The sequence below is a fragment of the Amblyomma mixtum genome, chromosome 2 (assembly GCF_055824585.1).
Source record: "Amblyomma mixtum isolate Tamu chromosome 2, ASM5582458v1, whole genome shotgun sequence".
Classification (NCBI taxonomy): Eukaryota; Metazoa; Arthropoda; class Arachnida; order Ixodida; family Ixodidae; genus Amblyomma; species Amblyomma mixtum.
The window spans coordinates 15,184,394-15,256,482 of NC_143013.1; the positions used below are offsets into that span (position 1 = coordinate 15,184,394).

General features: G+C 48.0%; 1 protein-coding gene across 8 annotated transcripts; it reads right to left on the reverse strand.

Annotated features, from left to right (window-relative positions):
• Positions 1–3,057: 3,057 nt before the first annotated feature.
• On the reverse strand, positions 3,058–50,423 carry LOC149358512 (uncharacterized). 8 transcript variants are annotated; one of them, XM_089570597.1, is made up of 4 exons: positions 35,694–36,624; positions 31,153–31,263; positions 10,120–11,114; positions 8,042–8,180 (listed from the first exon to the last, which is right to left on the reverse strand). In XM_089570597.1, the coding sequence occupies exon 3, from the start codon at positions 11,007–11,009 to the stop codon at positions 10,152–10,154; it is 858 nt and encodes a 285-aa protein (XP_089426723.1). In that variant the 5' UTR covers positions 11,010–11,114; positions 31,153–31,263; positions 35,694–36,624; the 3' UTR covers positions 8,042–8,180; positions 10,120–10,151. The 8 variants fall into 8 exon arrangements, with proteins under 8 accessions (XP_089426727.1, XP_089426725.1, XP_089426729.1 ...); XM_089570596.1 differs by lacking the exon at positions 35,694–36,624 and adding an exon at positions 33,493–33,654; XM_089570601.1 differs by lacking the exon at positions 10,120–11,114 and having other exon boundaries at positions 3,058–8,180; positions 35,694–35,778.
• Positions 50,424–72,089: the final 21,666 nt, after the last annotated feature.

Consider the following 72,089-nt stretch of genomic DNA (forward strand, 5'->3'; position numbering starts at 1 on the left):
TCGGGACGTTAAACTCCATAATTTTCAATTTATTTTTTAAATTAACTTCTAAACAACTGGAAGTGCGCAAAAAATTTTGACTAGGAAGTAGTAAAATGTAAAAAAATACACAAAATTGCAACAAACAGCTCAGTTTCAAGTACCATAGGCACCTAATTTTAGTGGCATGCTTTCTCTTCTGTAATGACACATATGACCTTAGTGTACATGAATGACCGCGTGGTGTTCACCTGCGACTGCTAAATAATTTATAATTGAATTTCTTCTCTCATGCTGTTTCGGCCTCAACAACCGAACGATAGCTGTGGCGTAAAAGGTGGCTTTAGATCGTGTGAGGAGTGAAAGAAAATTCAATCTAATCTCCAATACATATATATTTTTGCCATTCCGGCTTTTGAGCTAGGCTGGACCGTTTCAGTGAAATAGAACGACATATCATCGATCGCATTGCACCCGTTTTCAGGATTCTCGTGGAATAAATAAACCCGCCTTTTATAAAGTTAGCAGTCCCAGTTTTGTGGACTTTCTTTTTGATGTTCGTGAAAGTTTTTCTTCATTATTGTTGCCTGTATAGCCTGTCCAAAGCTTTCTAGTCATTTTCCTCCATAGCGTGTCTGAATTTTTGCTGCACATTTACATGAAGGCTTTGGCTGTCGACCTCTTCCCATTCCTTCTTTGTAGTCTCTCCCTCGAACATCATTTCGCTTTGTGATTTGCGTGCCTCAAAGAATGATTGACCGATATACCCCTGTGTCTTTCCATGAGCCCCTAGAGCTAATCTGCCCACCAGACTTTGCTTACTCTCTAGCCTACTTTGTAGCACATCGGATTTGAAGCACAGTACCGCGTTCGCAAATGTCAGCCCCGGAACCATTACTCACTTCCACAGTTCCCGTGTTACTTCATATCTATTCATCCCTATAGTGCTCTATGTTTATGGCCACATTCCTCGTTCCTTTCATCTTCAGATGTTCTTCATGTGCATTTCAATATGTTATTCTTCGTCAGTCCACGCCGTCAGATATTTGTACTCCTCTACGCCCGGTACTTCACGTCGATAAACCGACACTTTTTTTTTTATCGGGAAAGTACGGCCATCGGCATAAGAGAGATTACACATATGCAGGCCGGTGTCGGCCATAAATGCCAACAAGGCCCGGTGTTCGGGCCCATGGATCCAGATTCATGTGTCTGGTGGACGGCTGGTGGGGTGTGTGTGTGTGTGGGGGGGGGGGGGGGGGGGGGGGGGCGGGAGAAGGTAATACTGAATTCTGAGGTGTCTCTTGCGTGCCGCCCGAAGTCCGGGGCAAGTTCGTATGACTTGAGAGCGGTAGCGGTGCAGAAGGGGCAGATCAGGAGAGGGGAGTCGGTGATGTCCAGGAGGCACTGACGGCATGCGTCAGCGCAGCATCCACCCATATTCTCCTCAACGCCAGCTCCTCACGGCGAGTTAAAGCGCCGGGAAGGCTGGTTCCACGCGGTAGAATTAAATTCTCTTTCAGGCGGTACGGCGTCTCCTGCGAATAATTTCAGCAGGAGCAGTTGGTATGTCAATTACAGTGAATGGGATAGATTGTCCGCTTCCCTAAGATGGTGCGTGCTGCGTCGAGTCCACACAACTCTGACAGGACGTAGATATGATTTCACAAAGGTGCACACATCGACAACGAAGCCCAAGGGACAGGTTACGTACTGTAGAGCCATACCTGCTTGTGTTGAGTCGGTATGTAGAATACGGTTCAGCGGTGGAATACAGAGGCGCTCCTTTTAAAGTGGACAAATCGACATGAGTGGCTACGAGTTCTGCTATCACAGAGGGAAGCGGCGCCTCTGTGATATATGAACATGTCTGGCGTACATCAGGGACAGCTGGACAGAAGAGACTTGTGTTCAAAATATGATCTTTCGAGTTTGCGTCCACGTAAGCTTGAAGCGCGCCTCTGGAGTGATGCTGGGAGATAGGGCTCTGTGTCTCTCACTGAGCGATGAACATTGCGCACGGCTCTTAGTGGGTCGTTTGTATTGACCAGGCGAAGCTGCCAATGAGGGTGTTCCAAAGGTGTTGCGTGAAGAAGCGGATAAGTCAGGTCGAAGTAATTTGTTTTTCCAGTCCCGCTATCGTTAAATACGGTAACGCGTGATTTTTCAACTCTGAATTCAAATCCAATGTTTGCAGCTTCCTTCCCACATATTCAGGCAGAAATTGTAGCTTGCTTTGGCTATCGGCAAGAAATCCCATATCATCAGTGTGCACTAAACCTGGAAGACATCGGGCTGTTGTTTGCTTTGGGCATCCAGGGTCCCTGAAGTCACTGGAACTCAGAGTTCCAGTGACTTTAAGGGTCCCTAACTTTGCGCGACATCTCGCGGCGTATGCAGAATTTTTTTTTTAATTCGAGATGTTTGCTATTAGGCATAAGGAGAAAAGGAGAGAAAGTTAGGAGTGTCAGTGAAGTCAACGGATGAAATACAACGAGAAGTTCAATGCAACCACGGATTTGTATTCGTAAATGGGCAATAAATTTCTCACTACATCACAGGACACACGCTTCGCTTCAATGATTGGGTTAATTCCATCGAAATAACTGAAAGGTGTTTTTCTTTTTCTTGTAGTCCTTTTTCGCTGTTATCGCCTGCTTTCTCGAGGGTTGAATGCGTAGTATGTCGTGACGAAAAACCCTTTACTTTTTGCTCGAAGAGAAAAACGAAGGCGCTGTGCGCTGCACTCTGAACACAAATACGCCTATATGGGAGTAAAAAGGGTGCAAGCTGTCTTTTTAGCGCACTACCTTTTAGAGGACAACTTAGTCCCTTTTTACTCCCTTCTGTTTGGAGTGCAGGACAGAAAGCACGCAGATATAGCCAAGCCGGAGCCAGGCTGTGCCGCCAGCAACACTCTCCCTCTCACATTCCCTCTTGCACAGCTCCCTCTCTTTCTCCCTTTCGAGCGCGCTCATCTGTGATACATTCCTGGCTAATATTTGCACACAAACGGGCGGGCATTGTGTTGCCGCACTTGTCTGTCAAGCAGCGCTCAGCCACCGGCGGTGGTCGATGTCGGTGACGTGGATCGGCCTTTTATTAACACACACAAACACAAAAAGCAGAGCATTCGACATGAGTGACAGGTCAAACGAGTAACCACCGCGAACAAGAGCAAACAAACAAAAACAATAACAAACAGACTGCAACGGTTATTCCGCTCACTGCAGGGGAAACGCCGTACATGCAGACGTATAAGGGAGAAGATCAAACGATGTGCAGCAGGTGCAACAATGCAAAGTCACGCGGAAGGATCACTCATGGGAGCTCGTTCGCTTTTACTGGCGAAACTGAAGGCGAGGCAGCAATTTCTGCTGCGTAGTACAAGCACAGGATTTATATTTATTGCAGCTGTTTTGCTTAGACAAATCACCGCGGAGTATCTTTGTTTTTACCTTAGGAGATGCAACACTGTTGTTAGTTTTGCGCAGCGGAGTAAAAATTCGCTGTAACGAAACGGAGAATGAGAAACTATGCTGTACAGCGAAACCGTCGTAGCCACGTCTCCGGAGATTCCGCATACCGAAAGCGAGCTTCCCCGCACAGTTTCACTAGCGCAGCACATAGGGCGGGATCATGAGTTTTATCATTTCCACAGTCATCTTTCTGACGAGCTCGCGTTTAAACACGAGCTCGTTCTATTTTTTCTTTTTTGGCGGAAGTGGGGAGGGGGGGGGGGGATACCGCGGAGTTTCCATCACAGCTCGCCAGCGAACATTCGGGACTATTTCTCATGCTGGGCACGCACGTGACACACACGCAAATGCAAACCAAAACATTCACCGAAGCCCACCGAGCAAACTCGGACACAAGGAAGCAAAAATGGCCGAAGTTCTCACGGAACCCTCAAACAAAATAAAGAAACAAAAACATCCAAACGTAACAAGGAAAGACAGACTGCACAGAGTGTAAAGAAATATCTTTACCCAGATTAACGAGACCTTTTTATTCACGGGTCTGCGATTTCTTTTTCCTGAAAGAAATTCCGCAAACTGAGACTGGACAAGTTCTGCACCTTTCGTTGTCAAGCACAGCTCTAGCTCGCACCATGGAATTAATCGACATGGCAGCACGTGGCTGGCTATAGGCTATATAAATCTAAGCAGCGGATATATAGATAGGTTATATGCATCTAAATGGCAAAAAAGCAGAGGGTTATAATATTCGCGCAAGCTAGCAAAAATCATGCAACCATTGCATGTTTGCCGATGAAAGCTGGCAACCCTGAATAACTCATTTTGGGGGCGTCACTGCGAGACTTCGAGATCAAAAAGTAAATTCACCGCAACGACCGCTTTCAGTGACCAATGCCAAGACGAACGCGGGGGCAATAAGAACAGCTATGTTGAGCGATATGTGGAACGGGGTTAATAACTGTTTATGGGCTTTTTATTCGAGGTGAATGAGTTGCTATCACAGCTGTAGTATTTAGTAAACGAAAAACTACAGGTTTTCCCTCCATACCAACAATGAGAGATGAGAGCTTGGACGCTATGGTTTCATATACACGAATGAGGGGAAATATTCTTGAGTACTTTTCATAAAGTAGCAATTTCATTAATCTAAACGGTGTGGATAGTTTTAGTACTCAAAGAACCATGCAGGAAATTTGCGCTTAGTATTCATTAGCCTTTGGCCTGCTGTGGAATCTTCGTGATCTAAAGGCTTCTATGCAGACCCTTGAACATTAAAACGGGCACGTGAGGTATAGAAGGGAAAATTTATACGTGGAAGCCAGCTTTTATGGCAAAGCAGCAATGGTCTATCTACATCCTACGTTTGCATGCAACTAAATGATATGAGCGAAATAAACTAAATCATTAGGAATACAAGAAAAAAAAATAAGCACACGGTGCGAAGCATCTTTGCTGAGTAGAATCGTGGGAACCGTTTAACGATTCCCACGGCAACAGGTGGGTACCACAACTCTAAGATAGTTTTAGTATTGCGATTTAAATACACAGGTTAAATCGAGTTTATTTAGTGGAACGAGCCTTGGCTGGGTTATGGATTTATCCTAGAGGATAAACTCGGAGTACACTGTTCCGAAAATTGAAATCAGAACCAATTTTGCTTAACTTTTTTTTTCGAACCTGTCGCGACCGTAGGAATGATAGAGCCGTATTATTAGGTTTTAATATGGAATCTCCGCTGTGTAATTATTCAAAAAAAAAAAACACATGAGACGACACCATGATAAAGTTCAGTTATGGTTAGGCTTTGTTCAATCACGCGTTTAATAGTACTAACCAATAAAGCTGATCAGGCTAGCTAGCTTTCCTTTCTGCAACAACGCAGAACACGTGGCGGAGCAATCGATTTTAGAGCGAACAGTTTGATAATCTTTCCTTCGAAAACTACGTACTTTTTAATGTGACCACAAAATATGTACGAAAATAAATGGCCTGAAAATGTACGCAGTTAAAATTTATAATCAATAAACTCACCATAAGTTCTTTCACACCAATTTGCAAGCAAACATCATCATGCTGTCGTTTTCGCGCACACCGCCCATCGGTGCTTAAAGGTGTCCTGGTTTTCAGAATCTGGCTTTAAAAACATATGCAAGGTTCTCGCAAAGATGCTTCGCATAAAACGATATGTGCATACATATTCTTGGTATACAGCACGCCTTGCGCGAAAGCAGCAAGTGCGAGAAAAGAAAAAAAAAGTGGCGGTACAACGGCCTCATACAATGGCCACCGCTCTGAATTCGAGTTCACGGGATCGCCTGTAGGCGTAACAGCCTTAAACATATAGTCAGGACAGCGCATAACCAGCGCACAAAAAACAACACTTATAGACATGAATTACAGTTGAACCTCGTTATAACGAAGTTGAAGGGTCCCGGCAATTACTTCGTTATAGCAGTAGCTTCGTTATGGCCCGTGTTGACCGAGCTTCCAAGGGGAACCGTCATTCCTTCGCTATATCCATTATTTAGTTGTAAACAGTTTCGTTATAACGAGGTTCGAGTGCACATGAAACGACTTCAACAACGAAGAGTGAATACAAGGTAACAAATCTCACACGCAATTCACTTGCACGGGACAACTAACGTTCTGCACGCACACAAAAACAAACACAACAGGAAACAAAGTTCACTGGCCTCCACTTGAAACACGTGGTAACAAGATATATAAGGGAGACTTCTCAAGTCAGATTTCTGTCATTCAGATTTCTTACTCTTGCTCGTTGCAAGCTTAACAGTGGGGTATAGATATATGGCCTATGATAAACGTCACATGGAGTTTAAACCAGCTGCTGTGGTTGGCGCATGTATCGTACAAAGAGACCCTACATAAAGACAGTACACACACGTATAGGATCTATATACACATATCTCGGATGTGGTCCGCTCTCTCGTGCCGGGCAACGAGATGGAATATAAGAACGAAAATAAGAAAAGCAAGCAAGCTGAAACGCATTGGCGGGGATAACTGTGAATAGCGTAGCGAAAAACAACATCTAGTGGAGTAACGAGATTTCAAAAGCGGCCGGAAGGCCTGCAAGGAAACATAAGCATCGCGCCTTGCTGCTGAACCGCTCGCTTCAGCGCGTTCATCAGCACGATAGCTGGATACGAGTTGCAAAGCTTAAGCATGCGTTTTCACATCGCGCTGCAGAGAACCGTGTCGTGCTAGATTCGGAACAGTTGCTAATCAGTTGATGGGCAAAGATATCAAGGTCGATTTGCGCTCATCTCTAGTAGGCACAGGGTGTTAATGAAATGCTGTAACTTCGGTGATCTCGTGTGATATTAGTGTGATTGACATTAGCCTGGCCACAGCTATTTTAGAGATGCATGCCTCGCCGAAAACGAGACAGTAATGATAATGACAGTTTTTCCCGTGGAAAAGAGAGATATAACAGCATTAATGCAGGTGCATGGACATCGGGATGCATGGTCGTTCTGGCAGTAGTTTGGCATTCAAAGGAAATGTTCGCGCGTCTCTCTCGGTGGTCAGGTGACAAAAACTGTTTCGCATAGTGATAGTGCATGATTAATGAGTACATGCGAGGGCTAGCTAACCCTTCGTTCCTTCCACACGGCATTGAAAGCGCTCTGGGTACCTCGCGCCTCCAGATGTCGCACTTCAGGTGAGCTTCATGTGTGTACTGCGTTCACCATTTCAGGCGAAATCATCGCTTGGACCAAGGTCTATTCATGCCGTTTAAGAGCTGAGGGCAGAGATTGTTTAGAAAAGGCTGAAAAAGTTTCGAAGCGGCCAAGGAGAAAACATGGCCGAGTGCCGTAACCATTCGCGTGCTTTTACAGCAAGCAGCGTCTGTTTAAGGCAATGTTTGTCATGCATCGTCAAAATGGAGTGATTAAGATAGAGCATCCCTCCCGTCCGAAGACGGCAAAAACAGGCTCAGGTGTGTGTTGCCTCCGTCCACTCCAGCTCCGATTCGGACGGAGCAACAGCTTCTCAACGTCGCCACACACAGACATGAACAATCGCTTCATCCGTACCCACTACCACGCCCCACTAGTCCTGATGAATTCACTCCTCGCCGTCAGCGTCCGCGTCGTGAACAGCAGCGCGGGTTCCGAACCCGGCACCTCCGCTGCCGCTCGAAGACTCGGGTGGACCTCCATGGAAGCCCTCGTTGACGTGGCTCACGGCGTGGTGCTCCTCGGGCGGCTTCCAGGACGAAGACGTGGCCGCGGCGGCCTCAGAGTGATGGTCCTGCGAAGACGTCGACGCCGGAGGCGCGCCGTACGGCTTGGTCAGGCTCACTGGCGTCGCGTAGTCCGGCTCCTTGTCCGCCGTCAGCGGCATGCAGCTCAGGTCTTCGTGGTGGTCGGCGCCGGGACTCCCGGGCACCTTGATCTCCGGCACGTCCAGGTCGTGGTTGTCCAGGCACTGCGTGGTCGAGCCGGACCCGCCGGGCCCGTCGTCGTCGCAGTCCTTGTAGTTGAGCACCGGGTAGAGGCGGCCGTGCTTGATGGTGGAGTTGGCGTTGATCATGCCGTAGTCCTTGGCGTCCGAGCAGAAGCGCTTGAACGCCACGTACAGCCCGATGAGCGTGATGCTGATGCCGACGAACAGCACGATGCCTAGGATGATGCCGAAGATCATGGCTGCGGCTGCTTATGCCTTTGCTCTGTGGTCAACAGGAGGAATGTGTACCTGCGCAGCAAAAAAAAAGAAGAAAAATACCAAGTCTGTTAGAAGACTACGCTGAGTGTACTTATAAAGAAGCCTGAACCAACCCCTATGCTTGGCGAGTTGCCATATATCTAAGAACCCTATAGATTTCAACAGCGTAAAATTTGAAACTGTGCGAACTGAGAACAAAAATTCGCGACACTCCGAAGGTTAACGCATGTGGTCATTTGCGAAGCAGCGGCTGCCATGCCGTCCCTTCTTGCCTCGCTTCTTCCTGTTTCGTGCTGCACAGTTCTGTGAGCGTTCGCCCTTTTTATCCCTTCCCTACTCCTTACGGCTCTTTCACTACCTTCTCCTCTTTCACAAAGAGTCTCGTTTCCACGTTTACTGCAAGTCCTTCTCTCCACTGACTGCCGCGCTCTTCTCCTCAATGGCCGGGGTCGTTGAGAAGTTGGCTTTTCCTCGAACCTCACAAGCCTGGTGGGTGAGCTTGCTGTGGGTATCTCAAAGAACAGCATAAGAAAAAAAATCGATCTATGTTTCTATTTTGGCTTTAGGCGAAATGCTGGGTGCTTTCTGAAGTAGCCTCTTCAAGGAAAAAAACAACCTTGAGTCATATTTATGCAAATGCGGTAATACTGCTCCCGACAAGCGCCAGCATCGTGATCATCCCACAGAAACATGCGGGAGGACTGCTGTCAGAGCCGACTCAAGAACGAAGCGGCTTTTCCCCGTCAAGGAATCCCCTTCCAGCCAATGGCGTCGGCCGATTCTCACGAGCCTGTTAACCTTATAATGCAGGGAGTGGCAGAAGAGAGGGGATAGACTTCTTGGTCGGGGACAGTCCCCTCACTGCATTGTCACGCTACCAGGATCATGAGAATCGCCCGACGCCATTGACGGGAAGGCGGTCCTTTGTCGGGGGAAAAGCCGCTGCGTTCTTGAGTTGTATCCGACTATAGCACGCTTCAGCGGATCGGGGAGCAAGTATGTCAAGGCATCGACAGAACATCGTTCGTTAGCAGATTATACATTTCAAGCGAATTCAGAAGACAAAGTTTATTCCATTCACATCATTCTATCATGCCTAACTATGTCCACAAACACAATATATGAATAAAAAAAGAGAGAATGTGGCTGCTACAGGACCATGGAAAATGCTAAAATATTGTTCTTCGCAGGTACGCGGGACGGTAAGGACCTTAGCCATATCCAACAGGCATATTGCGCGGTCATGTCCATAGCAGCCTAGTGGTGCGGTCCTTGGCGTGTAGCGCTCACAGGCGTGATGCAAAAAGTAAGGACTGCCTCGGCTACCCTGTGACATAAAACTGCAGCCGGAATGGGGAAGGGCCAGCATCGCTGTTCAAGAAAAACAGCGAAGGGAGGAGGGTTGGGATGGGCAACGGAGCCGTTGCGTTCTAGGTAAGGGGCCGATGCTTGATGAGGTGCAACGCACAAACCGTACTTCAGTTTAGGGTAACACAACGGGGTTCGAATACGATTACCGTGCATGCTTATGTCTTCGCAATAAGCGCATAAACAGCGCAGGGGCAAGGTCGCGTTCCGGCAGCAAGAGAGAGCATTGTTGAAACTCAGAATGATGCAAAAGAAAAAAAAAGCAAGCGACATGCAAGACAGGAAGTGGTGCTGAGTAACTATTCCAACGTAGCACATGCACAAAGACTAGGACGTGGCAAGGTTAGCGCTTTTTTTATCAGGTAGTTAGATGTTCGAAAGGAGACTTTGAGCTGTCAGTAGGTGTTTTTTTTTAGCATACCGGAGACGTACTAGCGTAGACATAAACCGGTTTACCGGACGCCGATTGCGCACGCGCAGTGACCCCACCTGACCTCACCGATGTCACTGCGCGTGTGTAGGAGGGGTCCGGTAAACTGGTCTGGTATACGAATACGGTAATACGGTTTCGGTATGCTAAAAGCCACTTACGACCCATTACCGTTTGGCGTCGATACATGCGCGACCGGCACGTTACGGGATGTCCTTTAGGAAGGCATGGTTCGCCTGTCCTCTGGCCGCCGTCTGCACCGACGCGTCCGCCACAATACCGGCATCGGTGTTGTCGTCTTCGGCCGTGAGGTCACCGGCTCCCGGAAGCACGACCCCGTCGTCCACACTGTCTCCCCTCCAGAGCGGCTTGGTGTCCACGCGGGGCGCATTGTCCTTGAACAGCCTGACCGGCATCTGCAGCAACTTTGGCCTCGACACTAGTACGCCGTCCCTGTCGTCGTGGTTCGCGTCCACCGCGAAAGGGTCCGGCGTCCTGGTGATCTGGGAGGAGACGCCGCTGTCGCCGCCGGCCGACCTCTCCGGCCGGTCCCGACTGCGCACGAAGAACGGGTTTCCCACGTCGTCCTCTTCTTCTTCCTCGCGGACGCTGGGCATGGGCGCCGGCAAGGCGGGCGGAGGCTGTCCTGGAGGGGGCACGGGTCCGTGGACGTCGCACATGTCGACGTGGTAGACGCCCGGGTCCTGCTTGCACGGCTCGTTGCACTGCGGGCAGGGGGGGCACTGGTTGCGGATCTTGTTCTGGAAGTGGGCGCGACGCTTGGCCCGCTTGGAGGCCGTTATGCAGACGGACACGCAGAGCACGATGATGACCCCCACGGAGATGACGGCCAGGGCCCCCAGGAAGATGGCCATGCCCGGACCGGCATCGCCCAGGAAGCCGCTGCCGCCTTCGTCGGGACTCGAGCTCTTCTCGGTCGCCGACGAGTTGCTACTAATAGCCGAGCCGGAGAGGGTCGTTGAGTTCGGCGTAGTCGTTACGTTGGCCTCGGTCCGGTCCGGCGGGACCGTAAGCGGCTCGGTGGTCGCGTTAGCGGCCATTGTGCGCAATGTCTCGTGAACGATCGAAGGTTAGTAGGTCAAGCTGGCAAAGGCCACGGGTAGAGCGACAGAAAGGAGTTGAGAGAGAGACAGAAGAGATGCATTCTGGAAAGACAGAGAAAGAAGGCGGGATGCATGAGATACACAGTGTAAATGCAAAAAGGTTGAAAGCAAGCTGTTAGACAGATAAGAATGAAATGTGATTGAGTGGTTATTCAGCAGTCGGCAGCTGATTTAATCAAAGTGGATGGCTGCCACTCTGTAGGCAATACTTAACAACCCCCAAGACCAAATTATTGTCACTGATGACAGTAACAACACGATCAGAAATCAAGCAATGAAGAACGAAGTTTCTCTTTTGTAAAGGTCGTTAACCATAATCAACAGCAGCTCAGGAACACATTACTGTCCAGCGCTGTTCGCTATTCTTTCAGAATAATTAACGCATTTTAAGGACAACTTCTAGTTTTTATGCTAGTAAAATTATTCTTGTGCTACCTTGTCATTGGACACGATTTACCTTTTCCCAACCTCATTTCGCGCCCCCTATAGGACAAGGTCGCCATGCTTACAGACTATTGGTGGCGCTCCAACAGCTCCTGTTAAGACTGCTTCAGATGAACACTAAACAAGATGAGCATACCCCAACGCCACACTAGCAAAAAATGCCCCAACGCACCACGCCTCTAAAGGATGTGTGCCAGTCCGCATTGCTGTTTGCGACACTTGTGCGGTAGGGTGATATACGCCGTCACAGGACCTCCTCTCCACAACGCGCACATTCCGAAACACCCAAGGGCGGCATAATCGCGCATGACCTGGCCCGACGTACAACTCCCCCCCCCCCCCCCCCCCCCCGCCCCTCTTTTCTTTAACTAAAAATGCCGTCCGCTAACCACGCTCGTTTAGTAATGGAGTAGCCACCCTTCCAGCGTATCACACCGCGACATTCATCGGAACTCCACCGGAAAACCTTGGCGGTACATAACGCGGCGATAACGTCTAAGCACGCGTAACATGCCCCAGTATACAAACGCAAGCGGAACGCGCCTCTCAGCTTCTGCTTATTCCGCTTTTCCCTTCATAATTTCGTTTTCGAGGGGCCGACCTTGCAAGAGCGGTGGCTCTTCCCGGGCTGCAGCCCGATCGTACCCGATTACATACGGCCGCTTTCACGCGGAACACTTTTTTGTCTCGCTAGAAACAGCACGCGCAGGCCCGAACCCCGGGCGCGACGGTCGGCAACGCGGCTCGCGGTCACGCTCTCGCGTCTCCGTGAATAGCTACGCAGCAGCCCAGCCCACGAGAGCGCACCAAGGTCAGTCGTCACCGGGTTCAAACCCCGCCCACCCCGCTTCCCACTTCACCGACATTCTTACTTTTACCTGCCAACGGCGGTGCACGGACAAACTCACTCATCGAGAACAGGGGCGGGGGAGAAAGGGGGGGGGGGGGGGGTGCAGAGCAGGGTCTAGCAATTAGCGATATTGGAAAGAAGAAAAGAAGGGGGAGGGTGTTGGGGTAGGAGCAGTCACCGCGGCCACGCGTGTTTTCCATTCCGTAGCAGCGTCCTCCCGACATGGCCTGTTCAGCTGCGCACGTAATGGTAGCGCGAATGATGGCTGCTCTCCTCTTGCAGCCGGCGAACCAACTCGTGCGCGCTGTGACGCTTCGCCGCGCAAGGAAGACCACCGCGCGCTACATGGTCCTCGGGAATCGACCCTTCTCCGCACACATGATGCACCTATAGCTTTACACTCTCTTTTTTTGCTCGCTTTGTGAGGCATTTACGGCGCGAGTGCCGAAGCTATACACGTTTCGGCCTCCCTCTAAGAGCGGCGGACACTGCTACTCAATGTAACGGGGTCATGCATGCGTGTCAGCGGCGGTCACACCGCGCTGACCATCGCCGACGCAGCGAGCGCCCCAGGCCGGCTCGCCGCTTTTTCTCCGGCCTTCGTGAACTCGCCCCCGAGCCGCCCCGAACTAGAGCCGTAATTCGCGACTCTGCCCGTGACCCGTCCTGCTGGTCCGCAGCCTCACCGCGCTCTTACGTTGCGATGGCCGCGTTTTCCCTCCCTCTCGTATCCATCCTCCTCTCTCCCCGGGTCAGTGTTACGAAAAATGCGCGCCCGCAGTGAGAAACGGCGAACGCATTGCCGCAACGCTCGGAAGCGCACAGCGCAGCGGATATTCCAGGGAAGAAAGCTTTGACGTTTCATCGGTTTTTGCTTGTATTACTCTTTTTCGACGAAGTTAAACCGTTTCGCACTTTGCCGCACCAGCAGCAATGAGCGACGGTTGCGCATCCACTCGCATGAACTGCTCGTCCATTTTTGTTAATTGCCAGCCGCGGAAGCTGGCTTGCATGTGGTGCTCATAACATTCGTGTGGTAGGACAGAATTCGAACACTGTGTAGTGAACGGTAGCTCATTAAGATACGCAAGTCCGAAGGCCTTTAAAGAGCTCCTAGGATGGTGAATGCTTGGACGCTGTACACAAAAAGAACAGCTCTTTCGATCTGAAGCCAGGTTACAAAGTGGTGTTGCACACCACGGTGCAGCCACCTCGCAGGCACCGCAGGCTTTGACAACACCTGCGCTTGCCTTTCCTACCTACAAGCATTAACAACAAATGGCTAGACGTTTGGGGACGAGTAGTGGGCGAGCTGGCAGGAAGGCTACGACGGTAATATGACGTCGCTACGAGTGAAAAGTAGCTTTCAGACTGCAACGGTTGGAACTTTGACGCTCGTCGATGATTTGGAAAAAAATATTCACATACGTAGTGCAGTCGTGAGCAGTATGAGACGGAACAAACTTTTTGCACAAAATTGCAAATTCTACGGTTATTTCTCCACTAGATTTGAAAATGACTTTTAGATAATATATGCCGAGAGGAAAATTAGTTAGAAAAAAGAAAAGAAAACTTCTTTTCGCAGATAACTGCAGAGTAATCAATAAATGAATGCGCAAACTTTGTTCCCTCTTAATTACTCACGACTGCACATACTTTTTCAAAGTTCGCGTCAGAGAGAGTTCCAACTTCACGAACACCCGATGCCCTGGCGTTGCCCTGAACAAAGAAGCCTCGATGTTGTTAGGAGAGTCTTTGCCAAGTATCGACTCGCAAGCATAAGCACAGACTACGAGCGGGTATTTAGGATGTAACTAAGCGTTAAGAAGCGGCTTAACTGCACTAAACGTTACCGGATCTTGAAACGTGGAACATATGTTTTGCTAAGCACTTTTTCGCGCCTCGACGTGCCCCTTTCCATATGCAGGTCAAGGCTGAGCGACCGGTTTCAGCGTCCAAATGTTCCGAGTCACAAAGTTAGGACTCCAAGGAGTCGGGGATGTCTTAAATTAAAGCACTTGATCATGAGTCTGATCGTAAGTACGAACAATTTCGGCTAGTTGAAAATACGCTGCTAATCAGGTGAATTAAGCCCACAACGACGAGTACAGAAGTCGGGGCTTGCTCTGTGATGATCTCTCCTGTGCAGACTAGCCCGCATTTCGCCGAAACGTCCGCACATCTCAGTCATCGTCAATCTCCACATTTTCACCCACGCACGATATATTGAAAGTTGGAGCCATAACACCGTTCGCCACTGACGGGTCATAGACTGCGCCATGACTAACATAGCCCCCCTGACGGTAACGCCCGATACCTGAAAGCACTCGCAGTGCGCTTATGTCATGCACCTCTGCTCAGTCGCCCTATTTTTTCACTGGAAATCACGATGACAAAGCGCGCCTTAGACTTCTACGAGCGAATTTCTTCGTCATCAACGACACTCTCGGACTCAACACCAACGCATGCCTCCAAGAACCCTCCAAAAAGGCATCGACGCTTTCCAAGAATGCACCAGAACGGCGTCGACGCTTTACAACATTCCGCCACGAAGGCGCCGACGCTTTCCATCATTCCGCCAGAAAGGCGTCGACGCCCCGTAGAAAACGCGCGCGCGGGGCAACCTGCGAACAGCTGGAAGGACGCGTACCCCAGCGACAACTTTAACGACAACGCACGAAGAACGCCTATCCCCCCAGCAGAGATAGAGTGCTCCCTTCTCCCTCACCGAGATTGCGCCCGCTACCGGGTCAAGGCGAGCGCGCACCCTTGTCAACGAAGCCTTCGGCGCCGCGCAGACCACAACGCAGCCGCACGAGTCCTCCCGCCGTCGGGTTCGCCGCCGCAGAGCTTCGCGGTCAACAACTGCGGCGCGAGCGGCGGCCGCGCGCTCCCTCGCGTGTGCGCCGTTCATAGACACCCCCCCTCTCGAGGCATGGGGCAACGTCCGTTCTTGGCGGGCCAAACAAGTTCTGCTGGCCGAATGAGCCTTCTTCGTCGACGCCGTGTGCGGCCCCCCCCCCCCCCCCCCCCCAGTCTTCTTTTATTTTCAGTTTTCAGTGTGTGCCCCGGGGCTGCTTGCTTGCAAGTGGTACATACCCATTTCGTGCTGCCTTCCGGCGTAAACCCCTTCTCCGCCGGTCTTCATAATGGTTACGCAGCGCGTCGGACGGCAATTATCAGCAGGCCCTGCTAAGGGTTGCCCGTGATTACCGCCGGTCGTTTTGTAGGCGCGCTGCGGGAAATCGTTCGGTCGAGCTTTGAGGTTCCTGCCTTTTCGCAAGAAAGAAAGGATCGGGCTATGTTTTTCCCGCGTGCCAGATAGGGATGGCCATGTACGGTTGGTTTCTATGCTCCCGCTGGCCATATACAAATGCACCATTATAAGCCACATCAGGAAGCTGTGGTTGTGCTCGGTAAGCACGCAGATCCAGACACAGAAACTGAAGCGACGTAACGACGGGAATCGTCACGAAATGCATATCGTGTCGTGCAACCATATAGACGGGCGGATACGTCTGATCTGCCGTTCCACCGGTGGCATGATGACCGCACAGACACGGTACGGAATTCTTCATTGGCTATATCGCTTGCAGAGTCAGGTACAGTACATTAAGCGTAGCGTTAGAATCTTGAGCGAAGGCCAAGGCAAATCAGATATTTTTTTTCCGTGCACCTTCACATGTAAGATTTCATTCAGGTGCGTGGTCTCGTTCAGGTTGCACTCAGGCTGCTAGACTGCTTTCACGTTCTCCTAACATTAGCGTTACCGCAACGCCCATGAAGAACGACCATAACTGCTCCCACATCGAGGCAACGTGAAATTATCGAGTCATAGCTGCAGAACTTGGACAGAAAATAAAACGCGTGAATTTAAAGGGGGAATACTGAGTACAGCTAGAATGAGAGGTTATTGCCCCAAGATTGCAAATATGTCGCTCGCTTCCATGCATGTCAGCCAGTCGGCCCGCTAGAAGCCGACACGCGGAGAAGCTTCAACAAGCACAGGACACGCACTTTGTAAACGGTGAAACCGCGATTAGCATGAAAAGTGATACAATGGGCTTCCTGGCCAAAAGTGTTGTGGCGCCAATTAGACAAACAATGCAGAAAAAAAAAATTTGGGCAAGCACTGTAACACAGGCCCGTACGATCGGAAAAAGAGTGTTTTTTTTCTTTCGTTTCCTCCGATTCACTGGGATAATTCAATTTTTTGTCTTATACGCCTGAGGAATGACGTCGTAAAAATGACATAAAAGCGGCGGCGTTTTGTCGTGTCTAAATTAGAGGAGAAATCAGGACTTCACTAACAATTTTCTCTGCAGTCAAGTTTTAGAGCAGGAAAAAAAAAAAAAGCAGAGCATAGCTTCTTGTTTCCGTTGACTTTCCCTTGACGAGTCCCTGCGGGCACGAATTGTTAGAGTGTTCGCGCCGTACGCATTGCAAATGCTATACGCCTTCTTTTCTGTACTGACTAAACAGTAACCACATCCAACAACCAATGAACGGCGGGCATAAAATCCCCTCCCTCAGCCTATAGAAAAATAAGAATTCAGAAGGAAGCAAGCTTTTTTATTGCGCACAAGTCGCTCTTTATTATTACTTGGCGCTGAAGCTGCTGAAAGTGCTGAAGCTATAAGAACAGATGCACAACGCTTGAGATACGCGTATGTGAACTCAACTCTTCCCTAACCATCCTCTCCCTCGTTTGAGCATGCGCACACGAGTGCGATGTCCGTGCAACACGTTTAGCTCAAGCATAAAAATCAAGTGCAGTGCTTAAGATCAGACTCCTGCACTATACATTAAGTCGGGCTTATTGGTCCGTCGCCTCAGAGCTTGGAAGCGCGGACAAGAGATGAGAAAGAAGAGGACAACACAAGCACCGGAAGCCGCTGTCTTCTGCCATTCACCTGAGGACATCATCATCATCATCATCATCCAAAGGCACAACAACAACAGCTGCTGTCTGAAGTTTCTTAGACGTGGGGCCTTGGGAGTCCAGCCTACCCGCGAGGCTGACCACCGCCCACGGAATAGCGAGAACGGCCTGAGAGTTATATGTAGGCGTACAGGAGCGCGTTGCACACGAAATACGCTCTGATAAGAACTGAAGACTAATGAAAAAAAAAAAAAGTAAACTGGTTGGTTGGTTTATGGGGTTTAACGTCCCAAAGCGACTCAGGCTATGAAAGACGCCGTAGTGGAGGGCTCCGGAAATTTCGAAACCCTGGGGTTCTTTAACGTGCACTGACATCGCACACTGCACAACTTGTGCTGTCTTTCTTGCGTGATCCACGGCAGAGAGAGGCGGGAGGATGGGATGCATGGCAGCATAAAATGTACAAGGGGCGGTATAGGGTATGTCCGCTAGCGAACGTTTCGACAAGAGGACTTGTGTTCGCCTGGCCCCCAGGTGAAATTAAGCTCTCTTGTCAAGACTTTCCCTACAGTTGATTTGGGCTGCCCTCCCACCACTTGTTATTTATTTATTTATTTGTGACGCTGAGTGTGCCGCGCGGCATAAAACGTGGTGTTAGTCACGAAGGGTAGAATAAGTTACAGAAATGCATGAAGCCCGGTTGCGTGTAAATAGTCACATAAGCTTCGGGCGCAAATGTTTTTAGTTACCCACAGGTTCAAACTAGAGTCATTGTTTGCAGACAGTCCTGCCTCTTGAAGAACTCGAGCGCGCACCAGTGAAGTTCCGGGACATGTCCACAGTAGGTGGTGGACATTGGTGTCGGAAGCGGGTGCCTCGCAGTGAGGGCATTTTTGCGGCGCAGGAATCGTGTCACTTTTCCACTGGTTGCGAACAGCAGGCGTAAGGGCCACTCCGACACGCAGCCGCCTCAGAGAGACCTCCTCCACCCGTGATAGGTTGGGGGGAAGGGGGTAGGCACACGGGGGAATAAGAGCACGTGTACGCTGCCTGAGGGAGGCTGAAGATGTTAGATGTGTCAGAAGTGGATCTGGTGGCAAAGAGGCAGGTGGAGTTACCACTTGTTGATTTCGCGTTTCTTGCGTGAAGTATACAACTTCGCAATCAAACGAGATACATAGGTGAGAACAAAGGACGGACAGACGCGGACTATTAACTAAACTTTAGTTCACTTTACACAGGTATATACCGATGAGATCAAGTGGGCTACACAGATAGACAGAACGTAAAGTTATCGCGTGTCAAACTAAAATACAGTGTACTTGCTAGTCTCTGCCTATCTGTACCTTGCTCTTACGTGTTGTTGATCGCAGCCTTACTCCATGCATGTATACAAAGTCGCCCGCCTTACTACTTTGCTGCTGAAATTTTGCTCAGATTCGCTCACGCAGATGCTGAAACTGGGGCTGTATCTGGTTGGTCATCTTGGTTGACCCGATCAACAAGACTCCGGTACGTTACTAGCAGCTATACAGCCGTAAACTAGTAAGAATCACGCCAGATCTTGTTAGAATTACGTCTCGCACTTTGCCTTCCAGCTCGAAGCTTGAGAACGACAACCTGACCACAGCCTGGCCGCTAGTTAAAACTCTCGACTGTCCAATACCCGTGCCACACGGACAGATTTAATGCCATTAAGTGCTTACTGCCTTAAGTTTTAATGGCATTCGTGCGGTGCCACACGTATAAATTTAATGGCATTAGCCTTACAGCCATTAGCGACCTACTAAGTTCGCCACAATTCATTCGCCCGAACAATGTGTACTCTCGTCCCCATTCCACACGCAGAAAAGCATGCAGCTTTGTCAGTAACAACTTCCTAACCAGTAGGAAATGGTTAATTCTTAACTTTCAGTCAGATGAGGCAGCTATACCGCATTTTGGATGAGAAGAGCGGCATTTTAACCAGCCTTATTGACAGGTACTCTCGACTTATGTGCTTGCATGCGAGTTTATGGCTACTTTTTCGACTTGTAAAGCAGGAACAGCCGCATTTTCTGGAAAAGCGTTTTTTTACATTACATTTGAACAACATTCCCCATATATTGTGCTCATTAGGAATGTTTATATTCAGATGAAACTTTTGACTACATTGCAAGCGTTATCATCATCGTCACTTTCGATAATGGCATTAAATGTGGACGTGTAGCACCAACTCCATTTACTGCCATTTCTGGTGCGCGTGTGGCACGGGTATAAGACTTGCTCCGACCGAACAGCTCCATACGTGTTTTTTTTTTTTCCCCACATCCTTGAATCTCTCTTCCGCCCTCTGCCGCCAATGCAAGGCGCAGATCTTCACACCCAACAGCTGTTGCGTCCGCAAACCGGAAGCAGACAGCATAATCGACCCACGATATATCCTTCCCCGTCTGCCGGCAGAAGGCGTCCCCTCTTCAAGGTCGGCAGGCCGCTTGCAACCATTGTGTTTGCATGACCTCTTTACGTTTATTTCGATATGCCTGAGTGTGCCTTGGCTTATGACCCCGGCGGGGCGGTGCTCCCCGACGGACTCGACAAAGGGCGCTGCCTTTAGCGTGAATGCGTGCTCGAACATATCCATTTCCCCCCCCCCCCTCTCTTTCTCTTCTTCCGGCTACGGCTGGCTTCTTTACATGCAGAACATGTTACGCAGAAGGGCGGCCATTAAGGAACTCTGGTCCCCGATGCTCTGGAACAAGCGCTGTATACCGCGGCGATGTGCACTGAGACACAGGTGGTCCGTATGTAGGACAGGAGTTTGTTCGCAAGTTGTTTGAAGCTCTTGAAAAGCTTTACGCTCCGAACACGCGCACTTTGTGTTTCTCCGACTCAATAATTTTAGAAAAAGTCATTTTTGAACGGGAAAATGTTTATGAACACATTTTTTCCACGTATTGTAACATTTCACTACAACGATCAATGAACTTTTTGTTTGCATATTAAAAGGACACTGGACATGTTGACAAGCTCTAATTTCACCTTGCGTGTTATGTCCTCCACCATTCCTCACGCAATGAACTTTGTTAGCTCATATGTAAGACTATGCCCTTCATCATTTCATATGTAACATCATTACTCGCCGATGCACCTTCTCCCTTTTTTTGTTTTATTTTACCTTTTCCGCACCACTTTCATTTCGACTTAATCTCCCAAATTCTCTTCCCCACGAAGAGTAGCATGCCAGCGATTTTTAGACGCCGGCTAAATTCTCTGCTTTTTTCATTAAAGGACTTTCTCCCTCTCTCAATACAACCGCAGATCTCTCGTCGGCAGGCTTGTTTTTATTTTTTATTTTTTTTTGCTGTTAACGTTTTTGCTATCGCCAAAAGTGTTACCCGTCGGTTTTCTATGGAAGTCTTAACTGCTCGATGCGAGCGATGGAAAAATTTCAGAAGAAAGATTTTGCTACACACAAGAATGGGCCATTACCTTCAACAGTTCCATAAGAGTACCTTGCAATTTTCCAATATGCAAAATTTTTGTCTAAGAATGTTGGAAACAGCTCAGCGACAATAATAAACGTACTCACTTCTCTTCCTCGCAAACTTTCCTTTTTAACGCGCTCTTTTACTCCGTTGCGTTTGCGATTTTGTAACTTATATGAATTGCTGACTACACATTATATATTCTGCTAGCATTTACTGTGTATTTGAGTGAATGTACTTCTCTACGTGTGAGTATTTGCCAAGGCACATGGGAAACTGTACCATCTTTGCCTGCATACTGCTGCCTCTTACTGAGGTCGACGCCAATATGCTGCCCGTATTACTGAGCGAGACGCGAAGCTTGTGGTTCTCGGAACTTTTAGTTTTGTCTCCTTTCAGATCGGTCTCGCTGGTACAGAAACTTCAAAACTAGAAAAATTGTTTCAAGCTCCAGATCAGTAGGACTACACGCAGCTCACCCAAAAGAAAATATTGTTATTGTTGCATGGTTTATGGGGTTTAACGTACCAAAGCGACCCAGGCTAAGAGACACCTTATTGTTATTATGGCGCCTCAGGAAATGACAAGGACCACTCAGGCAAGACAAGTAAAGGTCGCTCATACGCCACGAGCTCGCCGTGAAGGATAAGTTAACATACTGTCGTGCTTCGTTAATACAGACACTTTGGTTCCCGTGTAATACTGTTCATAAAGCGGATCACCCGTAATAAAGAACCGTGGAAAAAAAGAAACTTTGTAATTATGTTTTGCTTCTGTGCATAGTAGTAGACAGCGAGATAGAAATTAGACGAAACTGGAAGTTATAAAACGGTTATTCTGGTCCCGATTAACTTTTAAATAATGGATACAGTCTCAAGCCCCTAGTGGTCCATCACATATGTGATGGAGTATGGCGGGATGGTGAATCTCTGACTACGACTGTTCACACCCCATGAACAGCAAGTACACAGGCACTCTGTCACTGACAGCTGCTGAATGTTGCTTTCAATATAGCACGAGTCGAAGAGTACTCTTCACATCAGTTCATGCAATACGGCGAACCATTAGACATGTCAACTCGTTACTTGGGCAATGAGCATAAAAGCAAAAAAAAAAAAAAACGTCATCACTAAGACATTTGAACTTTCGCACTGCCTTTCATTGGTGTCCTGTTCTGAAACTTACAGGAAAGGAAATATTTCGCTGGGTCAATCGATATTTTGTTCACATCGCTGTACATACTAACGCGACAGAAACAAAATACTGAGGCCCCAAGGGGGTCTGTGCATTTTCTCCCCGGTCGTCAACTGTCGGGATAAGGTTCCATATTAATAAGGCGTTAACACACTGAAAACGTTCAGGCCCCACAAAAACTGCACAGTTCGAATCGTACATATTAAATGGGGTCGTATTAACAGGGCACGACTGTATATAGCACGGTATTAGTACGGCACGGTGTAGTAGAAGTATGCAAAGCTCCAAAAGCTGAGGATGATGATGATCGTTGGTTGATCTTAACGAGGTGGTCAAACAACGATTTGACAAACGGGTTTGTGGTCTGCACCGAGATGAGCTCAAATGCCTGTCTTCCCAAGCATTCCACTCTATGGAGGAGCTGCGCACCAGACCAGGGGAGAACTCGTGCCTTCCGCATAGGAGGCGTACGCTCAGATCACTGTGCCACGGCTGAGGTTGGATACCCGTCTGTGACCGCCTGTGCACTGCCTACATGGTTTGCACAGTTTACATGGTTTACATTTGTGTTTTCATGGGTTCGAACCCCGGACCAAAACGATTTTTTCTTTAACTACGAAGTTTCGGAGAAAGCTGTAGAGCTTTCCTTTGTAGCCGTATGGCTGCGCTTGGGTGGATGCCAATGAGTAATTACTCCCTTGTTACAAATTTACTCCACCTTGGAGGATTCCCCTAAACATTTGACCATCACTGTTCCCACTTCGAGTTATTGATCAATTCGCTCTCGCCCTACCATAAGCTTGCCGTCCCGGTTAGCTCAGTTGGTAGAGCGACTGCTCCGGTGAAGCGGTGGTCCCGGGTTGGAACCCAGGACCAGGACGAATTTTTCTTTAGCTACGAAGTTTCTGAGAAAGCTGTATAGCTTTCCTTTGTAGCCGTATGGCTGCGCTTGGGTGGATGCCAATGAGTAATTACTCCCTTATTACAAATTTACTCCACCTTGGGGGATTCCCCTAAACATTTGACCCTACTGCAGTATGTGTTAATGACGTGTCGGTGTGTGTGTTCCAGACACACGAGTTTCACGTGCATCTACTCACCACGATGCGAGTGTGTGCGTGCGCGCGCGCGCGCGCGCGCGTGTGTGTGTGTGTGTGTGTGTGTGTGTGTGTGTGTGTGTGTGTGTGTGTGTGTGTGTGTGTGTGTGTGTGTGTGTGTGTGTGTGTGTGTGTGTTCATTCACACTTTCCCTTCCTCCCCTTCACTTTCCCCAGTGTGGAGTAGCAGGCCAGGACCATGTTGCCACCGGCCGACCTCTCCTCCTTTCCCTCTCATCAAAATTCCTTTCTCTCTCTCTCTCTCTCACGGCTGCGGTAGAAAGCTTAAATAAAACGCGCTCCGAGAGCCGAGGTTAAATATCATAGACAGAGCAGGGGAGATAGGTCGGGAATCTATAGCAGAATCTGGAAAATTGGGAAAAGCCTATAGGTCAACTTTGCAGCCTGAAAAAATGTTTTGCTTATTTGAAAACACGCATAATACGGAACTTTTACAAGCGTATTATACGAAAGAAGTAAGAAACTTATCAAAAAGAATATATTCCCCATTTGATACAACGCAGCTTCTTCCTGTCACATTCAGAGGCGTGCATTTTTTTTTAATTGAGACAGCGAGGGACGGCTTCTGTTTCATTTCAACAGCATTGATATAGGATATATTAGTTTAACGCGAATTGCGGCGCACCAACAATTTTACAGCCAAATCAACGCTTTGGCCGAAAACAAGCCAAGCTAAGCACGAGCTTCCGATTTCGCTGCATTTCCACGCCGGCCGAAGCGCGCTGCAAGAAACTCGCACAGACACTCCTCTTCCCCTGGGCAATGTCGATAAAGCTAACGTCTGCGAGAAAAGCACCTAAGAAGATTCCCGCGCTTCAAAGAAAGAGGAAGCCTTGCAAAGAGCGACGCGCAATATGCTCGAGTGAGCACTCGTCGCGACGAACATCGCGACGCCTTCCACAGAGTGCACGGCGGATCAATCTTCATGCTTAACTTACCTAGCTTAATCTGAATCTATCTAACCTGGCCTACCTTATCTGGCAACAATGGTGATTGTCTTTGATTCCTTTAGGCGACTCCAAAAACGACGAGTCTGCGCCGTCCTTTCTTTCTTCCGGGATGGCCCCAGCAGACAGGTACTACCACGCACGATGTATACACACAAACTAGCCCACGTCTGACCTTGGCGCCTTCTGGCTCACGCTCTCGTCTGAGCGACGCGTCTGGCAAGAACAACAGCAACCACAGAACAAGAGCAACACCGGTGTACTACCTCTCCTGCGCCGCTAAGCTTGCTTCCGGTGAGCGCGGCCGGAGCGCTTGAACTGAGCGACAGATGTCACGGCTTCTGTCAGCTACACCTGCAACCGTGCAACTGTAGCACGGCATGACTATAGAGTCGTCAGGAGACACATCTGAGCTGACACGCTCGCTGGGTTGTTTGGCATGCGAGCGAGCCTTCTCTTTTGCCTTGCCGAAACAGAGAACCCAGAGACAGTGACACGGCCGCTCGATCTACCGTGGCAGTGACCTGTGCATCTCGTCACAACAACTCCAAGATCGCTTGACGCCGACGGCTCGTAGCAGCAAGCCCGTCGCACACAGCTGTGCGACGGTGTGCTTCAGTAACGACCGAAGCCAGCTAGCTAGCCTGCTGACGAAGGGGTTATGAACACTCTCTTAGCCTCGCGTTTTAAAAGGCAGTTCGCCACCCTATCAAAAAATGTCGAAAAATAAAACAAATCTCGGAAAAATACGCAGAGTGACTAGTACATTTCGGCGCAATCGCACACTGAGAGTTTGTGTTCAGCGCGATTTTTCAAATTTTGCTTCGCATTCCTGTGGGATACATGAGGAGAACATCTTGACTACAAACTCGAACAGTGTTCCCTTTCCCACCGCTTTGACGCATTTCTGTCTAGAGATCATTTGCTAACGACACGCCGCTTTAGAACTTACTAGTGATTGGATAACATATCCTGCTTCACTAAACTAGTAAGGACAATGTATCGCACCATGTTGCAGTGGACCGGATCAAATAGCGGAAGATTTTGAACTCGACGCGTTAATAGCGCACGAGAAAGGAACTAGGTTCCCAATAGTCACTGCAGGCGATTCCTTCATTGTATTATGCCATCATCAGCCTTCATTCACACTTTCCCCTTCCTCCCCTTCCCTTTCCCCGGTGTGGCGTAGCAGGCCAGCGCCATGTTACCACCGGCCGACCTCTCCTCCTTTTCCTCCTATTAAAATTCCTTTCTCTCTCTCTCTCATTCATTTGTAGCCGATCCGAGAACGTCACAGCATAGTGCCGGCGATACGAGAAAGCCGATCACAGCTCTGGTCATTCGAAGATGAACAACCACGTGATCGAATACAAACCGAATACAACAACACTATTCTGTACGAAAACAAGACAGGCTGGAAGGCGGCAACTGTTCGTGCTTCGAAGAAACAAGGCGTGTCTGCTTTAGTGGACTTTGCACCTGACATCTCATCCTGAGGTTGTTACGAAGGTAGACCACCATCATCAGTCCGCTTAGGTCCGTCGCTGGACGTAGGCCTCTCCTAATGATATATAACTAGCCTTCTCGATTCTCTGCGGCCCCTGCTACGTTCACCTTCTCTTCGAATCAACTTAGTTGGCCAAAGAAAGCAACGGCTATCTATACTCTCCACATTACATTCCCCCGCAAAAATCAATTTCCCCCTGTTTACTTCTGCTAGGATATATGCTGCTTCTATAATCGATGCAGATTTCTGTCCCTCAGCGTCGCCCGCCCATCATTTTCCTTGCCATAGCTCGCTCTGGTTTTAATTTAACTTCAAGGTTTCCGAACCACAGATGAGTATTGGCGGAGTGAAGCTGTTTATATACAGGGCGTTTCACCTAAGAATTTACACAATTTTTAGAAATAAGTTCTATGAGTTAGAGGAACGATTTTTTCGGCATAGTACATCAGAACATCCGCGGTGTAGTACATCAGAATATAGCTAAGATGTGTTTGCTAGCAAGCTGGTTAATTATTATTGAATAGTTATCTTGTTAACTATTACTGTTAAGCTTCTTAATTATTCAGAAGCGTGTAGCCCACCGTGAGTGATATTCATATCATTTTTTAGAATTTCGAAAACGCGGTTACCCTCGGCGCTGTGGCCCAAGAAATTTTGGCAAAATTGCGCCAAAATACATGCGCTTTCGAGAAGCTTGCAGGCAAAGCAACCTCTCCAGTGCACTTAACTCATGCAAACAGCCAAAATTTGTTGGGCTACAGCGCCGAGGCTAAAAGAATTTTCGAGATTCTAAAAACTGATATGGATATTACTTACGTTGGGCTACACGCCTCTCAATAATTAAGGAGCCTAACAGTTACAGTTAAAAAGTTAACTATTGAATGTTAGTCAATCAGCTTGCTAGTTAGCACGCCTTAGCTGTATTCTGATGTACTACACCGCTCACAATGCTATGCCAAAAAAAAAATCACCCTTCTAACTCAAAAACCCTATTTCTTTTTAATTGTGCAAAGAAATCTCTTTTTTTTTTTAATTGTGCAAAGTGTTAAGTGAAACACCCTGAAATACCTTCCTTCTGAGGCACAGGTATTAGTAAACTGTTGCTCATAACCTGGGTGCGCCTGGCAGGTGCTCTACAACCGTAAATTATTAAGGCGAAAGCCTTATACGGCCCATTAGCAACAAAACCCGGTGTCGCTGTCGGCGTCCAGAAAAAGTGGACCGCAAAACCCCCGATGACGTCATCGGCAAAGAAAAAAAATTCTTCCTAAGGTGCGGGTAACTGAATCGAGGACATTCAGAACGCGAATTTTTAGAGACTAACACGGCTACTGTTAAGAGCTTATTTAAAATATGTATAACCAGGCGCCTAACTGCAATAGTAAATAGTGAACAATCAAAATTTACCAAATCCGATGTAGCTATTTTCTGACGTCCGTCACCACCTGTATTACTCTCCTGCAAACGGCTCCAACATGCCCCAGGAACCTGTTTTTAACATCACTTCGCTGAAACACCGTTCGATCGTTGTACTTAGCGCATTTCTTTACAACTTGACCGATGGCATGCGAATGGTCTATTCTCGCGTACCTTTCCGAAAACCAGCTTGTTGCTTGGATTGATTATCGCGTAACGTTATTCCTATTATATCAGTACTTGCCCCAGGAAACATTTTAAGCAACGGACAGTAAGCTCATTGTTCTGTAGTTCAAGTGTCGAACGTCACTCTTCTTATAGATTAATATTTTGTGCTCGTTCGCCGGTAGTTTTGGTATACATTCGAGGTTATGACACTGCGTACAGAGGGTTTCAACGTTTTCGGACACAATAATTTCGCCGTCCTTGAGCAGATTGGCAGCTACCTGATATGCCGCTTTCCTCACCTGCACTGATTGTCCTCCTTCTTTAGTTACACCTCGAATTTCTATTCCTTCAGCACCCTTATTCTCATAATTCGTTCCATTATCATTCTGGCTACTAAACAAGAAGTCAGTGTAGAATGCTTCTGTTACTTTAACTATGTTGTATAACTCACCACTAACATAGTTCTTGTCTCTTGCTACGTGCAACTTCACCTTTGGTGCTTTCAGGCTTCATCCGAGCAGTTGTGCTTACTTAGCCAACTCAATATTGTACGTCTCTAACCGTTCATATTTTGACCAGCTTTGCTTACTAGTTTTTAATGGCGACAAAAAAGGTTAAAGAAGTTGTCATAGGAATTTTTAGTTGGATGTTCTTTTTTTTTCTTTATCGAAAGCGCAAGATATTACTTTGCACAGATTAGCGTGTGGAAATCGCCTACCCCCGCTAATAGATTTATAATTCAACTTTTCTCTGATGTTGTTTCGGGTTTAGCCGTCGAGAGGTAGCTATGACGTAACAGAGGAGTTTTCCCGACAACGTTGCGGTTAGGTGAGGCGTACAAAAACTGCGACGTAATCGCTGCTTCGTCGTTTAAATCCACTCCGGCAATTACGCCAGCCTGCCCCAAGAGCTGGCATGACAACTAAATTTAGAGATCACTGCAGCGACCCGCATCGGGAGAATACGAAAGCACTGACGCCTCTTCCACACTCGTCGCCGCTCTTCTCTTCACTTGCGCAGCACGTTTCAAACGCTTCGCTTCGGCATTACGTTCCCTCGCACGTTTTGACGGAATCTGAAGACGCCCCGGCGTCCATGACCGCAAACACGTCAACGCGCACGCAATCACACAACGAGATACCGCACCATTCGATTCATACGAAACGAACGCGCAGTCGACTGATGCAAGCCCAGGGTTGCCGTTGGGAACATTTTGAAAGGAGCCAAAAGTTGAGTTGAATGTAGCCAAAAGTAGCCATACCATTCGTTCTCGGCACCAAATTTGTAGCCAAATAGAAGTTATATTATGATAATGACTGTCATCAAAGAACAATAACTTTTAGCACTTGAAATCAACGCAAGAAACAGAATAAAGAGCACAAAATTTTAGCCCTTTTTCTTGGTCTTCAAGGGAGAGGTGCGTTGCAAATAGATGAATTATTTAATGCTCAATGCGGGTAGACAGTGCGACGTTGCGAGAGTAATTTTGTCACGTTCAAGCCAACAACCCAGTAGGACATAGAAGCTGTTTTAGCGTTAAAGCCGTAGATGAAACTTAATTCGTGTAATCACCATTAGGCAGTCGGGCTTCATTTTGTTGCGCACATTTTTTTTTTGTTTACCAAGTTAACACAGGAAAACGCGCTCAGCATCAGAGTTGGAAACAGAAAGTAAGAAAATTTTGTGCCTTATTGTGCCAGGTTCGGAAAAGGACATTTTTTGCAAGTCTCTCTGTACAATCCGGCCACTCTGTGCCATAATGTGTGATCAAGTTCACGCTTATTATTTTCAGTTGCCGCATTTCTGACTCCAGCTCGATAGAGGAACATCTAAAAAAATGCAGCTTAAAGGGGCCCAGAAACGCAATCTTAGTTGACTGTTTTGCCTGTTGATCGCATACAGTGAGTTACAATGGTGCTATTAGCGTCGGTAATACCGCATATATTCCGTTTTTTAATATTTTAATGTCCTCCCAAAAACAAATTCATGGCTCTGATGGTGTCCCCACACAGTGGTGAGTTTTAGCAGCGGATATGACATCACCTGGCTCGAGCTTGATGATTGACAAACAGTAAATATACTGCAAATTGTGGGAATAAATAGATACACATTTTGTCACCTCTCGGTGTTTTATATTTGATTCAGCAAAAACAACTTGTCTGTCTTAGATAAATGCCCTGCAAAGCAAGTAAAATAAAAATACTCCACCAGGGGCTCTGGCGTGGAAACGACGCCGCCAGTCTAAGCAAGACCGAGTTACAGAGAGCAGGCAACCATGGAGGGCAAACTTCCGCGACGTGCTCTGGCAGGCTGTTTTGATTGGTTGCGCCAGGTGACGTCATTGGGAGAGCGAAATAGGAGTGGGAAGCCCCGCCAAAATCGAGTTGAGGGCAGCGTTTTGTTTGCTTATATTTTGAAATTTCTTCATTGAATAACTCCCGTTCCTGTGCATCGATTCCTGTCATTCTTTTTAAGTCAGCATCTGTGTGACATAAAGAATCCACCTGAAGTATAGCCGGTATCCTCCCAAGCAGTGTTTCGCAGCCCCTTTAAGTATGCCTTTACGACTCTTCGGGCTTTCTTTGTCATCAGGATTGACGGCATGCAGCCTTCGAAGTGCAAGGAATTTGAAGCCGCTGCAGGAGTTGTATCGCCATTTGCCTCAAGAACTGGTTAGGTTAGGAGACTTTAATGAATAATGGTCAAGAACTGGAAGCTGCGCTCTATCACGCCTCCTTGGCCTAGCGAAATCTTTTCACTGGAGATGACACCTTCTTTAGCGTCGCGCCGCGCATGTGAGCTCCCTACCTACCCTAACCGTTCACAGGGGTGCCTCGATACGCACGGGCCCTGCCGGCGAGGATGCTGCGAGTTAAAAAAAAAGGGGGGGGGGGGGGGGGGAGGGGGGCTAGCAAATGCGCCAAAATAAAAGTTGAAAGTAGCCAGAGAGCCAACCTGAAATTCTCATCGCCAGACAGAGTTGAAAAGTAGCCAGTTGGGCGCAAAATAGCCATCAAAGGCAACCCTGAGCAAGCCGCCCGAATTGGAGACGACGCGCACGAACTTTCTGGAATGTTCTTCCATCGCGCCACTGCTCACCCCATGGCGCCGCCACCCTCTCCTCTCACGTCGCCATGACCCCATTTCAACGGGACGGCATGACGTCACGCGTTACCATGACAACCACGTTGGTTCGCTGCCACCGCGTTTAGTCATTGTATCACTTTTTTTCGGCAGATTCATTTATCGCCTTTAATTACTCCACATCAACCGCAGCTTTTTTGTGCAATTACCGTTAATCAATCACCTTTTAATCTTTTTTAAACCTTCATCCGGCTTGGTTGTGCATTTTCCCGCAATTTCGACGTCCATGGCTGTTTTGACGTCCAACCACTATATCGTTGTCTGGGACTATTTCGACGTCTAATTGACTTTTCCGCCTCTAATTAATTAACTAATTACTCCATATCAACAAAATTTGACGGGCAGCGAAATTTTATCATCCTCTATCGCATAGAATCATTCTTTTACTCCCAACTCTTCCTCGGACGACGCAAGGGCTGCGGACATGTTTTGCGTCCACTTTCTGCGCGCACGAAAACGCTGAACATAGCCAAGAAATGCTTTAGCATTAATAAAAGTACTAACTGCTATTACTCCGCTGTTTTTTTAGTACCTCACGCGACCTCAATGTTGCCGCAACTCGACTGTGTAGTGATAGCTGCAGTTCGGCTGCCGAAAGCTAAAAAGCATGAGAGGAAGAATTGAATGGTAAATTATCTCCAGGCCTTACTCGAATTCGACGTGGTAGCTCGTGTTTGGTGATGTCTTCCGCATCATCTTAAAGACAGAACGCACAAAGGAAATTTGGTGTCTCCACCCTGCAACTAATTTAGTCGGTTAGTTATCCGTGCTTCTACCCCCCCCCCCCCCCCCCCGCCAAAAAAAAAAAAAAAGTAAGCAACATTACAGCGTACAGCTGAGACATCCACCTAGCGTGAAGCATTTGGCGCGACTTTCACGCCTCCGAAATATGTTTGGCCAGCTGAGTGCGCATCATTACCGTTGATGATGATGGTACCTCTTACCGGTATGGGGCAACTTTGCAGCAGGACGCCACGTCTGTAGATATCTACCGACAGGCCTCGCAGGAAAGTGCCCTTCTTGACACGCTCACTGCAACTCGTGTGGGTGGGTTGCTGTTGGAAGAATACACGCAGTGAATCATACTTGATCCGCCTTGCTGCACTGAATGACAGGCTAAAGTGTGCACGAATTTAGATTACGTCGTCATATACGGAGACTGCGCAAAAGGCGTAGATTTATTAAAAGAGAAAATAGCGCGAATGTCACGTATGTGATTGACCGTAAGCTTTCCCGATTATGAAGGATGATTCTTAGCCTAAAGTGCATCGAGATGAATTGTTTCTGAGAAATAGCAAAGCATGATAAAACGGAGCATATTTTATCTTGAAGCGGTTCTTTAATGTTTTGTGAGCTTTAGGGTGCAGAAGTCAAAATATAGTCAAAGCGGTAAGAAAAAAAAAATGAGGGGGGGGGGGGGGGGTTAACAGGGGGACCACCAGTGGCCGGCATAACCATGGCGCGCGTGGCGTGTAGTTTTGCGACGTCACACGTGACGTCGCCGGGTAAATTGATTACTGACGATTCCGTTATTTTACTGCCTTACAGAATTTAAGTAGCCACAAGTAAAATTTGAAGTCACTGAGAGACAAATAAGGCTTCTCGTACAGATTTCCTTCATTTTTTTGTTTACCATTTTCAGGTTGATTGAAATGCTTTCCTAAATAATAGTGAGTAAAAGGACTTCTCGCCGTCTTCCGACGAATCGCTCTTTCCGATATCAATACCTGCAGCCACAGCGTCCGTCAGATACGCCAATGTACCGGTAGTACCTCAGTAGAATCAAGATGGCGGCTTCCGGGATCAGCTCAGGTTTCATCACGCCAACAGTGCCGCAGAGGATGCCGGTACAGTGGCGTGATGAAACCTAAGCTGATCCCGGAAGCCGTCATCTTGGTTCTACTGAGATGGCGAAAATTTCGGAGGGCATTGTCTGCTCCGCATCCCTGAATTCGTGCTCCGCTGTGAAAGTGCTAACTGGCATCCGGTAATTCGGAGCGGAAATTCGGAGCTAGCGGTCCATAATTCCATGCTGGCAGCCGCGCTAGAAGGTCATGAAATGCCACCAACCCCACTCGGCGTTCTAGTTCCCGATTGTTCTTCTTTCCCGCTAATCACATGCAGTCGCTGTTACGAGCGAGCAGTTTTGCGAATTCATCTGGGACCGCCGCCTTTGTGCGCCATCTCAGTAGAACCAAGATGGCGGCTTCCGGGATCAGCTTAGGTTTCATCACGCCACTGTACCGGCATCCTCCGCGGCACTGGTGGCGTGATGAAACCTAAGCTGATCCCGGAAGCCGCCATCTTGGTTCTACTGAGATGGCGCACAAAGGCGGCGGTCCCACATGAATTCGCAAAACTGCTCGCTCGTAACAGCGACTGCATGTGATTGGCGGGAAAGACGAACAATCGGGAACTAGAACGGCGAGTGGGGTTGGTGGCATTTCATGATCTTCTAGCGCGGCTGCCAGCATGGAATCATGGACCGTTAGCTCCGAATTTCCGCTCCGAATTACCGGATGCCAGTTAGCACTTCCACAGCGGAGCACGAATTCACGGATGCGGAGCCGAGAATGCCCTCCGAACTTTTGGATGAGCAAGACGGCTTTCAGTCGTGTTCCGATGGCATTAACGGTTCACAACCAGATGGCAGCACTACGAGCGACAGCATAAGTTATGACCGTCCTACTAAGGTAGACAAAAGGCTCTGAATTTATCGTCACCGTTTCTAAGCGCAGCCAGCACGCCCGAGCATGCGAACTGCTGTAAGAGAAGGCTGCATCAGTCATGCTCGCATATACAGTACACGTATTTCAACTCTACCTATAGCTTATCGGTGCATCGAGATATCTGCAAACAGCGCAAGCATAGCAGAGGCCTGCTTCTAAAACAGTGTAATACTGGCCAGCTTTGCCGGTCGCCATCTATTTTCTAAGGGGGTTGTAAGCCCCAATACTCTGCAGGCATTGATCATTAAGTCCATCAGCATACTCAAATGTGGCTGGTCCAAATAAAAAGTCTGCCCTGCGCGTATTCAGATAGAGCGCGAATAACTTTGTGCTAAAGCATATCGGCTAAGATGTCTGAGCGGCAATGTGCTGGCTCAATGAAGTAGGAGGGGAGCCCAAAGTATCTTCGCTCGGTATAATCAGTAAGATTTGCGCACAAGACCACGTAGTGCACAGTCTAGCGAAATTATCACCGCTGAGATCAATACAGAGAGGGGCCACCTAACTACAAAGTTCGCAAACGAGGAACATTTGCTTAGAAGCATCCCAACTCACCGAAGGCTGGCGGAACGGGCACGGCTTGGGCGGCATGCGGGCATGTAGGCCCCGCCAGGGGCGGGAGCCCTCGGCGGGGCCTCCTGCTCGAGCCACTGCTCGAGGCCGAATGGGGCCCTGCCTGAATCTGCGGGGCTTTATATGTAACTGCCTAGGTGGCGCCACTCGCGGTTCGCCCGGTGATCTCCCATTGGCCCGTTGCTCTCCCCACCCCTGTTGCTAGGCGTGGCCTTCCGCCACGTGACAGAAATGTGGCTTTCCGTCACGTGACAGAAAGAACGCGTGATGGAATTTTCCCGTCACCTGGCGGCCATATTTCTGTCAGGTGACAGAAATGTAGCTTTCCATCACGTGACGGAAATATGGCGGCCAGGTGGCGGGAAAATTCCATCACGCGTTCCAGCAGCACTCAGCCAAAAACACGTAGCTCATATTCAACCTACACTGCTTCTGCCTCCACATCTCGCTCAAGACGTTCATGAAGCGCCCGCTTCCCATGCATGCATACAAAAAATCGAAGGACGCTATTAGCACGGAATAGATTTCGCCCTTCGTGTTGCGGAATTAGGTTTCGTGTTTTCAGCAGGGGCCTTCTAATCAACTGCCTTCAGCTGCGGAAGATGTGCTCAAGGCATCAATGTTTTGTCGAGCTATAGAGACCAGATATCCACGACCTTTTTTTTTTTTTTTGGTCCTGTCTTGAACATTCAGAACAGGAAGTACCTCAGGATCGTGGCGGGTTTTTAGCTCCCAGAAGAACGCGGTGCCCTCAGACAGGTGGGACGTTGCGCCCGCCATCTTTGTTCGGCTAAGACGACGTGAAATTCTCTAAACCTAATAAACAAAGTTAACACGCAAGCACGGCTCGTGGTGTGCACAAGCCAGTTGCACTAGTCAATCACGAAAATCGCGAACCGTTCATATGTGCCACCGAGCTTATGGCTTTTGCTTCCAGTTAGCCAATCCAAGCCAGTTTTCGCCTCCACAGCGATGCACGGTTTTAGGAAGGCAAAGCATAAACACGTGTAGTTCACAGTTGTGACACTTCTGGCGTCACTTTACGAATTATTTGCTGTCATGAACGCTTCGTAGCCAGCGATAGCATAAAGCGGCTACATAGGCGGCCGGCCTGCTCAGCTTGACAAGGCGCTCTGAAATTAGATGTCGCCTATTCCCGAGATTATTAGAAAGTACGCAGGACAACGAGCACTGCTGCTGTTTCGACGGTCGTGAGAGGCAGCTGCGCATGTTACATATGCGCCCTCTAATAATGCCTCACTAGCCGGTGCGTGGAGGTGTTTGCATAGTGCGCGCGTATGAACAGTTTTCGCCGACGCCATAGAGGCCGCCACCTTTGGGACCAGAAAGTGCAGCGAAAATTTGGCCGTTCTGCTAACCCTCTTATCGCCAACCTACAGGCAACCGGTTTCGCGTACATTGAGTAGCCAAGCCATAGTACTCGAAAATGGCGCCCGTGAATTCACGAGAAAATTATTCGTAGGTTCAGCCACGGCAATGCGCACCTTCTGATATAGGGTAGCGCTTTGTTTGGTTTACGGGGGTTTGACGCCCCAAAGCGGTTCAGGCTATGAGGGACGCCGTAGTGCAGGACTCCGGAAATTTCAACCACATGGGGTTCTTAACGCGCACTCACATCGCACAGTACACGGGCCTCTAGAATTTCGCCTCCATCGAAATTTGACCGTCGCGGTCGGGATCACCCGCGTCTTTCGGATCAGCAGCCGAGCGCCGTAACCATTGAGCCACAGCGGCGGCAATATATAGTGCAGTGCTGTCCAACTACGCCAGCCCGCAGACACTTCCCAGGGGATAATAATTTCGGCATTGTTATGTAGAATCAGCCAATCGGTCGTCATGCTACGGACTGTCTGGAGCGATAAAACGCGTATCTCACGAACACTACATGCTTGCCTGCCGTAAATTTCGAGCTAAAGTAAAGACACCCAGTGAGCTCTGCCATAACATTCAGTGGAACTCGGCAAAGAGTATGGCTGCTTGCAAAAAGCCCCACATGCCCCTGAACTGCGGCGCTTTCATTTCGCTGGCCCCTTTTGGGATCGTGCTAGAGTCCAATGCTAGTGTTACTGCAGTTAATACATAGAGCAGTCGGTTTGGTATGCAAAGCCGCCGAGCGATAACCCCGGTGGAAAGCGCTACCTAGGGACGGTATTCCAACTTACCGGCCTGACGTAACGGATGCGGCATCCCGCCATGGATGGCGGGAGCCCTCGGCGGGCCGTACCTCTCCGGCCGCGTCTCGGGAGTAAAAGAGATCCGGAACAGCTTCGCGGGTTTCCGCGTAGCCGTACAGGTAGCGCTACTGGCGCTTCGTCCGCGCGACAGCCATTGGGCCGCTGCCTTCTCTCCCAGACGCGTAGTTAGGCGGGCCCTCTCGTTACCTCTCGTCACGTGATTACATGTGCAGACGCATGATCGCCAGAATGCGCTAAGCTTCCTTCAAGAGTTGCAACGTCTATGGTGCGCACGACCATTAGCGCTGCGTTCAGCAGAGAAGGCTCCGCCTAAGCTCACACTTTTCTGTCTCGCCTCCCACTGTTCCAATGCATCTACCCGGGCGTCCAGCCTCTCACCCCAAATTTGAGGTGAAAAACGTATTAAGCGGCAGGAACGACAGCTGGCGAGGTCGGCAGGTCAAGCCACAACTGACGTAACCGAAGTGGTGGGCGTTTTTCAGGTGCCTGTAAGCTGACCATCACTGCCGCCCTGCCAATGCGCGTTCCGCGTTCCTCCGCGGGAGAGGAGACCTCCACCACACGACTATAACGTTCCGTGCCCTTGCCCTACTCATTCTGGAGAAATACAGGTCCCTAAACACTTCTGACGAGTTCATAGTGTCAACAGGTGTTGTGCTCCGCGACAGAAACCGCAGAACTGTTCTTGCCGGTGCAATGTTCATTATAGAATAAAACGTTTACCAACACTATCCGCGGTTCTTTCATGGCAACATTGAAGGGATGGAGCTCAGGTCATGAAGCAGAAGCCAATATCGACTCTGTTGCAATGATATGGTGGCTTGATTGCATGGCGTTTCGGGAACGTCAGGAACGCGGAGCTTAAAGTAGCATTCTGACAACAAAACGTATCGCAGTCGGGCCTGTTGGAACATTTCCTAACGACGGGACAACATAACAGAACAAGAACGGGACTAAGAGTGGATGCAGACAAGCAAGTATGTCTATTTCTGCTGCAGTTTCGTCAGTGCTGTGCTGCGTTCTTCCGTCGTCAAAGCGTGAGCAGTACGGCTATAATTAGTCCCGTGAATGCAGTTTGTTGTATGGATATATACAAAAGAGAAATGCAAAAGAATTTTTCACGTGTTCACACCCATAGTTTTTTCCTAGCGCAGTACTTCTGCAATTAAACTCTGTTTTTGAACAGTCCGTGAGTAGGCATGATTCAGTTCATATATATGAAAAATCGCACACGGCTGTACTGGGTCTTGCCATCTAGCCAAGGCTTGATTCTTCTTAGGTCTTTTAAGATGCCGTGGTAGCGATATTTCGAAGCAGACGCTCCAGGGCGATTGTATATTTATAAATTAAAATTGAGACTACCCTTTGCACTCACGGTGCGGAGAGACAGTTGAGCACTTAGTCAACCGATGAACGCGCACTGACACTCCACGAGTGTCTTTCGTTGCAGCACAACGCTGATCGGACTCATTTTTGAAAGAGGATTACAATTTTGGAGCCGTGTCTACACAGTTACTTAATCGAAAAGGCTACCACAGCACTGTTGCGATATCGTAAACGAATACAGACCCGAGTAGCCACTCACAGACGTGTTGGCTTTTTTTTTATTGACCAACCATTGCCAAAATGTACTTGACTTTTCTAGTATTTCTCCGCGTTCACTCCATTTATCCTCTTTTCCATATGCGGGATAGCCAGCCGGGCTATTATGCTCGCTTAGCCTCCCTGCCTTTCTTTCGACGCGCTAGCGTTACAGTCAGCGGAGAACCCGGCGGCTTGCGAGAATATGCGGATTGGTCGAAACGGCAGTGACGTCACACGTGGAGCGGTGGATTTGAAAAGTGACTAAAACATGAAATAAATCATGAATATATGTTCGCAACATCACTCAAACGGCATTATGACATGTAAGAATATAAAGTATATTAATCACGCCCAAAAGTGAAATTGTGGCGAGATGGTAATCGAACCCGCGCCCGTTGAATCCCGAGTCAGACATGCTGCCCTAAGGGCACGGAGTCGCCTTTTTTTTCTTTTCTTCTTTTTTTTCTTTTTTTTTTTTACGGAGGCTGCGTTCGTTCGACTAGGTTTATCCTTGCGTGTCTTGTTTAACAGAGACCGTGTCTGCAAAGTGATATGCAGCGGACGCCAGGCCGCTGAAAGGAGCCTTTAACGCCACTGCGTCATACCCTTAAGGCGCAGCTTAAGTGACCCCCAGAATTTTTATTTCTTTTTCTCTGTATGATCCATTGATCACCTAATTCTTTCAGCGGATAGCCGTACGCGGAGTGTTGTTTCGTAAGCAGTGCATAGTTTCGGAATCGGCTCCATTAGCTCCGTGAGTGAACATGCAATACGTGCATCCGCTTTGGTTTCATACCACTGGCGTGTTGCCCCCGCCACGGTTGTTGCGTTCGCGGTGCTCGCTAACCAGGAAGCAATGACGAGAGTGTTTGCAGGGGCTTCGCGCAACTGCCGGACAATGGCCGCAATGGCGAGGCTTGTTTGTTTTTCTAGAGACCTGCACAGTCTTAGGGGCGACGGCGTTCTGCGCGACGTCGTGGGTTTGGTCTCGGCAGCTCCAGCCGGTTTGGTCAAAGCGACTCAGGCTATGAGGGACGCCGTAGCGAAGGGCTCCGGAAATATTGACCACGTAGGGCTCTTTAACGTGCACTGACATCGCACAGCACACGGGCCTCTAGAATTACGCCTCCATCGAAATTCGATCGCCGCGGCCAAGATCCAACCCGCGTCTTTCGGGTCAGCAGCTGAGCACCATAATCACTGAGCCACCACAGCTCCAGACGCATCCCGATGGAGGCGGAACGCAAAAATGCCCCTGTGCATTGAGTGTTTGGCGCGTAACGCTAGAACAGCTCGGGAATGTTCGCGAACGAACCCGTGACGTGACGTCAAGTCGGCAGGCTGTCAGCCTGCTTGAAAGCATTGACATAGCGACGAAGCGGGCGGATTACCGACAGCAGAGCTGCAAGAAACGAGATACGACGCCGTCAGCGACGGTGCATTAGCCTGGACCTTTCTGACAGCACCTTCAAATTGCTCTTCGTGTTTGTGAGATATTTCGGCCGTTTCCGTGCCGGAAGAGAGAAGAAGAAAATATAGAGAGGGGCAGAGTTCTGGTTGCCCTAGCTCGATTTCCAAAAGTCCACATCAACCGCGGACTAAGATCGGTTGCCATGAATCCGTGACGCGGCGTCATGTGACACGATGTCCGCAAGCCACATCAGTGATTCGCTCCGTGATTTGAGCGGTCGAAATAAATTTACCATTCTCCACTTTAGCCTGACTCATCGGCCAACTATGTTGATTCAGGGTGTACAAATTCGTAATTACGATTATGTTTTAAGCGTGGATGGAGCAGCAGTTTGAGGAAAAACACTTATTACGACTTGCCGTAGAGTAGACAGGCGCCAACGAAGTATGCTCTGCAGCAAACTAACTTCCACTGTGAAGCCCTCCGACCAGTTGCGAGACTCTACGCTACAAAAGCATTATGAAGGCACACTGCACGCAGCTCAGTAATTCTTTTCAGGCACTCCCCAAACACCAACCTCGAATCAGCGTCGCCCAGACTCAAATCCTCTGCAAGCTCCGCACCAGCACCTTTTTCAGATCCAGGCTCGCCTGCATCTCTTTCGCCTATGGTCTGACCTCTTCTGCCCCAACTGCCCTTCACCCTATACCAATCTAGAGCACTGTCTGTCAGCGCCCAGTAGCATCCCCCACACCCCTCCCATCTCTCTTACCCACAGTACCTGGCTGGCGCCGGACCAATAGGACGACCAGCGCCCCCTGCTGCCCCATGCCAAGGATCTTTTCAGAGCATAGTCTACAAAGTGACTGTCTCCCTCTTTACCTCCTCTCACTTTCAGGCTGGTACTTCGCCTTCTGCCGAATATTTAACAGGAGATAGACTGATAGATTGCAACGACGTGATCACTCGAAACAAAAGCTTAAAAAAAAAAACAGCGTGTACAAATCGAAGTCAGTCTATTTCGACTAATTACCGCATTTTGATGGCAATGAGGCTACTTTCACCCACACGCACACACACAAAAAAAGACAAAAACGCTGGTATCGACACAATGAGACGTTTTCTCAGCGTTTATGGCAGTCGTACCTTTTTTTTCTTCTTCTTCTTTGGAGTTCATAAATGCTGCGATTTCGTAGAAAGTGCATCGTTGTGACTTAAACGCGGTAAATCAGTCGACACAGACCGACTTCAGTTTGTCCACAGAGTGCTTTTAACGCATCACGAAAGAAAAAAGGGGGGAAGGATGAGGGCGCAAGCTGAGAATTTCTATCTGCGGGATTCACCGCGCGTACTTGGAGGTCAGACAAACGAAGAGATAGCAGGCAGAACATGCGTCGCTCGCCAACAGCCTTCGTAGGAAAAGGGCGGTCCGTGCATACACAATCTTCTCCGGCGCCTATGCGTCCCTTTCGTGTGCCGTGCCAGTGCTATTTTTTATAAACTTCCAGATTTTTACACAGGCAATACTCTCGGGACAAAGAAAAACAACTGCCCGCACTGAAAACCAATAAAATTTTCCACATACATCCTTGGCTGCCAGTTTCAAGTGCCCTATTTATGCATATATATATATATATATATATATATATATATATATATATATATAGCATAAATCGCCGAGGGTAACTGCGTTTACGAAATTAAAAAAACTGATATGGATATTACTTACGATGAGCAACAGGCCTCTCAATTATTAAGGAGGCTAACAGCAGTAGTTAAAAAGATAACTATAAAAGGAAAACGCAGCGAGCTATGGAAAGAAAAATGGTATGTGTAACGTTAGGAGATCGGAAGCGGCCGGAGTGGATGAGGGAACAAACGCGGGTTAATGACATCCTAGTTGAAATCAAGAGGAAACAATGGGCTTGGGCAGGGAATGTAATGCGAAGGCAAGATAACTGTTGGTCCTTAAGGGTAACAGAGTGGATTGGAAGAGAAGGCAAACGTAGCAGGGGGCGGTAGAAAGTTGAATGGGTGGATGAGATTAAGAAGTTTGCGGGAATACGGTGGCCGCAACTGGAGAAGGACAGGGTTAATTGGAGAGACATGGGAAATGTCTTTGCCCTGCAGGGGGCGTAGTCAGGCTGATGATGATGATTCAATAATAGTTAATCAGTCGGCAAGTTAGCACGTCTTAACGGCATTCGCCCGAAACTACACCGCAGAAAATGCTATGCTGAAAAAACCGCTCTTTTAACTCAAAAAAGCCTATTTTAAATAATTGTGCAAAATCTTAGGTGAAACACCCAGTACAGTTCTTTCCACGTTCGTTAGCGAACGCAGGAAATAATATTTCTCAGAACACCGGGGTTGGTAGCACGCCTTTCGACAAACTCGTGATGATAGATCTTGCAACCAGTAATGATATAAATTTTGTGCGCTTCTAGTTGTGGGCACCTTCGGAAATAAAAAAAAAAAGATCTGGTACCTCCCGATGCCTCATGTAATTTGATGTTACATTTTTCAACCACTACGACGCTTTGCAAATTATTTTTTTTGCATACGTGTAAAGAAGCAACAGCTGGTGTTTCGCGTTGCAAAACTCACTAATGAGCTTTCTTGAGGCCTGCACACCCTATTTAGCCAGCTTTTGTTGTTGTTCTTTTCTCACGGTAAGTGGCGACCGGTACTTCGCTTCTAGTGACGTCACGGTGGTCACCTTACGCGTAACTTGACTAACCTAAAGCGCAATTCCTTGCGCTTCTCCGGTGCAGTTCGCGCGTCTTTTCACATCCTCGATATGTAAGGCGATAAAAAAGAGGACAAAACACGAACGCAGACAACAGGACGAAGCGCCACTTCCAAATCAAGAATGAACCGCAACCAACTAGTCGAACAGCAAGTTCTCTTTATTCAAATCGTTTTATATTTACGCTTCGAGAAGAGTTTCTCCTCTATTGTGAAACTCCTCGAGTCCAATGCTTCATTCGTTCATTACATTCCCCCCTTGAACTGTTTTAAATGCTGGAGTTTCCATAGATTTACACGCTCACCAACTGACAACGCACTGGAAGCTGATTTTTTTCCCCTCCCTGAGATAACGCAAAGGTGTGGAATACTGCCCCACCGCAGTTTCCACGGCTCCGCCAGCGGCTTTTCAAGCGTGCCGACTGCCTTATGTTAAGCGGTGTCGACCCTCGGCACGGCTCAGAGTTCAGCGCATGCGCATTTGTTGAGAATGCGGTCACCTCTGCGGGCGCCACGCGTGAGAAGGCCACGGAGCATGTACGTGAGGACACGTAGCTAGCGTCTACCTTCCGGGGAGAAAAACGTTGAACGAGATACGGCAGGTAAGACGGTGGGAACACGTCGCAAGAGCAAACCAAAAAAGTTTATCCGACTCGCGCCCGATGTTGATCCGTCCAGCACGGCTTCACGTTAGCAAACAGCATGAAAAGCTAGACGGTACATGACGGAGCTGCGTCCTACCTTTTTTTCATGTTCTCATTTGCGCGCTGTACTTCTTAACGCGAAGGTTTGCCGAAGTTGTGAAAGACTCCGTGAATCCCGAAACAAAGTCAACGATACATGCATACATAATCGCCGCCCAGATATCAATACAAGTTTGCTGGTCGTGAGCATATAATTTGTACCGTGACACACGCACGAAAACCATTAGAACAAACGGGACAAACAAACTACAAGTTGTCACGAGAACATATATGGGCCAGCTTGTTCGTCCTTGGCATGGCAGGGGCAATGCGCACCGAAGAAAAAAGACGTGGAAGCCACTTGGTTCAGTTAGCTTCATTGAATGTCACGTTACATTGGTTTACGATGTAAGACAGTGGAAGTCAGCTTTTTGTATTTTGTTTCATTTTACCGAGACAAAAAAACAGGGGGCACAGGCGCAGTACACAGGTGTGAACCATCAGCTGACGAATGCGTCTCTTCGTTTGCACTCTTTCGAACCAAGGCAGTCAAAATGTGGGATTGTTCTATAGTTCCTCCATTTCTTCGTAGCTATGGCCCCCCTTCCATCACAGAGATGAAAAAAAGAATCACTCGGTAGATTTATTGAGAATATTATGCTACTGCAAGCATGGAGACAGCAAATCAGGCTGTTTTCTCAGCGTCTCGCAACGATGAAAGTGTGCAGGTCAGCCACATACAAAAAAAAAAGCTCAAAACCCTTCCACCGCCTGCCAGTGAAGCAATATACAGCGGCTGAAAATTTTGATTGTTTCGTCCAGGAGGCGGAGGGGGGTTGTGGATCTTGGAGTTAGGTGATTTTTCAGTGGCCTTTTATATCTCTCGAAATTGCCTGTTTAGACGCTAATAGCGTTGACGTTCGATAGAATTCGGCGAAACCAGTGGCGAACTAACAACTGAATTTAATGTACGTCTTCGTTCCCAAGTTCGTTGGCAACTGATCCTTTCGCCGTTGACTGCACTTTCCGTTCTTTATTGAACACCAGATGCACTTTGTTCATAGCATAAGTGCAGCTGGTTGGATACGCCGATGCACTTAAAGCCAACTTAGGCGAAGAATCAGTGCGCAACTAGATGAGCAGATTAGCGCTACTCAAAAGCACCAGTGGAGAGCAAGAGTGTCATAATGGAAACAGCCTGCAAACGTATATCTTGAGCCCTGATCCTCAGGGCACTCACCTAAAACGAACAAGCGAACCTTGCAAATCTGTACGATGTTGACGTCACATGGATGCATCTGCGCAAAAGACGGAGGCCACTACGTTTTTCGACCACCTCCCAGACGGCCGGCAGTTCGCTCAACGTGAGTCACGGCGTCATAGAAGAGACACGTATACCGGTGTGGAGAAACTGTACACACCGTAAACAAGGGAAGCAGCTGCGATTCGCAGAAAAGCACGCACGCGAGGCAAGAGTGGCGGCGGGCGCACCGCTAAGCGCTCGAGGCAAGAAGACAGGTTGAAACAACAGGAACGCCTAATGCGTATAATGGAATTTTCTACTACTAGATGATGCTTGCGAACCAAATCAGCAACAGCACGTCGCCCTAGATAAGGCCGGCTCGAGGGTTGGGCATAGCACGCACTCCAAACAGAAAGGAATAAAAAATGGAGTAAGCTGTACTCAATTTTATAAAAGGGAGAAGACAGCTTGCTCCCTTTTTACTCCAATACAGGAGTATTTATGTTTACACTTTAAACACGAATACACCTATATGGGAGTAAAAAGGGTGTAAAATTGTCCTCTAGCGCACTCCCTTATTAAAGGGTGTGCGCTAGAGCACAACTTTACACCCTGTTTATTCATTTCTGTTAAGAGTGTAGAGTGCACCGTCATGCGAAAGGAATGCGGCGCACTACCGTAGCGCAATCCGAACGCGGCAACACTTCGTACGGCGTCGCGGCTGGGGAAGTTCTCGAAATGCTTGCTGAAGAATACTTCGGCGCCGCGTCACTAACTAGTATTAAAAACCTACCATAATTTTCGGACTATTGCCTGCCCCATGTGTATAGCCCGGCTCAATTTCTTTATAAGTGGGCTCGACTGTACATTCAGTGTGGGTTGTGGGGGGAAGACAGGATAGTCTTTGAGTGGAGAAAGCTGCTAGTGCCACTGATCGCGCGAAAGTCCAGTAAACTCTGTGATGGCAATGTAAATACAGCGCAAATATGACCCTAAAAATTAACCTTATGTATAGCTAGAATAGCGTTGGGCATAGAACGTTACAATAGGCATTCCTCGAAACAAAGCTACTGCAAAGTCCACGCCTGCAAAAGTCCGGCATTGCGTAAGGTTTTAACGTTAAACGTGTACAGTCAGCGGACACGTATATCGGAATTACGGTATTCGCAAAAGATTCGAACAATGTGCGAGAAATATCCCAAATGGTACGAAATTTAAATGGACAGTATTTGATTGGTTCAGAAGAATCGATTGGTGGGCGAGTTGGTACATGACTAGATGATCCAAAGCGCAAATGGGACAGGATGCACGAAGGACAGGACGCACGAAGCGCCTTCTCCTTGTTGGTTCTTCGTGCGTCCTGTCCCTTTTGCGCTTTGTATGATCTGATTTGATTGGTTCACCGAAGCGAATATCCATATCTTTCATTCAAGAGTCAAAATTTCAGAACACCGCAAGAACGCGTTATACTTAGATGCCCTGGAATATTCGCTCAAAACTCATTCCTATACGCATGTCCACCTCGATAGAGTTACACAGAACTGTTGTTCCAAGAAATATATTCGTCATCATCAGCCAGTGTCCCACGAGCTGGCAGAGGTCGCCAGTAGGTTCAAAAGCAAATATGTAGTGTAGTGTGCTCATGGGCAGCACTGAGAAATCTTGACACATCTGTTCGCATTTCCACTTAACCGGGAGCGTCGGAGAGTAGAATATGCATGCGCAGGGGAGTGGCATATATAAGCCGTAATCACATTCGGGGCTCACTTATATGAAGCTTTAATAAATTCATCAGTTACACAACAACTCTCGTGGTGGACAATTTGTTTCGTCGTGGTTATACTTCGCTCCGTATATACTAGTATATGAAGGAGTAGAAGCATTGTTGTACGTTCTTTTTCTGGAATGGTGATGAAAGATATTAGTAGTAAACATGTATAACCACATGGAATTCGCCTGCACGCAGCACATAATTTATAATGAGATTCATTCTCTCATGTTGTTCCGGCTCCAGCAGCCAAACGTAGATGATACTACAACTTAACAAGTGAGGTTAGAGTCACGTGGGGCAGACATAAACTGAGATATAAATCAATGTTTCGTCGTTTTTAATTAGCTCGAACTCTTAAGCCAGTCTGCTCCAAGTGCCGGAACGACAGCATTTGAACGAATTTCGATGGAGGCGAAATTGTAGAGGCCCGTGTACTGTGCGATGTCAGTGCACGTTAAAGAACCCCAGGTGGTCGAAATTTCCGGAGCCCTTCTCTACGGCGTCCCTCGTAGTCTGAGTCGCTTTGGGACGTTAAATCCTCACAAACCACAAACCGAAAGAGCTTGTATAATGGAATTTATGAGCACGCCTCACGCGGTCTGGAACCTGCTAGCTTCGGCTGCTGAAACCGAAACTATGTGGAAGAACAAATTACCAGGCGTAGGCAATTTGTCTGTGGTGATCTACATTTTACTATGCCTGACGCACTATTCCATAGAAAAAAATGAAGTTCGGTGTCCCTGTTCCTTCTGATCCGGTTGAACTGTCACGTGGAACTGTTAGAAGTCAGGCATCACTATCGGTGATGAACAATGCGGCATACTCTAAATAAATAAAATAAATAAAAAAAATATAAATTAAAAAAAATTTGAGCGCGCGCTCGAAGCGATCGGGTCGAGCTGCCTGTCGAATCGCGTGTGCCGCTGTGCTTTGCCCCGCTCCTCGGCGAACGGGGTGGCGGACGCGCGGCCGTCAAGTCGTCGACCTCCTTTTCGGCGAACGATGGTCCACGAGTCCCCCCTTTCTTCTCCCTCCCTCGGGACACAAAGCGACGGCCAACAAGACAAAAAGGCGACCGGCCCACGTGGACCATCTTTCTTCTTTCGCCCTGACGCGCGCCAGCAGCAGTCTCGCCGCCGACGCCCCTCCTAGCGATGGGGGACGGTCATAACCGGGCGACGACGCATTCCAGGAGGCGCCCTTGTATGCAGCCGCTACGAGTAACGCGCCCGCTTCCGGCTTCGCAGAATTCGCGCGCCAATGTGCATGCCGCGAACATAAAAACAAAAACAATGAAGGCCGCCGGTGCTCACAGCTATGCGTGTTGTATCTGCGGAGAGAATAGCCCGCACATCTTTCTGATCGCTCAGTAGTGCTGTAGTTCGGCATTTTGATCAAGAGGAACAGCGCTACAGCTAACGCTAAAGCATGACAGGCAGAAAAAGACAAGCGTTGAATGACGTTCAGTAGTACTTTAGTGTGGACCCACACTGAGTCTTTGAAGATAATCCTTGGTACACAGTTCTTTGCAAAAGTAACTGGGGCCACCGGGTTTCAACCGCTGCGTCTCCCAGGGGAGGTCTCGTAGCACCTCCAGTACTTCAAAGCACTGAAGGGATAAGAAGGGGAGTTCTCCTTCCCGATGGCTCGGTGTCCTGGGAACTTTGAAATATGAATTGGTCCACCAATCGCAGGTCAGTAGCAGAACCTTTCACCCCTTTCCAACCAATCACACAGTCGCATCATGTTCAGGAAAGAACCGATGCGACTGCGTGCATGAAGGCCCGGAAGGTCAGCGAACTCGTAAGAATTCGCTCAATCCCCCCCCCCCTCCCCCCCAAGTAAGAAACATGGACAACCCCCTCTCCCAGGTAATAAGCATGGATGAAACGAAAAGACAAAGCTGTGTCATTTGCGGTCATTGTATTGCTCGCATTATTGGGCTGCATGCTCGCGTTTGAAGGTGCCATCTTCAGTCTCCACTTCTCGCTATTAGTAAGACGATCCGAAAACCTGCTAAGGAATTGATGGACTTTTTTTGTGCTTAACTCTGCGGGGAAGTTGAGTACAAGAGAGTGAGAATCGCCGCGCGTATATCGTCTATGCCATGCTCCACTGCTGTTTTTTGCCCCTCATTCTCACTACGCGCGGAGTAGAGGAGCTTTTAACACTTCGTCCTATAAACGCTCACTCCTACGCTACGGTATTCTGGTCTCTGTCTCTCCCCACCACCTCTCCCACCTTGACATCCTAGTGCAGCGTGACACCTCTATGACGCGACCACCAACTGGCTCGCTGACTGACCGAGAGTTGTCCACCCACCGCTCTGTCTCAGTCAGTCAATGTTGACAGTACCACCTTTCTGCCCAGAGACGAGAGAAGGAAGGACCCTAAGTCGTGCAGCAGGCGAAAAGGTCGTCGCTGCCGGTGTAGTATGTCACAGCCAAAAACTACAGCGTTCAATTTCATCGCGAATGCGATAATAACCAGCCGAGTCGATAATTTCTTTGCGAAAAGCTCGAGTGTCTGTCCCGGTGCCAACCCGACACCTGGCAGCAAATGGATTCTCGTTGGACTGCGCAGCATCTTATGTTGTGTGGGCCCAAGCACCTCATCACGGCTTGACTTAACTGATTAGGCGAACCTCCTCCTTCTTACATCACCCCCTCCTTTTATGCCCTCGAGCAATACTCAATGTATAAAAAAACACAAGTCCACATAGTGGGCGAGTGCGTCGTATCTGTATATGACAAAGCGACGATGGTAGGCGAAATGAATAAAGCGTGGTTTCCTGTTTCCAAGTAAAGAACTCAGTTCACGCGTACGCTAGGTATACACCAGCCTCATTGATATTCTACTGCAAGAGATGAGGAAGGCGAGACTTAGGAAGATGATACGTCTTTTCACAGCGAACACGTGCCAGCCTGGAACGGGATGGCGCAGTTTGCACTTGTCTGTGCAACCACTGCAATGTCCCCCTTCTTTCCAGGATGAGCTCCAAGGCCAACCAGAAAGCTTTCGCTGCTCGCGTTCCAAGTCAGCTTTCGCAGCCAACCGTGCAACTACCTGACGAGCATCTTCCTCGCAGACCGCCGTCTGACGTAACCCGCGCGGTTACTCGTCTACCTATAAACGGCCTACGAGAGCCAAGGTATCAAACTTCAACAGGCAACAGCAGCTTATATTCCAAAGCGCAAAAATAGAAATCCACTGAGAGAATATAGTGCTTATAGTTAGTGCAAGCACGCAACCGCATGCGCGGGGTTCTGAGCGCTGTAACGACAGGTATCTGCATGTTGTATGTAGTTCTACTGTCATAAAAAGCGAGTTCATCCATCCAGCACAGTTGGACCTCGTTATAACGGAGTTGAAGGAGCCCGGCGACCACTTCGTTACGGCCGTGACTTCGTTATAATCCCGTATTGACCGAGATTCCCAGGGGAATCGTCATTCCTTCGTTATATCTCTTATTTCGTTATAAACCGTTTCGTTATGAGGAGGTTCCACTGTGCTTCTTAAGATCAGAGTTCAACGCCTCCGGAAATTGGTCACGGCGTTTCTTAAGCACTTATACCTCTAGTTTGTTCTTGCACTCTGAAGCAGATTGATAACGTGATTAACAAACGCTGATGGTCGAGTTTGCGGCGTCATCCATTATGACTGAGGCCGTCTGATGGGGCTAGGCAAGGACATGTTGGCTTTGCTAACGGCAGTGACAGCTAATGTAGATGAAAGCAAGAGCACGAGACGCAGAAGCGTCCGCAGAAGGGCCGTGTCCGAAAGCTCTAACAGCAGCTTATTGAATATATCACGCCTGCAACAAACGTTCGGGCTTGTTATCCACTATGTGCATACCTTTAAAGATACAAAAAAGTTTTCGCGTCCGTTTTTTACCCAACGCAACACATTTAACTCTTCTCACAACTTCCACGGGAACACAAGCGTAATTCTGGAGATTTTTGGCATTTTAGAACGGCTAAATTCAACAGATGGCTGTTGACAGTTGTTTGCACACCTGTTTTGCACGAAGCTACATTTACACCCGAATTTGCACGTGCGACAGGAAAACCATCAGATAAAAGATGAGACATGTGAAATTCTTTATCCCAAGAAGCTGCTCGTCGAATGAACGCCTCAGAGGTGATGAATCCATGTTCCAGTAACCGAAGCCGTGCGTCAGCCGCTCAACGCCGCTGAACTGGCGCTAATCACTTCTCTGATCCCTTGCAGATATGGTATATCCAAAAAGGGGCGCTGAAGTCGATCAACAAGCAGGCTACGACCGGCAATTGCAATTTACAAGAACATTTCCAATCCATCCCTCCTGTAAATGCGTAGTAAGGTATGGGATATCATAAAATGATTTAGTACAACCGGTACCCGGTAATGCGGCTTCAAGATGTAAGCACCAGAGAAGAATTGAATCAGGAGCGGCATTTACATTTCAAACACGTCTACGCCGAGTGCAACAGTGCACTGCCAACCATTAAAACTGCCCAACTTGCATCAGCGACGGAACCGATGCTACGATGCATGCAACCGGACCGCGCCGTGACCGGCGACAGCGGAACCAGTATCCCGGCGCTCTTCACTTCGCGGGAACACGCGTGCTCGAAGCAAGTTTTCAAACGGCGGCAGCAGCAACAACAAGAAAGCGCCTGCCGCCTCAAGTTGCGGCTTCTGCGCGTCGACGAAGAGCGTCTCGCTCGGAACACGCGTATCAAGTACTACAGCGTAGTTACCTGACTGCGTCAAGACGTCGGCGCTACGAAGACGTCGACAAACGACGACAGAACTTGCGTAGGGGGGGACAAAGAGTGCACGTCGCTGCAGACGACACCGTCGCGTCTTTCCGGTCGCCGCTGTCTATTCCATGTTCGTCGCACGGTGTCGGCGCGGCACAATTCTCACCACCGGCGTCGGGCTTCGCGCACAAAGATCAAATAGCGGCGGCGGGACAGCCTTATGCGAACGCGCACCACACCACCACAGCAGCCCTGACAGACGCGAAAACGACCACGGCAAACGGCGACACCCGATCGGCGGGCGGGCAAAACGCGGCTGCTGCGATCTCCACGTAGAATGACGGTTCCCCTACCCTCCTCCTATTTCGCTTTCCCGCCGCTCCCCGCTCACGTCGCGAGAGGAGAGGGACAAGTAGAAGGGGAAAGAGAGAAAACCAGAACTGGCTGCGCCAGCTCAGGCTGGGCAGGGCGGCAGAGCGGACCAGCTCCCGTCGGGCTCTCGATGCTCGCTGGACGAGCCCTTCCCCTGCTGCGTGCGGAGGGTGCGGAGAGCGCGCTTTGGGAAAGCGGAAGCGCAGGCACGTGAAGCGCGGAAGTGACGTTCAAGGACTCCCGCTGCTCCATTTACTTCTTAATTTCTTTTAGGCTGCATTAGCGGTCGCCCTTCCTCCCCTCGCAGCTCAGGGGCATCGTTTTATAATGGAAGAGAGACGGACGACTCTCCTCCGGCTATGGATTTACCGCTTCAGCAAGGATCCCTTTTGTTTGCCCAGGCACTGTACGGCAGGGCAGCTGGAATACATCCGGCTGAGCGTTCCGTGTTTGGCAAGGTGTGAGAGGAAGGAACTTGTTCATACTGAATGAGGGTTCGTCAGTGCAGTGCGCTGTTCGTTGCATCTTTATGTACCCCTGATGTTCTCCATCTCTTCCGAAATTTCAGTACAGGAGCTCGCGCCCGATCATGTCTTAGCAAGAGAAACTATATCTTGTCTAGTGGTTACGGTTCACTATATAAGTCTTCCGTTTCTTTCTGACGTATACCATTGTAAGGGTGACATGCGTGCAAAAGGACAGCCGGCGTACTGTTTCATGAGGAGCCCTGTTGCGACAGCAATTAGACTCGTGAATTAAGTTTAATATCGACAATTTGCATGCACTCAAAGAAAACGACACGGGAACAAAGGGCGCGCATGGAGCGTGCTCGCTGTCACTCAAATCACTCTTGGTATAACGGGGTTTGAACAAGAGTATAAATGACGACCGTGTACGCGGGCTGCCTAATTAATTGCGTGGACTCGTTTAATCTGGAGGCCGTATATATGGTGTTCCTGCAGGCAGCTCCAGAAATACTCGTATATTAGAAGAGCGCGGTAGTTTCATGTCCGAGGTTGAGGGCACGTGTTTCTGTTGCTCTATCGTGATGCGTCTTCCATGGTGTGAAGTACTGCGTACTACAAACGGTCAGTCAAGCTGGCACGACTAGAGGCCAATTTAAAGAAGTTAAAGGCGGTGAATGTAGTCATTTTCTTCATCTTCATCTTTCTGCGACCTCAGAAGAATAGCCACTTGACCTTCGCAACGTAGGCCGCGTGGAGTCACGCCAAGACCTTAAAAGGGTAACTACCATTTTCTCGTCTGTCTGAGCCACCAAAACGTGCGAGATCATGCCGCTAGCCGGTTATACAGGATGCTCGATTTGTTTTAACTGCAGATTTTTATAGATTGCCGTAAAACTTGGCCAGGCGGGATTAGTCAAATACATTAATAAATATTAATTGTGTACTTATCTAACATGCTATAATCATTCTCTTAATTGTTGGTTTAGGTCATTATGTACTGACTAAAACTGAACGCACTGTATACCTATACCCAGCTCTGTGATCTTTTTCTGTAATATTTTACGCGATTCTACACGTATGCTTGGCAAGGGTGTCCGCAGAACTTTTTCCACGAGGGGGGGGGGGGGGGGGGGGGGGCACACGATGGCCGGATATCGGGGAGGCGGTAGGTTAGCACCAAAAAGGAGCTGTTTGTGGTCTAAGCTGCGCACATGAAACAAAAATTAGAAACAGCAAATTAGTGCTAGGCTTGGAGAACAAACACTGGAATTTATTAATGAACAAGGAATTGAACTCAATAAGAAAAATCCGATAAGTTAATATCACCTAAGCGTGCTAATCAAGCTGTGTAGTTTTTTTCTACTAGTGCATAAATAATATCCGTAACTTAATATCCGCAATAATATCCGCAACCGCGCCCCCTTGCCGCCCCCCCCCCCCCCTTCCGGACGCCCATGATGCTTGGCACACATCTAGTTTCCCTAGGCTCAAGAGTTTCCTCACTTATGCATTAATCTGAAGCAAAGCTCATTGGAACCACGCTTTCACCTTAATTTTGAAAATGTAAGCTGTTTCTTCAACCGCTTGCCAGCTTCTGCCAGTGTTAGGATTTCACATGAGGGAAAGAGTAAACTAGCAAATCTGACGAACTAAGAACATTTTAGCTGCTGCCTTGAATGTTCTAACTCAGTGCAGAAAGAAAAGAATGAAATTGAAGGTCTGTTCGCAAGGTCAAGGGCAGATAAAACACTGACAGTTTGACATGCTGAGGCTCTTCTTCGTTTTGGGGCAGCATTAAAGACCACAAGGAATGAGAACTATAGTCGGATTCAACTTAAGTCTGCAGTGAAGCTCCGCCCACATTCAGCCTCTGCGCACAGAATTCCTCCACGACAAGGAAGTAGTCCATTGCTTAAACGTCTCTTGTTACGTAAACAAGAAGCTTAACACAAGAAAAAAATTATGAACTCTAGAATTTTGATACGTCGATTGTTTGACATAGTCAAACATTAAAAAATTGGTTTCGTTTATAGTTGCGACTGGCCAGCGGAGTAATACAAGACACCGCGGACCACGGCCCAGTGTTAGCAACTGCTGTTTTTATAAGTTGTATCCTACTATAGCTGCGAAGTCTCGTTAGGCAATCTGAAAGTTTTGTTGAAAACGCAAAGAACACTTATCCGTATTTAGTGACATCTCTTGAGCCTGCAGCACAAACGAAATAACTGGTTCCACTGTGCCTTCACCCCACGGTTATCATAGAGCACTGCCTATCAGATTTCCAGATAATGAGGTCTGGACTTACCATTGTGGCCGTGCATATTTCTGTCAATTATTAGGCGTACTTCCGTGATCTCGAAGTTTCGCACTGCCTTTAGTATAGCCCTTTATTTGTTGCCAGCTGCTTCGGTATTGTAACCACCCTTCACAATACTCTTTGGGGCCTGTTATGTTCACTAAATAAAAAGTTAGTTTATACGGCGTTTTGAAGCATTACTTTTGCGACCAACCTGAAAGCCTTGAATGTGCATCCCGTGCTCTAAAGATGCATGTGACGCCCTTCCAGAAATTGCTATAGAGACACTGAACGGAGCATTTTTGAAGTTAAAGCATTGTTGGTCATGCTTGCTTCGCTGACGGCTTGCGTGGCTACTCAAGCCTGGGCACCCGAACCAGCATGTTCAAAACGAAGCACGAGACGCCGTTAAGGCGTGGTGCTTCGCTCAGCCGTACATTGAGACACGCGTTTAATTTATTCCTTTCAGGTGCTGCTTTCTAGAACAGGATTATTTGTCTGGCCGTAAATACTGTACACCGGTAATTATTCAGGAGGAGGTCCTAGAGCACGAAGGCTGCATCGGGACCTCCTATCAGCAATTATAAGGATTGAAATGCAGACAACAAAGCAACAACAGCAGTTCACAATGAAAGGACGAAAAAATCAATATCGGGAAAAAACCAGTTCAGCACACATTTTTACAACTAAATTATACATCAAGGCCTCAAGAAAACCAATTCCGTAGTTTTCAAATGTTATTCAAGTTTATTCAAGTTTCAAATGTTATTAGTTTTCAAGTGGTTTTTTTTTTTTTTTTTTTGCAGGGATGTACAGAATTTCGTAAAAAGTGTCACAATGCCTGGAAACTGCGACGTCAAATGCCAGGATTTTTCAGATAAACACCCTAGGGATCCTGGAATAATTTCCAGTTGCGAGGATGCACATGATTTTAGGAATTTAAAAGAAATAACTGATATTATTACTGGTTGCAAAAACTGCCTATACGAAAACGGCGCAGCTACTATAAGCTCACAATTCTAAGCAAATGACATTTATTGCTTTCCCTAACTGCCTTGAAAAGCCTTCATATCTGCGGTAAGAAAGATGATAAGTTAGCCTAAACCAAACAAATCAATGCTAGGTGTATCCCACATTCTCATAAAACGCTGCGAGTTCGCATTGACACACTTGCGCACGTAGCGCCTTAAATGGTCAAGCAGGAGAAGATTAAGAGGAGAGTAAAAATGTGATCATTCTTTCAGTCTGGGTGAACATTAGAACCTCGCCGAGATGTAAGCGATTCAGGCTGGGACCTGGAAGTGGTGCTTCGCGACGTCTGCAACTCTGCTTCGATATGAGGCCGCGTCGAACGCAATGACGCTCCGGAAAGCGCAGTCACGCGCTCACGTGTTCCCCTTAAGAGTGGACGCACATGTATATATATACGGTGCACAAACTGGGGCATGGCTCGACGTCCGTGCTTCACAAACGAATGAAAGTTCTGAGTCACTGAGCTGTCTGGCCCCTGCTTTGTGATCTAAAAGTGAGCCTTGTTAGCTCACTTCCCTAACTTTTCCATTCCGAGCAACTTTTCATTAGTTAAGTCGGTGCAATCCACAGCCATTAGAATCCACAGCCGTGTAGAACACGAGTGTGGATCTATCTTTCCTAGCAAGTGCTCCAACCAAAACCTTACACTACTTTTCACTGCGGTTTCCTTGCTGCGCCGTCGCACCAAGGACGGCAACAGCGGAAATCGTTTTCTAACGGCAAGTTCGTCCATTGTCCCTAACAGCCCCGAGTTCCGCCCCTCCGTTCGCGAGCTCGACGTGGCGAGAGGTCTATTTCGAGACAAGAACAGCGTTGCGTGAAAAAGGTGATCCGCGCCGAGTGGCGCTGATGTGTACTTTCCAGCACGCACGTTCTTTTTTGGCTGTCTTGCTTTCTATCAGAGCAGTGAGCAATAGAACGAAGGACGAAATTTCCGAAAGTTCGCGCGGATACAGTGTGTAGTGCGTCACAGACGCACGCACGTGTAGCCGTGAGTAATAAGAGAGGGAACGAAGTTTGAGCATTCATTGATTTATTACAACATAATTATGTGCGACAAGTGCAGCTTTTTTCTTCTGTTTTCTAACTAATTTTTATCGTGATCTATCATATCCAACAGTCATTCTCAAATTAGTAGAGAAATAAAAAAAATTCACAATTTTGTGCAAGAGTTCGTCTCCTCTCATACTGCCCGCGACTGTGTACATGGAGCTTCTGCAGAAAAATAAACTTCACAGAAATACAGGCTTAAAGGGCAACTGCATAGGTTCTAGAAATCGATGAGCTTAAAAAGGTCGATTGTGTGAAACTTGCAGGTAAAGCATGCCAAGTCCTTTTGGGCTAGGATTTGAAATGGTGACGTAATCGCCGATTAAAATCACGACGGCCTTCAGACTTCTCCGCAGCGCACAAAGCCAAGTGGGTGGACGCATGATGACGTCATCGAAGGTGTCGGTACATTTCCAATGCATGAACGCCGGCTTTGAGGGAAAAAACCAATGCCACCAAAGACAAAGCCATCGGAACGTTGTTTGGCAGCATCCAACAAGGCACCGCGGAGTGTGGCTGACGGCAGCGTTAACTTGAAATCATACCTTCCGTGACGTCACGCTAAACTTCCCCGCACTCTCTGGTGCTTTGAGGAGAAGCGCAAAATTCAATCGTCGACTACGTGACTATTTTAAATGCTAGTACAAAAAAAATTTGCCATGCTTTACCTACAGTCTATATAGATTTAAATCCTTAAACATCGCAGAATTCTCAAAAAGTGGTGCACCTGCCCTTTAAACATACTTGTCGCATCCAAAAATATTCATCACATCCATTTTAACCTTGACAGCATCCTTGCAAACAGTCCAGTTCACTTACGAATCCAGTGTGTCCGGTGGCTTCAGATTGCAGATGCATCTGCAATCCCGTACTAACTATGGCCGCCAAATGCTGATGTACACACTACCACACGCTCTTAACTCTTCTGATAACACCTCCAAGTGATCTATCAATTAATTACTCAAGACATTAACACTTACAATTATGAACCCGCAATGTTAGCCATATCACTTAACGTGTTTTTATGATTATGTAAAGCCGTCGCCATATATATATATATATATATATATATATATATATATATATATATATATTGCTTTTCTTTCTATCGCTATCACTTTTTGTCCACTGCTGTATTGCTCTGTGAACGGGGTGCTAGCCTCTGTCAAGCCGTTACAGGCTTTTTGCTAGCACCCCGTTGCATCACGAGTTCTGTAACATCATTGTTGATGCTAAATAAATTTGAATTTGAATTTGAATGTGAACGCGGAGCGCCTCGTATTAGGAGGAAATGATGAGAGAAGGGAGAAAGCCTGATTCCAATGACACGTGTAACCTCTGAAAAACACTGGTTCGACGTGAATGGGGTAAAGCGTTATACAGCATGTACTTGACAACTCTTATGAAGTCCACTTTTGGGCGTCTTTAATTGCGGCGGCGAGAGTGCCCTGGTTTGAATGTGAAAGTGTGTCGAATATTCCAGCCGACTGAAATCGTGCCCGTGGAGATATCCCGAACGGGACCAAGGGGGTTCTTGCCCAGGATATAAAGAAATCAAGAGGCTGACAGAAATACCGCGTTGTATGTACAGTTAAACCTCGTCATAACGAATATGAAGGGGCTCGGGGATTACTTCTCTGTCGCCGAAACTTCTTTGCCGTGCTGACCGAGCTTCCAAGGGGAATCATCATTCCTTCGTTATATCCATTATTTCGTTACAAACCGTTTCGTTAAAACGAGCTTCGATTGTACTCAGGCCGATTTAGGACCGAATGGAACAGACATCTGTTGGTATGAACTGTGACCAGGAATTTCAGTCCTGATGCGATTGTCTGAATTACAATAACAACGAGTTTGCTTTGCTTTTTTTTCGTTGCTCCTGCGTTACCGCACAGTCATGATCATCATCATCACGAGCGCAGCTATGTCCATTGTAAGAAGGGATTTTTCTTTCTTGCTGTTTTCCAATTAACGCCATTCACGCCAGCTGTGTGGCCACCTTATTCTAGCAAACTCCCTAATCTCACCTGTCCTCTGACACTGCCGCCCTCTGCTACGTATTCCTTATCTCAGAATCAACGCCGTTGCCCTAACGGGTCACGAGTTGTCTGCTTTCCGCATAACATGCTCTGCTCACGTATATTCCTTCTTTTTCGATTCAGCTACGATACCAGTAACTCGAGTGTGTTGCCTTACCCACTATTTCGTGTTCCTATCTTTTAAGGTTCCCCTTAAAATTCTTATTTTCATGGCTTACTACATTATCGGACATTCTAACATCGCCTTCCCATACTCAACAGTAAATACCCAACATATTTTTTTAGTATAGACCCCGCCATTTCTATATACATTGAGCAGGCAAGGGAAGGTAAACGATGGGCTCGTTATGGTATACATGACGGAGGCCAAAAGTCACTCTAACCAAGGTTTCAGTGTGGCTGCTGGCTTCCGTCGTGCGTTTCTATATATATGCTGTTTATGAAGTAGTGATAAAAAAAATAGGGCACTTTATGCCTAGCAGAGAAACGAATTGCCATTGTAAAAAAAAAAGAGCAGAAGAAACGCGAACTACGATTTTTTTTTTTCAATAACGCGATTTTCACCTTAATTTTAGCTTAAAATTTATCGCCCGATTTTTACAACCCCCCCGCCCCGCCAAATCTGGAAACAAGAAAACCCGAAAACGAAGAGCCCTGGATATATTTCATCTTATAAATTTCTGACCACATTCGCAATCGTAAGAAAAGAACAGTAGCTCAACCAAGACGAACACAAGAGAGGACCACACAGGACTAGCGCTACCCTAGCCCACACCATCTAGCCCAACAAAAAGTTCTTCTAAACCACATTCGCAATCACTGGCAACAATTACGACTGCACCAGTATTTCTAACTACGGGATGAGATATGGAGTGTACAGGTGCCCGAAAAGTGAAACCAAGCACGCGTCCGTGCAATACTCGAACTGCTTCGCCCGCACTCTGATGCTGATAAAGTGAACACCAAAAGTAGAGTTCTGGTCAGCCGGGTATAGCACGTGTACCCATACTCTATACATAAGCTTCCGTTGCACAATACTATTCAAGTTTTTCTCTACTCTAGTGAACCTTTTAACTTAGGGGCACCTGCAAACGGCCACCTCCACAGCATACACTGCGTACAAGGAGGCCTACCACTGTTGGCCACCTGGTACGGTGGCCTAGTATGGCCAATGGTACACCTTAATGTTCAGGTTGGCGCGCCACAATTAGGCACAATGACTAGTTATTAAAAAAAACACAGGGCAAGACAGGTATGTGCGCGAATGGTACACCACTGTTGGATGTCAATCTGGGTGAGAAGGATGCGCTCTCCGAGCACCCTCCAGGTATTGAAGACTCCCACCGAAATCCGCACCCTTTGCCTCACCACTGCAGAAAATCTTAGGTGAAACGCCCATATACCGACTTCGTGCTGCATATACTCCGAAGTGGAAATCAGCATTGCGTCTCTTGGCAACTATGGCTATACAGCTATACCGCGATGCCGCCGCTAGCGCTTCGCTGTTTCGCACGAATATTCGCGCAAGTAGGAAAATATGCCTCAAGACATTCGATTCGTGTTCGACTCTGTTCTTAGCTACATGGTTCGTATATTCGATTGCGTCCAGGTTCATAGCAGATCTGGGTTTGAGAGCAAGACGCAAAAAGTTTTCGGACGAGGTCAATATCATAACCCTTGCTTGGCATCCCTGATACAAAATCGGCTATTCCCGCAGTAAGAGTCGTACTATGGCAGCGCTTGAAAGTCTGTCTACTTGCTTCATTTTTTCGTTTTGCTTTGTGAACAACGGAAGTAGATATTAAAGAGGATTTCACTTTCCAGGGAGTAGGAAAGGACAATTCGAACAATAAACCTCAACTTTCACTTTAATACGTCTGCCATATGATCCGAACGAAAAGGCGTCTTTTAGGCCTTACTATTTCCACAGCATGTACTCTAAAAAGAGCTAAAATTATTTTGCACATCCAATCAATGAATGAAGCGTGCTGTACATCGGAGCAGGAAAATCACAACAAACGCCAGATGAACGTAGTACGCGAGCTTTACGTGAGCTTTCGCCGCAGTCTAGAAAGGGAGAGAGAGAGAGAAGTAAAACCGGAAGATACTTGCACTACGGCTGCTGAATTATGAGCAACGCCGTCACGTTTCATGACGTTGCTGACGTCACATATGATACGCACCTGCCGTAGAAATCCCAGTTGCCTCAAAAAGCCACGGGTACACCGATGCTTTTTTCGAGGCACCAGGTTTAGGGGGGGGGGGGGGGGGGGGGGGGGGGGGGGGGGGCAAGGCGTAGTAGTTGCGCGTCCACGTTAAACACACAGGTCACGGAGGATCCGACTGAGCACATCGCGTACGGGGAAAGAAGGTTGGGCGAGACGTCTCTATCGTTAACGCCCTGGCGGGGATACCATCTCCGTGGCCCAGACCCCGTTCGCGCAACGCGCTATAAAGGGGAAAGAAAATGTTAACGAAAGCTGGGATCGATCCGGCGTGAACCCTTGGCCCGTGGCCGGAGCACACGCCCCGCGCAGTGCAACGCATTCGCTTTCCGAGAGGTGCGCGGCTGCTATTCGCGGGCCGTGAAGTCACGTGACACGAATGTGTCTAGCGCAGCGCGGAAGACGAGCGAGAAATGGAGTTCGCTGAACGGGATATGGGAGTTTTATGCTCAGAAAAGAGCGAAAAAAACTCGCGGGAAAAGGTCGACAATAGATTCGATTTACGTACACCGAAGTGATAAATGCGGAAAGAAGCGGTACAGAAAGTAACAAAAAAATTACGAGTTTACTCAAATCGCGTCCTTCACGCTAAGCTGAGCCGAAAGAACTAGCGGTTAAAGGGATACTGAGGCGGTTTTCGAATCATCTAACCTTCTAGGGTTTTGAAGTACTGTCATTGCTGATCACGTCTGTGAAATTATTTTTTCGATTTTGGCTAAAACAGTGGCGCAATCACCAATTAAAAATGCGATGTTTAAATTTTCCGCGCCCCGCGCGAGCGCAGGAGAGGGGAACAGCGGAGAGGGAAACCTCGTCCATGTCGGCCAGCGTGACGTCATGTTGAGGAGCCGGGGATGCTTCGGCGCACCCGAGCGCGCTTTCAGCGCGCGTTGTTTCTCGTGCTGCATGCGTTGTTCCTCGTACTGCGTGCGTTGTGACGTACAAAGCGAGTCAGCCGACCTTGAGAATCAGATTCAACGGGTACTACTCTGCGTTCGTGTCCACAAACAACTACGGCCGCGACTGTGTCGTCTTCCACTGTTTTCCGCAAGATCACAAGCTCGCAGCGCAACCGCTCGCTGCTGTGACGAAGAATTCAAGCCGACTAAAGCAAGCTTACTCTGCTCGAAACACTTTCGTAAGAGCGGCTACAGGCAGAGCTTGTCCTAGTGTGATCTCTGGAGATTTCTGTCGAAAAGGCGCGGCTGAACCATGACACAGTTCCATTCATTTCCTCGCGCATAAGAGGCGTGTCACCATTCCGAAGAAGCGCCTCTTTAAAAAGTAGAAACATGCTCACTTAGCCCCTGAAGAAACCTTATAGAGGCTTAAGCATGTGTCGCTCTCCTCAGCTTAGGTGCGGCCAGACCACCTGAGACGTGCTCAGCAAGGCTCGGTTAGTGATTTTATACTCGGTTCGACGTGTCCAAGCAAGCAAGCAAGCAAGCAAGCAAGCAAGCAAGCAAGCAAGCAAGCAAGCAAGCAAGCAAGCAAGCATCGAAGCTCTTCATATGCGGCATCTCGTTTAATCCTAGCTAAGCAATTAAAATGAAAGCGTTCGACGTTGATTTCGGATGCAAATTTATGAGAGAAATGAATGCCAACCGAGTTTTTGCAAAAAACACCGCAACCTTACTCGGTTTCTTCATCAAGTTGTGGCAGCGGGCGAGTTACAGCTAGCTTGGCTTTTAAACACACATATAGTTGGCAACTACTTCACTGAACCTAAGCTGCAAATCTAGGAAAGGCGAACGTTTCCGAGGCAGCGATTAATATTTTCTGGCGTCTGCTGAACGCGCCAGGAGTGAAGCGTATTTGTGCGCGTATTTGGCTTGGTTTCCAGCGCACCATGATTGCGTCACTATCTTGTGGTCACATGCCTCGCAGTGCTTGGCCACCGAGCTTCGCTAATTTTGACACCAACTTTGTGTTCCTTCATCGTTTCCTTGAAATACTTTCTTGCCCCAACCTGCAACGCCGGGTACTGAGAGCAGGATTTTTTGTACACAGTGCTTTGGGCCTTTTCTTTAGGATGACGCTCTTCCGGGCGAGCCAGGAGGCGTCCGGTGGTGGTAATTGACTTGAGTATTGTTCGCACCCCTTCCTTTCCGAGAATACGAGTCGAGGTTGTATTGGCACCTTTTACGCATGGTCTGCATCGCGTCTTTGACGCTGGCGTATGCTTGTGCTAGGCGTAGAATTTTTTGCTTGTGTCTTTTTTGGTTTCAGGCGATACGTGGAATGAGCAAACTGTAGTATCCTTTTCTTCGGTGGTCAGTAACAAAAATACTCGCCGTATTCACTTTTACAACGACACGGAAAGCTGCGATCTGCCCTCAACGCAGTGCCGGATCCGCATCGGCCGCTTCTCCAGTCCTCAAAGTGACGTCACGACCTCTCTTGACCAATCACGGGCGGCGGCGCGCCGCGCGGCGTGCCCCGCGGCACAGGCCGCATATTTCGGCTAAAAAAGTCAATTCGCGCTTGTTTTTGCCTTATTTGGATGCGATATTCCAGTATACAGCATGAAAAACTATAGGATGCCGCTGCCAGCCCGATTTTCAGGAAAAGTGCTTCAGTCTCCCTTTAAGGGCACGCACAGCTCCAAGAAATATGAAACGGGACACTTTATTAGCATGCGGTCAACGATTGTTCCCGATTCCGCAGTAAAAAACATACTTTATTTTTGTTAGTAGATTTTCTTTCTAGTCGCGTGAACTCATTAGTGCGTTTGCAAGTTCGAAGGGCACACAGAAAAAAATAATTTTGAAACTTGAGTACAAACTAAATGTTCTCTTTCATAGTGTCGCGAGCTCTCAGCTACCTCACCCTCCCCCCTTCTGCCACCGATCCTCCCGGTACCTCTCATTAACAAGAACCGTAAAGACAATAAACACACAGAAAGAAAATCTATCAGTGCCCTCACCCTTTCAAGGAAAACCAATGGACGGAGCGCACAGAAGTGCCTAAACGGCTTTTTTATTTTTGCAGTTAGATAATATTATAGTCGGATACAAGTTAAGAGAAAAGCGGCTCTTCCCCGTCAAAGGACCCCCTTCCAGTCAATGGCGTCGGCCGGTTCTTATGAACCTGAGCGTGGCAATGCAGGGATTGACCTAACAATGCAGAGAGGAGACTATCCCTGACCATGTAGGAAGGGAAATATCCCTTTCATGAGCCACTCCCTGCATTGTCACGCTAGCAGGCTTATAACAATCGGCCGACGCCATTGACTGGAAGGGGATCCTTTCACCAAGAAAAGCCATTTTTTTCTTAAAATATCTTTATTTTTTTTTTCCTAACCAAGTTTACATGCGGGAGAGTGCTTCCAATAAGCAAACATCGTACTTTTCTCTCTTTAAAATAAAGTTTAGTTGCGAGATAGAGCAACTAATTCAGTGCTGTTCCCTGGAAACTTGCTCAAACAAACCCAGCTTTCGATTCTGTCATCAGTGCTCACGCTGCGCAATAAATTAAGCGACCGATTGCTCTAGTAACCTTGCTAACGGCGAACGCAGGATTAGGGTTTTTGGTTCACACGATCTCCTTCGCACGACGGTGGATTGGAAACGGCGTATTCGTGCCGACCACACCCTTCGTCGCCAGGCGAACAAAAACGGTGCCCCACCGAACCCATCCAAGGCACGTCCTCGAGAGACCAATCCGGGAAGCCCCGCCGAGGGTCCGCCCAGTTTAGCCCTCGGTTACCACGGCGACGTGGACACACGTGCCTTTTTGTTGGCCCACCGAGTTGGAGCTGCAAGGCACGTACGAGCCGCACGTGCTCAGGGCAGTTCGCGCTTTACTTGCGCTTTTTATGGTGCGGTAGGACAAGGCACCCTGAGAACAACAACAAAAAAATAAGAAATGAAATGCCGTAAGCGGGAGAGCGGGAATGGTAGAGGAGAAACGAACGAAGAAAACAAGATCCCGTAGAGAAAGAGCAGGAAAAGAATTTGTCGGGATTCAGCGACGTGCTTTCAATTTTGCTCTTCCTTCTCAGCTACTGACTCGGTCATAGAGGAGACCGACCGGTGACACGAAGCATCAGTTATATGATCCCAGGCGGAAACCAGAGCCAACTTGTGGTACTGCTATTTTCATTGTCAGCTGCAGACTGGCAGTGGGTTAAAGGGATGATTTGGCGATGTTAAAGTGATAAAATGTTAAGCTTAAATCAACGAGTGTTTCTATTGTACCGAAAATAATAAAATCAGTGACGTCAAATCGATATTGTTGAATGCGTGCCGATATATGACAAGCTGTTCGAAAGTACCGTACATTGGCTTCCTTTGGGTGTTCGTACGATCGCCGAGGAAAATATCGAGACAACAACCTCTCTCACTTCTACCATGTGCGTTTTTTTGTTTTTTGTTTTTTTTTGCAACAGGCTGAGGCAGGGCCGGGAGCTTCAAAATAACTGGCAGAGCAGAGCTCGACAGCGTGAAACCCACTTCCTGACTATGTCCACCCTGGTGTTTTTCTTACCTTCGCATTATATGGGCGTCCTTCCAAACATGAACGCTCGAAGGAACTGAGTCCCAGGTGGTCTTGCTTGAGGAGTCCTTCATATAGCCTACAGGCAGCTTCTGGGGGTTAAATTCCAGATACCACTGGAAAAGGCAGATCAGGAAAGAAGTTTTCTATGATAACTCAAGAGGCAGTGCCCTACTTTTTGAAGCTATGCCAGGGTGTCTTAGAACGCGCAGCTACAAAAAGAAATTTAACGAAGAAGATGACACATGTGCAGTGTGTGGTAGATCTGTGGAAACAATTGAACACCTCATACTCAAATGTGATGGTATCCATCCGGATGTAGATGCAGGCACAATCGCTATTCCGGAGGCCCTAGGGTTTATAGATAACAATGGTGATGTAAATAAATTTGCAGTGGAAGTTAGCAAAAAGTGATTGGGGGATTGGTGGCTGAAAAGCAGAGATGTGGCATAAGGTTAGAATTGTAGGAAACCGTAGGTAAAGGTGATGGCGATTCTTAATGAGAATTGCCAGCACAGTAAACAAACAAATAATAAAGAAAGAAAAGCTGAGCATGGTGGCAATTGCCACCACTCCGTTTCAAAGGGGGCGCTCCTATCCGTCCGTCCGTCCGTCCATCCATCCATCCATCCATCCATCCATCCATCCATCCATCCATCCATCCATCCATCCATCCATCCATCCATCCATCCATCCATCCATCCATCCATCCATCCATCCGGGGAGCGGCTAGTGTTCCTTCCCATTTCTCTTCTGTAATGTTTGTGCTCCACTCCGGTGGTTCTTTGAGGCAGCGCCTCCTCTATTTTTACAATGCCTGCCGAGTAGGGCCGACCCGACCGTCCAAAACCCTCTCCTGTCCTCCTTTCCTACTCTCCCCCGTCGGCTAGCTTTCGCGCCTGCTGTGCATCTGTGGGGGAGAGGACCATCTGGGTGGCGCCAGACAACGGAAAGCGGACGAGGCCACTTTGTTATCATTTCTATCTTTCTTCGTGAGGCGGCGCTCTGCATCCTTCATGACTAGTGTTCCTGTATATGCTCCATGATCATCAGGCTGCCTGTCAGGTATGGACGCGTCATTGAGCGCGCTGTTCGTGGCGCTGCTCACCGTGAAGCACTGGTCATCGCAAAGCCGCTTCAGGCGCTGGTTTTAAAAGGAGTCAGACAGTGCGGCGCAACGGAAGGCTGTGGCGGCTTTGCCGAATCATGTCGGTCTTTTAGCTAAGCTACAACGCTGAAACATTCCGGGAGAGGAACTGAAACTGCTTGGCGAAAATATGAAATCAGATGGTAAACGTATTTAGTAATAAGTTATGCTATTTTGGCTTTGGATTCTATCACGTTCAGTAAGGAAAATTGGAGAATGAAATGAAGAAGGCTTGGCAAATCTTCACGACAAGGCATTTTTCAAGACTACCCGACAAGAATAGCTTTCAAGTCGTAGCTGTACTTTTGTCAAGATAAGCTGTCATTGTTACGACGACTAGATAAACATTATTCTCTGTCATTGGCAGCCTGCAGCTATACGATTGTTTTGAGAAGCGAAAAATGAACTTCATTCGCAAATATATGGCGCAGCAGCTGTTGCCAAAGCATATCGGAAGTTCTGCCTGGTCCTGACTGCAACCAGGCGCTAATAAAACGGTGCAAAACAAAGAAAAGCGCCTGAATAAAAAGAGGCAGATAAAGCGGAAATAAAAACCTCTTCAGCGCGTGTTCAGGGGCAGTCACCGTAAAGGCCGAACCGCAAGGCAGCGTTTCTTCGGCGCCGCGTCAGCGTCTGTTCTACCGGCGTTGTCGTTCGGCGCCGCAAGAGAGGGCGACCAAACACATGAGGGCGCACGAACTGGCGTCTCCACCCGGGCGTTAAAGTGTGTTTTGATTGTTGTTGAGCTCCGCTCGCGCACGAGATGCTTTGTCCTCCTCGTGCGTACAAAAGTGGTTGCGCTACAATGCAAACTTCTTAAGGCTGTAAATACCTGCTAATACAAGCACCAATTCTAAAAATGTGAATGGCTATAAATACAAAGAGTTGTATATAATATTACTGTAAATTGTTGTAAATATATGTGAATAAATGCACGTAAACGTCAACTTCTTTTGTACTGTCTATGCAGCGAAGTTCCCCCGCTCCACACAAACGAGCTTAAAATTGCCCACTCTTCACACAAAACTGAAAGCAGCAGCCCTGCTGCAGATAATTACCCGGTGCCATTTTGCTGCTTCTGCGAGGACACCTCGTCAGCTTCGCGGACCACATTTACCCGCGCAATACAATTTCCGTTAACAATGGTGCCACGAAACGAACGAGCCTTAAAACTTTTAACATTTTACTCGTCTGGCAAGGAAGAGCAATAAGTAGCGCAAGTACCTCAAACAGCGCATCAAGTATGCCAGCCGCCATTAATATTTTACTCGTCTGGCAAGGAAGAGCAATAAGTAGCGCAAGTACCTCAAACGGCGCATCAGGTATGCCAGCCGCCATCCTCAAGGGATAGGCAGAGCGCTCCGATCGCCACAGGCCACCTCTGCAAACGGCGAGCAGCTGCCGCTGCAGCCGATTGCCGTTGGGAAAAGCGCCGCGCCACGGATGAAGCGAGAGCTACACAAGAAGGGGTAGACAGCAACAACCTGACAGATGCCAGGAGTAGGAGTAGGACAGCGCTATCACCACCGCGCGCCGATACGCAAGCATGACGCAAGCAGTGCCACCATCTGGCTAGCGCCGCAGCGCGGCAACTAACTGAAATGAGGCGTACCGACGGCTCCCATTGCGAAGCGAGCGATGCGGCTGGCATTGTAAAAATAGAGGAGGCGCTGTTTGAGGAATCAAAGTGTCACCTAGCGTGTGTTCCACGAGCGCTCAAGTGATCCCCCTTCTGCATTTCGTTGCGCAATCTGCACACGCGTAGGTGCCGCACAGTGACGTTAATTCAGAGTAAGAGATTCTTCACCCGTCGGTCACACGTGAGGGTGTCCGCCTAGAAGTACGGTGGCGTCAAAAGAAATAATATGGACGTCATTTTAAAGGGGCAGCTTTATTCGGAGCGCGGTGCGAGAAACTAAAAGCTGCTGCAGCATGAACTCGTGCCCTTTGAAAATACCGCGTCTGACTCCCGCCGTGTAGTAGTCAACTCGGTGCAGTCAACGCGCGGGAACGGCCGTGGCATGGGACGCCGCTCATTAGGCTTTGCGCGCTTGGTTCAAGGAGGAGAGAGAGAGGAGGAGAGATTGTGCTACAAAAACTAGCCACCCTGTATACGCAATGCCTTGTGACCTCGAGAGTACCAGAAGCTTGGAAGAACGCTAACCTTATCTTAATTCATAAGAAAGGAGACGTCAAGGACTTAAAGTATTACAGACCAATCAGCTTATTGTCCGTTGCCTACAAGATATTTACTAAGGTAATCGCTAATAGAGTCAGGACAACCTTGGACTTTAGTTAACCAAATGATCAGGCAGGCTTTCGTAAAGGATACTCGACAATAGATCACATTCACACTATCAATCAGGTGATAGAGAAATGCGCAGAATATAACCAACCCCTGTATATAGCCTTCATTGATTACGAGAAAGCAGTTGACTCAGTGGAAACCTCAGCTGTCATGCAGGCATTGCGGAATCAGGGTGTGGAAGAGTATTATGTGAAAATATTGGAAGATATTTATAACGATTGCACAGCTACTATAGTTCTCCATAAAGTCAGCAATAAAATTCCAATACGGAAAGGTGTCAGGCAGGGAGACACGATCTCGCCAATGCTCTTCACTGCCTGCTTACAGGAGGTATTCCGGGGACTGGAATGGGAACAGTTGGGGATAAGAGTTAATGGAGAATACCTGAGTAATTTGCGATTCGCTGATGACATTGCCTTGCTAAGCCACTCAGGACAAGAACTGCAAAGCATGATCAATCAGTTAGACAGGCAGAGCAGAACGGTGGGGCTAAGAATTAACATGCAGAAAACCAAAGTAATGTTCAACAGCCTAGCAAGGGAACAGCAGTTCGCAATTAGTATCGAGGTGCTGGAAATAGTAAGAGAATATGTCTACTTAGGGCAGGTAGTGACCGCAGATCCGGATCATGAGGGGGAAATAACTAGAAGAATAAGAATGGGGTGGAGCGCATACGGCAGGTTCTCTCAGATCATGAATGGTAGCTTACCAATATCCCTGAAGAGAAAAGTATACAACAGCTGTATCCTACCGGTACTCACCTATGGGGCAGAAACGTGGAGGCTAACAAAGAGGGTTCAGCTTAAGTTGAGAACAACGCAGCGAGCTATGGAAAGGAAAATGATAGGTGTAACGTTAAGAGATCGGAAGAGGGCGGAGTGGGTGAGGGAACAAACGCGGGTTAATGACATCTTAGTTGAAATCAAGAGGAAGAAATGGGCTTGGGCAGGGCGTGTAATGCGAAGGCAAGATAACCGCTGGTCCTTAAGGGTAACGGAGTGGATTCCAAGAGAAAGCAAACGTATCAGGGGACGGCAGAAAGTTAGGTGGGCGGATGAGATTAAGAAGTTTGCGGGGATACAGTGGCGGCAACTGACAAAGGACAGGGCTAATTGGAGAAACATGGGAGAGGCCTTTGCCCTGCAGTGGGTGTAGTCAGGCTGATGATGATGATGCTTGGTTAAATGCACAAGGAAAAAATAAAGTTCACACAAGTCTTGCGTTTGTAAATCGTGCGTTTTGCAGTTCGTCTTCACGCTGCACTAGTACCTAATGAAGTTCTCCTGCGTACTGCAATGGCTTGAAAATAATAACCTATGCAAACTAATTCGATGTTTAAGGATATAAGAATAATCCTGGCTTCAGGAAATTATCCTAAGACTGGCAAATAAATTTCGCCTGTACAGTAGCGAGCAACATGACAGGGAACAAGCTCTTTGCCCAAGATTTCGAATTTTCTGGCTTTTTCTCCACTAAAGTTAGGGAACGAATATTAGACATTATACGACAAGATTAATCTTATATGGCGGAAGCCAACACTCAGCGAAACGAAGGAGCACAGGGGATGTCTTTTTTTAATTTGTAGTTTTCATCAATGGGATATTAATAAAAGCAGAAGAAAAAAACAACCACATGCCGCCGGTGGAATCCGAACCGAAGACTAGCTGCTAGAATATCCAAGATCTGCGGATATATTGACTGTTATAGTGAACTTATCTTACAATATATGAAAAAATTGCGTTCATGAACTCCTTCCCGTTGAAAACTGCTTTCGTCCGGAATAGTTGGGTGCTCGAGGCCTAGATCGGGCGCAGTGCGTCCCGATCTAGGCGGCGTGCCTGACCATATTTGGGCATGCATTGGCTATTGTTGTCTGGCGCCTGCAGCCGTCTGGGACTCGTGGAAAGCATCCACTCGCCGACGTGTGGGCTACCGAAGCCCCGCATCCGCTGTAAGACGAGCCACCATCGTCGTCGACGGCGGGAAAAGGGCCCGCGGTTGTCGCTCACCGGCGCCGACCTTGAGCGGGCGTCAGTGCACACGAGACGACCGTGCAAGGCGGTACCAGGGATGGAAGAAAGGCAGGTAGTTGTATGTTGTTGCTATGGGGCGTATTCAATGGTGCAATGATTCTGCTGAGTAGTTCATCGCAGCAGAGCCAAGGCTATATACGAGGCCCGCATGTGCATAAAATTGCGAAGGTGCTACTAGTTCCACCCTTATAAACAAAATAGCCTATAGACAGTCTACAGACTTCTTATACTCTATTTTGCCTTCCTATAGATATTTCTTTCTGTCTATATTCATACTCTGTATACTGTCTATAGACAAAAGTCTACTAAAAGTGTATGGCCATACATCTAAAGACTGTCTATAGCATTTGTATTGCCTATAGACTGTTCTCTAGGATTTGTCTATAAAGAGTTTATAGACTTTATAGACAGAAGTCTACAGAGAGTCTAAAAACACTTTGTAAGGGTACTGAGCTGTGCACAAACCTCCAGCACAGGTTGTGCGTGCAGGAAGCACTGCACCCGCGTTCCACCGTGACCCATGCGTTTTTCTGGTGAACACATTGGTCTCTCGCTTGATGTTCAGCTTAAATTTCCAGGGAAGAAAACACAGACACACTATCCCAACACAAAAACACAAAAAAATGTCTTGTCTGTACTGACAGAGGATAGTAAGTTTGTGGACGTATGTTCAATTCTCGGGGACGTCATTGCCCGCTGGCTGTAAATTACGGTTCAGCACCTACAAACCTGGCAATGGAAGTTATTAATCACATCCTCACTCATTACGCAATCCAACCCGGAGGCACAAGTTTTTCGCCCTCAGAGAAACTGTTGTCTCACGGAAAGCAGTGCTCAAGCTGTGAGCAGCTGTCCCTCCGCCAGTTACGCCAGAACTTTCTCTGTGCTCAGGAGTGAAGCGTCATCCCCATGCACCCTGATTCCTCTTGTACTATGGCAGCCTGAATAAGAGGTCCGCAAAGGGCACGTTGTCGACTGAGAGCGCGCAGTCTGGCCCCGATGGACCTCGACCACAGCGCTCTCTCTGGCCAACCGTGAAAAACGGACTTATAGTCGGGGACAAAAATCTGTGGAACACGTGTTCCGCAAACGAAGCCGATAGCTCTGCTATTAGCCCGTGGCTGCTGTCCACATTTGTGGAAATTAAAGTCAAAATATTTCATCTCCACAAGTGTGGTCTCCAGCCGCTGGCTAATAATAGAACTATCAGCTTCGTTAGAGGAACACGTGGTCCACAGACTTTTGTCCCCGACTGTTTATACAGTAACATTACGATTGCGACGGCGAACGGCTCGTAAAATGAAATGACAGTTGCATTCTCTCTGCTCGTGCGTGGTTAATTTGGTTGTGTTTTGATCTGACACCTATATATCGCTTCCTTTTCTGTGAATAAAAAAAATCGGTCGCCTGTATTGTATTACGTGTTTGGCGCTTGTCCTTGTTTTTCGCGCATGAATCGTACCGTCCATTGTTCTCAGAAGCTGCACTGCTGTCTCGTGGGAACCGTCGCCCACGCCGGTGCGCACGGCCGTCCGCGCAACCAGAGCCCCCAAGCATTCCCACCGTAAGGCGAGGAGCCATTGACGTCGGCGGCAGGACTTCCGTCCCTTCAGAGTCGCACACCGACGCCGACCTTCAGCGGTCATCGGTAAGACGACGTGACGTAGGAGGTACCAGGCGGGAAGACTGGTCGGTTGCTGTTGCCATGACGGCTCATATTTAGCGGTGGGAATAACAACGGAATGGAGAAAACACGATCGCAACACGTGCGCTACGAACTTCCCTTACAAATCCTAGAGAACAGTCTGTAGGCAATAAAAATGCAACAGACTATCTATAGAAATCTATAGGTATATGGCCATTAACTTTTTCTAGACTTTTGTCTATAGACGGTCTATAGGCTATGAATAGACAAAAAAGAAATCTATAGTAAGGCAACGGAGTCTATAAGAAGTCTATAGACTGTCGATAGACTATTTTTATAAGGGTTGAGCTAAACCTTCGCCAGTTTCACTATACTTGTATGATGTGCACCGACATAGAAATGCGTCGACGACCTAGTGGGAGACCATCCACGTCTTCTGCTCAAAGCTGATTGTCGCGGATTACCTACAAATTCTATTGCAGAATGCATTTTAGGGCTTTTCCCCGACGAATCTTGCCGTTACGTAGACGAAAATTTTCTAAACGTTTCCGCACTTAGAGCCCTCGTAATAAATGCTACAGTGGGTAGCAATTATTATCTCTGGAAAGTTAGACCTTGTTATTATTTTAAGAGGTGATTTCTAAATCGCTACTTATACCTGGGTGGCCATGATGGGCCAATTTAGACGCGGTGGCACTAGTATACGCACTTAGGGTCGCAAAAAATGTGCACATTCTGAACCGTTGTGAAGAATAGAAAAAATGCACACATTTTAATTTAAGGTTGGAGCTTCAGCTGGAGTTAATGTCTCGATTTTCCTTTGTGTACTTCGCCCCCTTTCAGGAGCCGGTATGAGCGGGGAAGATGCGCCCCCCTCCCTCATACTTTCCTGTATTCTTCAATAAACCCTACTATTAACGCCACGAGGACACAGCCGATTAAGGCTATATTATGCAAGTACTACCCGGAAAAACAAGAAGCCTCAAAAGGGTTGCCAGACAACAATGCGGCATTTTATTTCAATCAAGCTGCAGTGTATGCTGCCTGCGTGGCCTCCAAAGCATTTG

Coding starts and splice junctions, on each gene's coding strand:
- LOC149358512 (XM_089570598.1), bottom strand. CDS start 11,009: ATGGCCGCTAACGCGACCACCGAGCCGCTTACGGTCCCGCCGGACCGG.